This window comes from Ichthyophthirius multifiliis (genome assembly GCF_000220395.1).
Source record: "Ichthyophthirius multifiliis unplaced genomic scaffold scaff_1120509250224, whole genome shotgun sequence".
Lineage (NCBI taxonomy): Eukaryota > Ciliophora > Oligohymenophorea > Hymenostomatida > Ichthyophthirius > Ichthyophthirius multifiliis.
In genome coordinates, this window is record NW_004086960.1 from 1 (window position 1) to 72089 (window position 72089).

A 72089-nucleotide genomic window follows, 5' to 3' on the forward strand; every position below is an offset into this window, starting at 1 on the left:
ACCCCAACCCCAACCCCAACCCCAACCCCAACCCCAACCCCAACCCCAACCCCAACCCCAACCCCAACCCCAACCCAAACCCCTACATTAACCATAACCTTAAATTATTCTAATTATTTGTTTTAATTTAATTATATGCATATATATTTATTTTTTTAATATTCTTACAATATTATCTTATATTCTTTAAAAAATGTTTTAAACTTTTATATAAATTATAAAATTTTTATGCAATTAAATTATATATCTTATATATAAATAAATACATAATAATTTATAAATTGCATGAATAATTATAAAATTAATTAGGTATTTAAATATAAATAAATTTTGATAATATATTTAAAAAAATGAATATTCGTTTTTATTAAAAAATTAATATGTTTAATAGTTATTAAAATTATTAGAATATTTAATATTTATATATTAATATAATAAAATAGATTTTAAAAAATATTAATTTCTAATTTAAAAATATATCTACTTATTAATATAGAAAATGCCTTTATTAAATTAATTTTTTAATTTTGCTTTATTTATTATCATAAAGTTCTGAAATTCTGCATGCCAGAATAATATAATTTATAGATTCTATAAAATTGTAGTAAGTTTATATTAAATTAATTATTATTATATTATTAGTCTTAAAATTAGCCTAATTTTCATCAATAAAATCTTTAACAAATTGCTACAAAAATCCAAATTGCTACTATTTGTAAATTATTTAAAATTTTATTTACAGATTATAAGGTAGATAATTGCATATTTAGGCAATAAAAACAGCCAATTTTTGCACTAAATATTTATTTATGCATCTTTTTTTCTTTTGTTTAGAAAATAAAGCTTTCTATTTTTCAATGTGTTTTTTGACTAGATTAACTTTTAATTTAAATTTCTTATCCAATCCTTTACTCCATTTAAAATATAAAAGCCAACTAACATTTTCTTTAACATATACTTATAAATGTAATAATTAATCAGAATCTCATTAAAGATATCTAAGGGAAAATTCTAATAATGTTTCAAAATATATTAAAACTTTCATAAATTTATTTATTTTGGTTTTCGAAACTAAATCATTCAATATATGTTATACCTTCAGACCATTAAATTAATTAAAAAGAAGATATAAGGGTATACATTAGAGCTATTTAGATTATCAAAATTCGAATAAAACTGGTTTTTTACATTTTCCGTACGGAAGTGATACAAAATAACCGATAAAGTTAACTTTTTATAATTTTTTATGTATATTTTAAACATTTTGCTTTGATTATCTAAGAATTTATATATGAGAGGATTCTTAAGTTATATAATTTATATTTTTTATATAAGGATCTTGATTGAAATGTATGTAATATTATAAAATTTAGAATATATATATACTTTTTAAATTTTTTAAGTTTCTATAAAAATTTTTAAAAACAATATAGTATATAAAATACGCGTAAAAAAATGGATTATGGAATTTTTTAAAATGAGTTTCGAAAAAAAATATGCTAAATAGTAATATATAAATATTGTATTATTTTTAAATAAATATAAAAAATAAATAATAATAATATATATTTTATTTATATATAAAATTAATTTAAAAATAAAAAATAATATTTATTTAATAAATAAAATAATATTAATTTTATTTAATATAATATTTAAAGAATATAAAACATTACAATTTTTATATATTTTAAATTTAAATGTTTTAAAGTTTATTTAATTTAAATATCTATTAATCTATAATAATAAATGTTGATAGTACTTATTATTTATAATTTATATTTATAATAACTAATATATGAAATATTAAAAGTTTAATATATAAATAAAAGTTTTTAATTATATATATAATTTCATTAAAATTTTTAACCATAAATAAATAGAAAAAAAAATTATGAAAGACGAGAAAAACCAAAATATATATCCAAAAAATTAACATACATATGAATTATAATAATATTTTGTTGCAAAGCAAAACAAATATATATAATAAGCAAATATTAATGTATCAAATAAATAAAATTATTATAAAAACCCTTCTTCATAAGAAAAAAAACATTCAAACAATAGAAACAAAAGTTAATCTAAAGTCCTCTAAAATTTAACGAAGTTTTAATAAATAGATAATTTTAATGAAGCTAAAAAATTATTCTAAATAAATAATATTTCTGCTAAAGATATTTAAAATTATAAAGATCCTTCGAATGGAAATTTATTAATTCATAAAATTATATTTTATTAAAACACTCTTGATTTTATGAAATTCATTAAATAGTATACTAATATAGATTTAAACTTAACTAACTAAGCAAAGGAAACTCCATTAATTTTAAGTTGTCAAATGTATTTATATTATAAATATAATTTATATAAATATAATAAATAGAAACAATTATGAATTAGTTAAATATTTACTTGAAGATAATAACATTAATATTGGTATAAATATGTAAGATATACACGGAAATACCGCTCTACATTACGCTTGTATAAATAAAAATGAAAAAATAATATAATTATTACTAGATTAAAAATAAATAGATCCAGAAATAGTAAATTAATAAGGTTAAAAAGCCTAAAACTATTTTTAGAATCTTCAAATATTTGAAAGTATTAAAAAACAGGAATTAGTAATATCAAGATAATCTTCTTTTTTACAATTAAGGAAAATATCTTCATAAAAAAGTTTTCATTCATAATTAAATTCGCTATTAAATCGTTAAAGAAATCATTCTTCACTTAAAAATTTGCCGATATCTTAATAAAGTCGGAAAAATATACTTTTTATATGCAATTAAACACTTTCTAAAACTTAGTTAAAGACAAACGATGAATTAACTTTGGAAAAATAAAACAATACTTTTTTACAATAGAGTGATTAATAAATCAAAAAAAATAAAAAATATTATCATAAATCAAAATTTATATAACCTTTAAATAAAAAAAAAGCGGAATCTCTTTCTTAAAGAAATCTTCAGTAAATTAAATGTAGAAAATTTTAAATAAATAAACTACTTATAGTTAATAATATAAAGGTATCAATATTTATAATGTTATCAAAAAAATTGGGAATGGTAGCTTTGGAGATGTTTATTTAGTTCAAAATATTAAAAATTAAAAATATTATGCTATGAAAACTTTGGAAATTGAAAAATTAACATGTAATTATTTATATGTATTTTCTATATTTCTTTTTTAAAACATAAAAAGAAAATGATAATTTAAAATATGCGTTTTCGGAAAGAAGTATAATAAAAAAATGCAATTCACCATTTATAATAAAGCTATACCATTCATTTGAAACAGAAAGGCATTTAATTATGATATTAGATTATTGTCCTGGTGGTGACTTGTATTCATTATTATAAATAAAATATAGATTTTAAGAAGATTTAGCAAGGAAATACTTAAGTGAAGTTCTTTTAGCAATAGAAGAATTACATGTTTAAGATATAATGTATCGAGATATGAAGCCTGAAAATATAGTAATATGTTCAGATGGACATACTAAACTAATTGATTTCGGTTTATCAAAAGAAAATATTGGTAAAACAACTTCTTAATCTTTTTGTGGATCGGGTGCATATTTGGCTCCTGAAATTATTGGGGAAAAAGGTCATAATAAAAGTGTGGATTGGTACTAATTTGGTATTTTAGCTTATGAGTTAATAGTTGGTTAACCACCTTTTAACTATATGGATAAATAAACTCTTTATTTTTATATTTAAAATAAATAAGTTGAATTTCCACATTTTGTTTCAGACAATGCTTAAGATTTAATTAGAAATGTATTTTTTATAAATTATTTTCATTATTTTTTATTTAAGTTATTACATAAATAACCTGAATTAAGATTAGGTGGAACTGGAGGCGCATTATAGATTAAAAAACATCAATTTTTTGAAGGAATAATTTGGGAAAATGTAAATAAAAAATAATTAGATATGCATATTCCTAATTTTGAAAATATTAATAACGAAAAAATTGATGTTTCATTTAAAATTAAAGAATTAACTGAATAAATGTTTCCTAATTGGTATTTTTTAGATTAATAAGAAATTACATTATGACTTTTTATAATAAAATACTTATATTCATTTATTAATTATAATTTAAAAAAATAATAAAAAAACAAGAATAAAATTATTTTTGTATCTAAAATTTAAAATAAAAAATATAAAAATGTCTTCAAATAAATAAAAATATTAAGATTTGCATGATTAATAATAATAAGAAAGATAAATAATAAAAGAAGTTGAAGTTATTTATGTTCCATTTCCAACCCCAATACATGCTTTACAATTTCCTACACAAGGAAAAGATAGTTAGGAGTTTGAAAAGTATTTGCAAATTTCATATTGTGATTATAAACCATTATAAAAAAAATTAGATATACATTATAAATTGAAAAATAAAATAGAAAATTTTGTTTTAAAAAAAGATGATAATAATCTAATGTATAATAAAAGTGGTGATTAAAATTAATTTTAAACAGAAGAAGACGAAGAAAATAATAAAGATGGAAAAGGAAATACAGCAGTAACTTATACATCTAAATTAGTTTCAAATTAAACAAATTATTTTGCTTCTAAATATGATTAAGTAAATAATAAGCTTCTTTTTTTTGGAATCGACAGTTTTTTGTAAATGCGTCCGAAAATTTCGGAAAGAAGAACTATTAAAGAGAAAGAAAGCATTTAAAAAAGTCTTGCAAAATTAAGTAAAGATAGAGAAAGAGATGAATAGTTAAGAAAAAGACACCCTTAAAAATATGTAGAAATGAAGTTAAAAAATTTTAACTCTTTTAAAGAGATTTATGAATCTGAAGAAAGTATAAGATTAAATTATCATGAAAATATTAACTTTTAAACTGAAAAGTAATTTAGATCAATTTCTGAACCTCCAAAAGATCTTATTCATTTAAATCCTGTTACTAAAAGTGAGTTTTAGGAATAACTTGAATCTGGCGGAAACATATGAAAACTTATATATTTAAATAATTATAAATTTATTTCTAATTAAAAATATTTTTTGTTCATGTTAAAAAACATTTTTTCCCTATATATAGTTTTTCAATTAATTTTATAAAAGAAAATTGTATTTTTTTATAAGAGGCGATATTTATTTTTCTAATAAAAAATATTCGCTTGAAATTTTTATTTTTATTTTTTACAAAAATATAACCTAAAAAGTAAATTTTTAAGACCATAAAATAATTTGTATAGATCTCAACGAGGTAAATTGTGAATCTGCAGTCAAAAATGATTATCCACCTCAAATAAATTATAAATTGAATTGTTTTTTAAAAATTAAAATGCTAAAAAAGTCTTCAAATAAAATTTAAAATATGTTAAATAATTAATTAACTAAAAATAATCTTATTAATAGTTAGTTTTGAAACTAGACTATATAAAAGAGATAAGTATATTATAAAAAACGAATTAGAACAATTTAAATAAAATAAATTAGAGAAAATTGAATAGAAATTTATTAAAAAACGAATTGTAATAATATTGAATAAAAAAATTAATATAATTATATCAAAAAGAAATCCTAAAGAAAATTTATATATGTTTAAGAATTTATTTTTATTCTAAAGTATTCAAAATAAATAATATTTTAACAAAAAATTTATTTATAATATAAAAATAAATATTATATTTATTTAACTAAATTACATTTTTATTAAGCAAAACACTAAAACAAAAACAAAAACAAAAACAAAAACCAAAACAAAACAAAGCTAGAATTTCAAAGTTAAATTTAATATTTTTGAAATATTATAATTAATTAAAATTAAATAATGATTATATATATATTCCTAATATAAATGAAAATCTAATAGTATGTTCTATTATTGTAAAACTATAAAACCTTGAAAAATTTCGTTTTTAAAACATATTAATTATATTAATTCCAATTTTATAATATATATAGTCTTTAATCCATTATAATAAATATCTTAATTATATTTAAAATTTGTATCTTTTTATTTATTTTCTATTTATAAATTTTAATTTTATATTTTTTTTTTTAAAAGATATTTTATTATTTTTTTTAAATTTTGTTGAAACAACTTTTAATTTTTTTTATAAGATATTATAATTTTACAATTTAAAAATATTTTTATTTAGAGATTAACCATTATTACTTTATTTGTTGAATTCATCTAAAAGAAAAAATTATTATTTGTTTAATCTGCTTTTTTTATTTTTCTGTATTTTTTTTAAATTTCAATCGACAAAAAAAAGGAGAGATAAAATGGATAATGGTATTTTTTATTGTTTATTAAAATTTAAAAAAGAATAAAAAAAAATATGAACAAGTATTAGTATTATAAATAATTAATTTTCTTGAAATTTTAAAAGCAACTAATAACATTATATTATAATTTTTAATTATATTTTTATTTTATATATATTTTAATATGTTTTCTATTTTATTTTTTATTCTGATGAATTACTATTTTATTATCCAATTATACATAATATATTTGAAATCAAGTTTCATTTATTTTTCTATATAAAATTTATTATTTTTAATAGATTTAATATATAATTAAATGATTTTTATTTAAACAATTTTATGCATCAATCATGATTTAAGATAAGTATTTAAATTGCTATTATATTTAAAAAATAACATTATTGATTAATTGATATTTTAATTATTTGAGTAGTAATTACTAATTTTATTATATTAATAATTTATTTTTATTTTATTTTATTTTATTTAGAAAGTTATTATATTTGATGTTATTTGCTTTTATTATTATAAATTTAGCCATTATATAGTTTTATGATTATTTTTATTTAAATTAAATTATTAGTAATTTACATAATATTTTTTTTTGTGAATAATCTTATTTTTAATATATTATTATTAAAAAAATTTTTGATTCATTTCACTTTTTAATTAAAGAATTGTTATATGTGTTAATCTTATTAAGTTTATTTATTATTTATTGCTTAATTATATTATTATTATTTTGATTTTATCTTTATTTCGTTTTATAATATTTAAAATAAATACATAATTATTGTATAATATTCAATATTGTATCTTCATAAAAAATTAATAGTTTTTATTTATTAATCATTTTTGAAAATAAGATTTGTTTAATTTTTTGTTTAAATTTAATTAAGGGATATAATAATTTAATTTTTTAGTAAATTCTTAGATTAATTATTGAAATAATGTTTTTAATCTTTAAATTCTTATTTAAGATTTTAAATATATTATTAAGTAATAGGTTGATTAGATATATATATTAATAATCTAAGAGATTATAAAATTTTTATTCTTTTAAATAATTTAAATATTAAACTTAAAGTTTTATATAATATTATATTAGAATTAATACATAAATATATATATATATATATATATTGTTTAATATATTATAATATTGAGTTTTACAATAAATTTATTTAATAATAATTTACTTTAATACAAATATTTTAAAAATTTTATATATTTTTTTTAATCTAAATATAATAAAAAAAAATTATTACAAATTTTTAATTTTGTAAAAATATATTAAAAATAAAAAATAGTTTCAATTCATAAAATTCAAATATTATATTTCTTCTTAATTAATTCTTACTTCTTATGATATAACAGATTTTTTTGATTAAATCTAATTTAAAAAAAAAATCCATACCTATTTATTATTTAAAAAAAAAAAAAAAAAAAAAATTATAATAATATAATAATAATAATAATAATAATAATAATAATAATAATAATAATAATAACAAAATTAATGATTATTTTTATTGTATTTAAATACTTCTAATTATTTAAATTGTAATTTTTAATTATCAACAAAGTTTTCTATTAATTTATTAAAATCTTATTCAATTTCAACAGATTCATAATCATAAAATATTTGATTATATTCACATCCTTCTATTTTTTTAATAGAAAAATTAAAATCTTTAACTTTTTAGTTATCAAAATAAGTCACTGATTTTAATTATGAATAAGTAGATAATGTATATTACAAATTGTTTTTTATTTGTAATTTAAATGTTTCATCTTCTTTAAATAAGCACCCTACAAATACACATATAATATTTAGTATATTATCGATTAACTCATATTAATTAAGTTATAATAATAGATCTATATTAAAGCAACCTTTAAGGATTAGAACTTTAATATAAAAAATAATTGATTTTTTAATAATATTTCCAATATTTCCTATCATTTTGCTATTTAATTAATTTATGAAATGTAATAAGTTTATTAAGTTATTCATTGTATTCTTATATTCTTTTACTTCAGAGAACATAATAAGAGTTTGATTGAAAATTTTGATAATCTTTCTTAAAGAACTATAAGTTTAATTTAATTATTTAATTTCGTTTTCATTATTTTATTAATATAATTAAGGAAAGTTTTTATTTAGATAAATTTCTATATTTTTTTCTTCATTTAGATTTTCTTTTCTTTACCTAAAGATTTCGATTTTAGTATCAACAATTTTATTTAATTTTTCTTTTACTGCATAATGTTAAAATTAGCTATTTTAAGCCAAAAAATTTTAGAAAGTATTCAGCTCTTCAATAATTTTTAAATTTTATACATCAAATAATTTTAATTATTAATTATTACAATTGTTGTTATTATTTTTTATTTAATCAATATAAACTTAAAGTTCTTTTTTTACTCCATCAAATTAATTTTCTATTATTTCCATATCAACTTTATCAGTTAACAATTTATCATTTTCTTAAACTTATTTTATTAATTTTTAACTAATAAATACTTAATTATTATTTTTAATTTCTTAATTTTTTCTCTCTTAGTTTTTATAAAATAAGCAACAAGCATTTTTTGTTGAATCTTCCCTTCCAAAAGCTTCCATTAATAGATCTTCTTAATTAGCATCTGTCACTACTCTATCATTATATTTGAACCATTTTTTTTATTATTCATTATAAATATAACAATAATAATGTCCAGAATTAGAATTTCCATCATGCATTAAAACAGAAAATAATTAATATATATATTTTTAAGAATTAGTATATATTTAATTTCTTTTTATTTTAATTAGTCTAACTATTACAAGGCTTTCTACTTATTATTGTTATGATATTGTTTTTATTATTTTAAACTATCTAATAAATCTAGTAATTTCTAATCATGACTTTAATTAATGTTTGAATCAATCTTTATTTTAATAAAAAATATACTAATTATAATTTATTTTTTACATCGAAATCATCTATATCAAGAAATTCTTCATTCTCTGATTATTATTTTTGATAAAAAGATATCAAATTCTATAATGATTACTCTAGACTAAATTCATTATATTATTTAATTTAATTCTGTAGAAAATCAATTTATTTATCTATTTTTATTAGTTATTTTCTTTCTTCAAGGGTAAGATTTTCATCATTTTTCTATTAATTTTCTTCATTTATAACACAAAACTTTCTGATATAAATTTCTTTATCAAAGCAAAAAGTATCATTTAACTTGATTGTGCTATAACTCTGTTTATCAAAATCAAGTCGATTAATATAAAATATCATTATTTGGGGGGGTGATTTGATTTTGTTATTAATTTTAGCTTAAACTTTAATTCCAGCGTTAATTTCATAATCAGGAATTTCAAATTTCTATGAGGCATCTAAAGCAGAATACAATTCTCCATGTTTAACATTAAGATTAATAATCCCTTAAACATATTCATTATATTTACTAATATAATTTTATCCTTCTTAAAAGCTTATACATTCTTAAACTTTTCCATAGAATAGATCTGTTATAGGATTAGTGAATTTTATTTCTTCTTTTTATAAATCATTATCCTCTAATTTTTTTTGTTAGCTTTTTGATGAAAAATAGTCTATTTTATTTGGAACAATTAAAATAGGTTTTTAAATAAAACTTCTTTCTTGTTATTATAAACCATTATTTAGCCTTAAGTATATATTAAAACTTTTTTCCAATAATTCAAAAGCACAATTTTAAAATTCCCAAAAATCATTTTCTTCCCCTATTTTAAATACTTCACCATTTATTTTTCTAAGAATTTCAAATAAAGTTTTTGGATTTTAATATTTTTATTTGCCTTTTAACATATTGGCAAATAAAAGTTAAAATTAATAAAGTAACTCATAATATAGAATCCTTTCTTAGTTTTATTCTTACTCTAGTTCATCTTCTATATTTACTTGAAATAAAAATTCTCTTAAATCCTTAATACTGAATAGTGTTTATATTACAACATTAAAATAACAAGCTCTTTTTTTAATTTTTATTGTTATTTTTTTTTATTTACTTCTTCCTAAATTCATAAGGCCAACTGGAATATTCAAATCTTTTCGAATCATTTAATTTGGATGTTCTTCTGTTTTTAAAGATAATTGTATAGCTTTTTATATTAAGGAATCATTTTCTGAGGATTTTAAAGCCTTTAAAGGTGTAGGTTGATTGCTTTGTTTATAAAATTTTTTATATTGTTTTTAAAAATACAAATGTTTTACTTTGATAACTTCATTATTTCTTAATCAACTTGAGAAGGTATAAATTTAGCATTTTTCCATGCTTAATAAATTAAGTATGGAGAAAATCCTAACTCTTTATAAAATGATAAAATCGCTTCAAATGAATTTTGAGATCTGAATAGATTTATAGTATTATTCATTTTCGATTCTATGTTCTTTAACTTTTTATTGTTATTTTAATAATTATTATTATTATGATTTCAAAATTTATTATATGCTTATAATCGATTTTTTCTATTATATAATATATAAATATTATTATTATTTTTTTATAAAAAAATATATATTAAAAGCTCTTAATTTAATTAATATTTTTCTATATATATAAATAATAAAAATGAAAATTTTTTAATTTAAATATATATATATTATAATAAATTATAATAATTAATAAAAATTGGAATAATATAATTATTAATAATGTAATTAAAATTAATAATTATTAATACATATGCTATCTTTATATATAAATATAAAAATAATTATATGAAAAAAGCATTTTATATTTTTAGTAACATAAAAAGTAAAAAAAGTAAAATTTTTAATAATAAATTTGTTAAATAGTAAAATAAATCACTAGATTATATAATAATTTTTAACAAATAAATTATAATCAGAATAAAAACTAAAAAAATAAACCAATAAGTTTATTAAAAAACAACTAACTACATATAATCTGAATTATAAGAAATATAATATAGAAATTCTTTATAATTATCATATTATAATATAAAATCTCTCCTAATAAGTAATATAACATTTGTAAAAAATAAAATATGTAAATAACCATAAAAAATGAACAAAAAAAACATTAAGAAGTGATATAAAAAAAAATTACAATACATAACACCCCAAAATCAATATCTAAAATTTTAAATAAGTGATTAAAGGTTAGAAAAACTAACTAAAATTCTAAATATTCACATTTAAAAATAAAAAAAATTGGATGAAAAATTTACTTAATTAAAGTGACAATATTGAGAAACAAAAAGTACTAATATAAAATAAGATAACAAAAATAATTATGAATTCGATTTTAATTCTAAGATTTACAAATAGAGTTACAAAAAAAGAATTTAATTTATAATCTAGATTTTTATTGTAAGAAAATCAAATATGACATTTATAAGAGTATTTAAGCTGAAAAGAAATGTATTTTGAGCAGATTAATTGAGTAAAAATAAATATGGCAGAAAGTAAGCTCAAAAATTGCAGAATATAGTTTTTTTATTAAGATAATAGCTTGAAAATTTTACAAAAGATACTTTGAAGAAAATAAAGATTTAAAATAATTTTATTTTATCAAGATTTTTTTTAATAAAAATATATTATCTAAAATATATAATTTTTTTTTGAAAAAAAACAGATATTTATTAAAAAAAAGGAAAATACTTCAATTTAATACAGATTAAATAGAGAATCAAATAAAAAATATAAAGGAGCATCTTGAAAACTAAAATAAATGTGGCGAAATATTAACAAGTATAAATTACTAAAATTATCAAAATTTAAATAAAAATGTAAATTAGACTAAAAGCAAGAGCATAAATTAGTTAAATATGATAAAAGAATCCGAAAGAAAACATTGTCCAACTTGAATAAAGATAAAGTAATCATAACCTAAAATTAAGAAAAAATATTCTTCTATTAGCAAAATTAAGAAAAACATATTACTAAATATGAAGAAAAGATTAAAATAATAACCGAAAATTTAACTGAGAAAATCAACTTTTTCATAATCCAACTAAATCAACTCCAAATATTAATTCGGTTAATGTATGAAAAAAAGAATTTTTAATGAAAAATAAACAAATTAGAGGTTGTATGACGAAAATAATTTTTAATAGTAAATAAACAAACAAAAAACCATAATAAAAATTAATATTGAAAATTTAAATAATTTAGAAAAAAATCGTTAAAACATTCATATACAAAAGTGGAACAGAAAAAATTTAAAAAATAGGTTAGAAAATTCAGAAAAAAATCTAAAAATTAAACAATGTTTTTTGAATAAAAAAATGAATAATTTAAATTTATTAAAAATAAATAATTTTAAACGAAAATTACTTAGAATAACCTATTTTAATAAAAATGTTAAAAACAAATACTTTTCTTAATTAATTTTTTACAAAATTAAAAAATCGATTTTTATTCCATATTTTTTTTATAGGATATAATGAGTTATAATAAATCTTTTATACTATATTTATGAAATATGTTGCTATAAATATATACAATAAGCCTTTTAATTATAATATGTAAAATTAATTCTTTATTTATATAAAAATAAAAATACTTCTAAGGAAAATAAAGAATCATTAAAAATACTAAAAATACTTTCAATAATAATGTTAAAATACTTCAATGATAATCAATATTGTTAAAAAATGAAATTATTAAAATTAAACAAAAAATATATTAAAAATGTTCATGAAATGGATTTTGAAAAAATTGAATATTAAAATATTTGAAAAAATAATAGTTCTTATTCATAAGCTAATTCTTGTAAAATTTTTCTTGTTTCTAGTATTAAGTAAAACAAAGAATTCTCTAATAGCGATGATGCTCTTATTTTGTGGAAATAAGAATAATAAAAATTTTCTTTATAATCTAAAATAAAAAAATTAATTTTGGAATTTTCTTATTAAATATATTTTTTTTATTTAATAATTTATCAAATTTATATTATGTTATTTAAATTATATTTATTTTAAAAAGAAAATTTTATTTTATATATATTTTTTATTTATATAAAAAATTTTATTAATTTTTATAAATATAAATGAATTTTTAATTAAAAAAAAAATATTTTATAAAGTAAGTAAAAATTTTTATGCAAATATTTTTAATTATTTTAATTTTATTTATAAATAATAAAGAAAATTGATTAAACAAAAAAAAATTCATTAAATAAAAAAAATTAAATGTTTGTATTTTCTTGTTTAAAATAAGTAAAAAAAATAAAATAGAAAATAATAGCATTTTTTTAATGATAAATTTTTTTATAGTTAATAAATAATGTATAAAAAAAAAAAAAAATGTTATAAAAATTTTAAAAAATAATAATATAATTATTATGATTTCTTAAAAAGAAAATTTATATAATAATATTTTAATGATCATTTCAAAATTTAAATAAAAAAAATATATAAAGATAAAACATTTATAAAATAAAGAAATAATTATAAAAAATAATGAATACAATTTTTTATAATGATATAAATATATGTATTAATAAAATTATAAATGAAAAAATATTAATAAATATTTTTACTTATAAATATTATACGTGGATAATTATAATTATTTAATAAATAAATTTTATTATATAAAAAAAAAAAATATTGAATAATAAATATCTTTTATTATATAATAAAAAAAATTATAATAATCTTATTTTTATTCTTAATAAAATATTCAAAAAAATGATACATAAAATAAATTATTTATTTCCATAAAATTTTATAATAATAAAAAATAATTAGAAAAATTTAAGTTTAAAATAATAAAAAAAATTATATTTAAAAAAGTGATTATATATTTAAATAAAATTAAATTTTAAAAAAATAAAAAATTAATTAATTTTATAATATAAATTATTTTATAAAATATAATAACCATTTATAATAATAAAAAAAAAAAACTATATTATTAATATATATATTATATATATTTATATATTTATATATTTATATATTTATATATTTATATATTTATATTTTATTTTATAAGAATTTAAAATAAAATTAAAAACAAAACCTTATAAAGTTTTTATAAAACTATTTAAAATTATTAAAAATATATAAATAATAAAATAAATGGGAAATTGTAATTTATTATGTAAATAAACTTCAAATAATATTTAAATTAGTAATTCAACATTATTTAATTAAAATAACTATTAAATAAATAAAAATTCAGTTGAAACTCCATAATCAATTTTAGATTAAAACATTTAAATTTTTAATTAAATTATTTTACACTCTCATCCTTATAGTGATTACTAAAAATTAGCTTCTTTAGGACAAGGTGCCTATGGAACAGTTTTTTTAGTAAAATAAAAAAAAAGTTGTAAATTGTATGCAATGAAAATAGTAAAAAAAGATAAAATTATGTAAAATTAAAAAATAATAGAATCAACTTTATTAGAAAAAAAAATTCTTCTTGAATGTGATAGTCCATTTATTGTTAAGTTAAGTAGATCTTTTTAAACCTAAAAAAAGCTTTATATTATAATGTAATTTATGCCAAACGGAGATCTTTACTCAGTTTTATAAAAATAAAAAAGATTTTCTGAACATATAACCAGGTTTATTATTGCTGAGGTAAATTTAATTAAGTACTTATTATAAAATAATTTTTGTATTAAATATAAAATAAAATTTAGTATTTAACTTTTATTTTCAATCATATATTTTATAGCATTTTATTTAAGTGTTTTTTTATCTTTTGGTTTTTTTTATAATTAACTCGATTGTTATTTAAGATTCAGATAAATTTTAATATAATTATAAAAATACAAATTTTTTAAAAATTATATATTTATTAAATTATTCAAAATTAAATTAAAAATAATAAATTTTATTTAATATAATCATAAACTTTTAAATTTAAAAATACAAATATTATTTAATTTCTAAAATTTAAATATTATTTATTTTTTTTACAAAAAAAAAGGTAATATTAGGTTTACAATATTTGCATGAAAATCAGAACTCAATGTATAGAGACTTAAAGCCTGAAAACATATTAATATCTAAAACAGGTCATATAAAATTAGCAGATTTTGGTTTAGCAAAACAATTTGCTTCAGAGGAGGAAAAAGAAAATGCATTTTTAGGAACTCCATATTATTTAGCACCTGAAGTTATTTTAGGAAAACCATATGACAAATCAATTGATTTATGGACTTTAGGAGTTCTGATGTATGAATTATTAGTTGGACGGCCACCTTTTTTACCTTATGGGAATATGGATTAAGATGAAATGTACAAAGAAATTGTTAAAAATTAACCTGAGTTTGATAATGAAATTTTTTCTATTTAAGCTCTTGATTTAGTAAAATAATTAATGCATAATGAACCTTAGAAAAGATTGGGTAACTAAGGTTTTTTTCATATTAAAAATCATGAGTTTTTCAATAAAATTTAATGGGATAAAATTGCTAAAAGATGCATCGAATCACCTCTCCTACCTTTTTTGAATAAAAAACCTTCTAGACAATATAGACCTAAGTCTATTTATGAGAGTCCAATTAGAAATAAAGATTATTATGTTACTATTCCTAACTTTAGCTTTACTAGAGATGAATCTTTGAATTATTGAAATTATTTTGTTTATAAATTTCTCTTTTTTTTCTACTATTTTTTTATTAATGCTTTTAACAATACATAAATTAATTTAAAATATAACTATTTTTGATATTATATTATTCTGTTTTTACTTTATAACTTTTTTATCAATTTTTAGTATAATCTGTTTATTCTTTTATAAATTTTGAATTCATTTACAAAATAATTTAAATTTTAAACTATTAATTACTAATTTTTTAAGTAAATATAAAGGCTTATTAGAATCATAAAATAAAACTTAAGTAATTAGTAAAGAGTGGATATAAAACTAAAAATTTAATAAGAATAATTATAAAATTAAAAAAATTATGTATAAGCTGAATATATTTTATGTTTTAATTAATAAAATAATTATATAAGTATGTGTTTTATTATTTAAAGATTAAATTTAAAATAATCTTTGATTTTATACTTATATAAAAAATAATATGAAAAGTAAGGAATTGATTTGTGTTTTAAATAATTTCGAATATAAAAAATAAATTGATTTTTTTTTTTTTCATAAATATTCGAACAGTGATAACATTTACAATTTTTCACACAATTAATCAATTTATTAATTCTAAAAATTTTAAATTTACATAAATTTTCTTAAACTATCTATCCAAAAATCAAATACATCTTTATTAATTTTAATGTAAAAATGACCAGCTAAAACGTCAAAAATAGAATAAATTTCATAATTTTAGAAACTAAAAAACTAAAGTAAATATTTAATAAAAATACCATCTTTTTATTATTTTTCTTATTCTAAATTGTTTTATTTATTTTATTTATTTTTTTATTTCAAAATTCCATTAACATAATTAAAAAATTAATTTACAAATTAAAGATTATTAAAACAAATTAATGTATCTGAAAAAGCATCATCATTAAAAAACAAAAATCTAAGTTTTATAAATTTTTACTAAATTTGAATTTAATAAACTTTATAATATTAAATTATGCTATTATTACAACAATTATTAATAGCAAAGTTTTCTAAATTTTGAATAAATTTTAAACAAAAGGCATTATCAACATTATTTCTTTATGTTTTGAAAATAAAGTTTTTGAATTCCTATACTTTATAACTTCCATATAAAAATTTAAGAAAATTTTAAATAAAAACTTCATATTATATATTTTAAAAAATTTATTCAAAATATATTACAATCTACTTATTTTTAGAAATTTCTTAAACCAATTATTATATTAAATTTTTATCTTTTTAAATCATATGATGTCCAAATAAAAAAGTTCTTGTTTTCTCTAACTTTTCTAATATTTCATATATAATATTTTCTTAAATGTTTAATTCTTTCCAAAACTCAAAAACACTTATTTTAATTAAATAAAAGTCAATTATGCTTATTTGCATATTTTATTTTAATTTTTATACATATGTTGAAAAATGCTTAAAATTAGACATTAAAAAGCATTATATTGCTTCTATTATTTATTCTTTTTTTTCATTTTCTGATATATTTATTTATATTTAGTATTTTTATGTTAAATATTCTACAGTTTTTTCAAAAATATCTCTTATTCTTGTAAAACCTCCTAAATCTTATATTATGTTTTAACAAGAGAGTAACTCTTTAGCTTTTAAATTAAATTATTTAGTAAATAATTCGGGGTTTATTTATTATTTATTGAGTATTTCTTCACAGATTTTTAAAATTTAATCTTATATTTATTAAGGTAGTTTAAAATTTTATATCTAATCATTATTTTATTAACAGACTTATTAAAGAAAAGAAGTCAGATAGAAGATAAATTATTGCTTATTCATGTTTTAACTTTTTAAATAATTATCAAAAAACACATTCTATTCAATTTATTAAAGTATTTCATTCCTAAATAAAGGAATACATTACTAAACTTAAATATCATATTCGATATTATATTAATTAAATTCTTTATTATTATTGTAAAAATTATTAATACTATTATTATTATTATTATTATTATTATTATTATTATTATTATTATTTTAATTTACGTAAATTCTTTTTTGCATTTATTACTAAATAAAAAATTAATTATGATAACCTGATTTTGTTAGTGAATTACTATTTTATCGCAATATTCTATTATTGTTTATTTAAGGTAATTTTTTTCGACTATTAATATTTTGTCTTAATTTTATCTACTATTTATTATTTTCATATTTATCTATATCGTTAACTGAACATTTTTATTATTTTTTATTTATTTTTATTACAGGTGATTTCTATTAATAATCTATATCGTTTGCTGAAAATTTTTATAAATTATTTAATTTTTTTATCCATGTTTTTTTCGAGCTATAACTTTTTTCATTTTCAAGTTCAAAAAGCGGAAAACTATTATTATCATCTTTTTGTTAATTAAAATTAACTATTTTTTTCAAATTATGGTCTTTAACATATTTATAGTAATTTTTGTATAATTTTTAATTATGTTAATAAGTTTAGTCAGCTTAATATTAATCTAAATATAGCATTTTTTAAAAACATTTGATATTTTTCTTAGTTTATTATATTTCCTAAATTTTTTTTTTTTTAAATTATATTTTAGCTAATCTTATTTATTTTTGAATTAAATAGTAGATTGATTATCATCTAATCTTATAAATTATAATTTTTGTTTAACTTCAGAAAGATCATCTGAATTAATATTTGTATGAGTAGAATTATAGCATTTTTTTCTTTTTTTGAATTTAATTTATTATTAAATTTAAGTACTTGATTAAGGTTTAGTGATTTATTATTAAATAATTTAATTTGAAGTTTCGATATTTTTAAGAGAGTTATTTTCAAAATCTAAATTTGTAAAAGTCGCTAATGATTTTATTTAAATTGGCTTTTTTTATTATATTATTATTTTTGCTTTTCCCTATATTTTTTAAGGACTATTGTTTGCTGATATGTTTTTTCTTACGAACAGATTATTTTCTTACGAACTTAATAATTATTAACTTATTATTCTTGATTTCATATTTATTTATAATTTATAATTTATAATTTACAATTTTTAATTTAAATATTTTTTTTTATATATAATTTATTAATAAATTATCATACACTAAATAAATGCGTAAAATTTAGATTTAAATACAATAACTAATAAAAGTTTCTTAATTATAGTTATTATTACGTGAATAAAATATAAGCCAATAAATATAAAATTTAAATAAAGAAAAATTTTAATATTTATTTTAGTTAAAATTTTTAATTAATACATTTTTTTAAAATTATTTAATATTATTTAGTTTAATTGCTCTTTCTAATATTATAATCTAAAAAATAATTTTTTATATTATAATATTAATAAATATTATTATTTAAATAAACAAATTAAGTATAAAAAGAATTATAAATATTTATTAATGAGTTATGTTAGATAAAGTATTTTACAAAGAAAATAAAAAACGTTTTCTTATCATAATTAAACTACTTTGGTAAATAATTTTTATGCTTTATTTTAAAATCTAAAGTAGGACATATAGTTTCAATAAGAAAAACAAAAAATTGATTTAAAAAAATAACAATAAGATTAAATATAAAGTTATAGATATGTAGTTTTGAAGGATCTCGACAAGAAAAGCAATAAATTCGGTAAAAAATTAATTTTAATTTTTTTAATTTTTTAATTAAATATTAAAGCTAATAATATAAATAAGAGCTTGAATATTTATCAAAAGTAAGATAAGACTATATTTAAAATTAAAAGAAAAAAGACTAAAATGTAAATAAATAAATTAATAAATATTTGATGCAACAAATAAAAGTAACATATTATTTTTATTTAAATAAAAAAATTATTTGATTCCCAATAAAGTAAGATATTTTAAAGTAAAATGAAAAAAAATAATGGGAAAAGTAAATAATGAATTAAAATTTATAAGTAATTTATAACATCTTGAATATATAAATAGTTATTTATTTATATTTAATAGCTAGTTGAAGAAAAATAATAGAAACTTAAATAAGATAAATAAAAAGAACAACTGCAAGAATTATAAAATATTTAATAATCGTAAATAATTTATTCAAATTATAGATGATATATTCTTTTAAAAGTTAAATTAAGAATTTAAATAAAACAATAATAATTGTTAAATTATTATATTTATAAAAGTATATCTTATTTTTAATTTTTTTATTAGTAAAAGTACATAATAAATACATAATAATTTAAAAACATTAAAAATACAAATGCCTTATTTTAATTAATATTTATTTTAATTTAATCATGATTTTTAACTTATTTTTTAATTATTATATTTTCAAATATATATATAACAAAATTGTTTATTGTAATAATATTAAATATATATATAGCTATTTTATTAATTTTATAAATTTTATTGTATTTTTTTAAAAATTATTTTTATTAATATTAATTTCAATAATCGTCAATAGGTTCGAAAAATTATTTTCTAAATTTATTATTTTATATTTTTTCAAACTCTTCTTATTCTTCTGGTGTAGGAGGATTTCTCCATCTCCATTCTAGATCGATTTCATCTCTCGCTTCTTCAACAAACATATGCACAGCTACATCTCCAAAATCTAAAAGAAGCCACTCATCATCTTTTCTTCCTGAAATTTTAAAGGAACGTTATTAAAGATGTGGAATGTCTAATTCTCTAATAGCTTTTAATAAATTGCTTGCTATTCTATAATTATGTCTGCATGAATAGGATGATAATATTATCCCATAACGAGGTAAATCAGTTCTATTACATTCTTCTAATAAATCTATGCACGTTATATCTTTTGCTTATTCTAGCTTTTATATTTTTAATTAATTTTTTTTTTCCAATAAATATATATATTTTTATGCATATATTTATCTTTTTTATTTTTACTTCTAAAAATGCAATAACTGCTTCAGGATTAGGATATTCACCTTTTTTAAAGAAATCTATTTTTTTTTAATTAATAAATAATTAAATGTATTATTTTTTTTTTACTTTTTTATTGTTTCAATAATTATCCTCCTAGACCCCAAACAACTCCTTTTTCAGGTCTATTTACTAATTTGTTTGCATATGGATCATCTCCTTAATATAATAATGTTGAAGAAATAAATTTGATTTATTCTTTGTTTGTGATTGGTTTGCTATATAAATTTAATTCTTAAGATTCAAGTTCATTTTCATTATTCTTAAAAATATTTATTTTATGCTAATTATCTTCTTCTTATTCTTCTTTTTATTAGTTAAATATATCTTCTAATTATTCTTATTATATTTGTTTTTAAAGTGGGCCTGCTTGAAATTTTTTTACTTTTATTGGCCTTGCAAATTTTCTTATAAGTTATTAGCATAAAAATTTTTTCATCATATATAGTTTTTTTTTATAAATAAAATCTTAATTTTATAAATTAATATAATTTTGATTCTTTGTTTTTTTCTTTTTTGAGAAAAAAAAAAGTAATTCATTTTTAATATTAATATTTAAGAAAAAAAAAAATATTTAATAAAATAACTAATAATTATAAAAATTAAGATAATAAAATAAAATCTATTTTTTTTCATAAAAAAAAAATTGACAATCAATTATCCATTCCCATATAATTAGAAATAATCTAATATATATTCGAAATCGGAAAAGCACTTCCTTATCCTCTCAAAGAAATTCTTAAATGCTCTTTATAAGCGTCATTACCTTCAATTTAAACCATAATTGGTAAATTCTTTACACTATTATTTTCCACATCCTTATAAACAAACTATCCAACTCCATTAATTAAACTCAATCTATTCATATCCGGCAATCCCATAACTTTAAGACTAACCACATTACTCAAAAGCCCTCCGGCCTTCTTTAAAACTTCATGAATAGGAACATTTAAAGGTGCCGGGTTAGGGATAAAGCAGTCTAATTTATAAGCCTAATCTGAAGAATAATTTTTCCAAAATTTATCAAAAGCTTCTTAAGGCATTTCAACTCTTTAAATGAATTTATTTGTAAATATAGGTAAATGGAATTCCACTTTTTTCGCTTATCCCCCAACCGAATATTATAAAATAGCTTATGGGAAAAACACTCTAGGCTCTGTACTCATAGCTTGCATCATAATTTGGGGATTTTCATCATATTTAATAGGCGAAATGTTAAACTCCATTCCATTACTTTCATTATTGGTAATAGAAAAAGTCACATTTTCCATTTTCCCGATTTTACTTTCGAATTACATTGCGATTTTGCCCATATGTTATTAATAATCACTCTTATATTAAACTTATAATTCTGAACTCTAATATACTATTCCCATATTAGTTGGCAATAAATTTTTTATTTCATTCATATTATTTATATTAGCTATAGTTTTTAAAGCAATAGGAATAGCTACTAAATTAACCCCCTATGTTACTATACTATTAGGATTCATGTCATATAAAACATTATTTTTTAAATTTTCAATATGCTTTTCTAAAGGTAATCTGGCCTAAGGAGTCATTTAATTCATAGAAGTGCTTGCACCACCTCCCTTTGTTAAAAACTAAACAGCTTCTTGAGCTCTTCTTTGATTTTCTAAAGCTACTGTAGGATCTTGTTATTCTTTTTTAGAACCCATTTTTAATTTATAAATACGTTTTATTAATGGATTATCTCCTTATATATCTACTGAATAAGGTGGCTATTTACTATAAACTAGCTATTAAATTTATTAACTTTATTAAAGTAATGCATTATATTCAACTCCCTTTATTTTTTATTTATATTAAATTAATATAAATATATACTCTTTATTATAAATCAGGATCAAAATGTTCAGAAGCAGTTTCAAAAATACTTTAAATAATACCTGAAAGATTAGGATATCTAGCAGCTAATTTTGCGTATGCATTAAGTAACATTTGTCTTCCTTTTTCCGATGAAAGTGTATAATGTCTGTTCAAAACATCGAAAATCCTCTAAGGATCCTTTCCTGCATCTACTAATAAATTGGAATACTCCGAAATCACAAAAGCGCCTATTCGAACTAAATTTTCATGTGCATGAGGTATATTTATGCTTTAAAATAGCCTCAAAGCAGCATGTTTTTGCAATTCAGGATTGGATTCTTTTCCAAAGCCGACAATCATTTAAATAACTCGAAACCAAATATCATCTGTAACGTAATCACCTGAAGAAGTAATCAGTTTTATTATACAATCGATATACCAAATTAAATTATCGGCATATTTTTCAGCTAAAATGGCTATTTTAAGTACTAATTCTTCCCTTATTAATAAATCTACTTTTTCTTCTGCATAAGCAAGTAATTCTTCAACTATTTTTTTTGCAGTATTTTAAGTGCACATCAAATAAAGTAAGTCTAAAGCTCTTCTTTTAATCGAAATATCGTTACTTTTGAGACTTTTTAATATTGTAGATAGATGTTTTTCGACTAGTTCTTCATTATCATGTACTACCTTGCACATTACTTCTAGTCCTAAGTATTTGAAATTTGGTTCTCGAACTGAAACAAATACTCCGAGCTTTTTTATAACATCATCCATCTTTTTTTTTGGAAAATTGTCGCCGTATTGAATTATTAAGGACGTTGCTTCGAACAAAATACCATGTTGAACATTGTTTCTATTCACACTTTTTGTTATATCAACATTTATTAATAATTTGAGAACTTCCATGATTATTTTTTTCACACTTTCATCATTAGGAATGTTAAATAGACTCAATATTTTTAATAATTTGACCTATAACCATGGATTTGGACATCCATAATATTTATAATCTTCTGAACATTCCTTATTTATTACTAACTTTCCTAATAATTTCACTATCCTAGGTACTACTTCTTCAAAAAGACTAGCAGAAGTCATTTAAGCGACTCCTAAAAGAAGAGAAGAAGCTGCATTAAGGAAACTTTATGAACTAATTTCTATTTTATTTTTTTATTTTTTATTTTATATATTTATTTATTTTAACTTCCATCAAACATCTTTACTATTGCAGGAACCCATTTAGTGGGATCATATTTTTCATTATATTTTCTATACATTCTAAGCAAACACAAAATTGCTTTTTTTCTTGCATTTACTGAACATGTTCTTTCTCCTAAAGCTAATCTAATAATTTCAGAATCTAATTATTCTGTTAATTCCCTTGGAGCTAATGCACCTATCATAGAAATTGCTAAACATTAGTTTATTTCATTTGTGCTTTGTAAGTCTTATTTTATTGCTTAAGAAATAGCTTTGTATATCTAAGAATCTCCATTTTGAGAATCTTTAACTGAATCTTTTACTAGTATGCCTTTTTTTATAATTTTATTATTTTAAAATAGAATAAGATTTTTTATACCTGTAGCTATATATCCAGTATATTTTTCAGAAAATTTTGAGGAATTTATTAAATTTGCAGCTTAGAAATGTCCGAAATCAATTTCATAACCTAAGATGTACATATAAAGCATTTTCCATACATATTTTTTGCGCTAATAACCTGATATTCCTTTATTTTCGAATTTGTTTCTTATTTTAGCCAATTCTTTAGCTACTAACGATTATTCTTATTCTTTGTTCTTGCATTAGCGGATGTCTTTTATGAATTATAAAAGACCGTTCATGGTTTCTTAAGACATTATTCCTGTTTATTTATTTATATATTTTTATTTATTTTTTTGAATATTTTTTTTGTATTAATTTTATTTTTTAGAAATTTATGTATAATTATTTATTTTTTATTTATAAATTTATTTAATTGATTATAAAATATAAAAAAAATATTTATTTATATTTTCCTCTTTTAAAGTATTTTTTATCAAATTAATTATTTTTTATATATTTAATAAAATATACATATAAAAAAGATTTTCAAAAGTAACAATAACTAACCAACTCAATATATTAATTAAATATATTCGAATAAAACAAAATAATATAAATTCTAAAAAGTTAAACTAAATATATTATAAAAAATAGTTATAAACAATAATAAAAAATTATATTTTTAATTTAATTAAATTATTAACTAATCTTCATTTTATTGATATTTATATTTACAAAATTAAATAAAAAAATAAAAGTATAAAAATATGAAAGGAAAAAAAAATATATTAAAAAAAGTCATTAAAAAAAATTAAAAAATCATAATTAAATAAAAAAAAATAGCACTTAAACATAAAAAAACAAAAATGGTAAAAAAAATATATACATATAAATAAATAAATCTTAAAGCCTAAAGCTCCCAAGAAAGTCACAAAACAACAAAATAAAAAAGTAGAAAGAAAGAGAAACTCTTTATTTCAAAGCAGACCTAGAAGTTTCAGAGTAGGTGGAGACATATAACCTGCAAGAGACTTAACCAGATTTGTAAGATGGCCTAAATACGTAACTCTATAAAGATAAAAACGCATTTTACTCTAAAGACTAAAAGTACCACCTCAAATCCACTAATTCTCAAGAACATTGGATAAGAATCACACAACTAGTTTGTTCAAATTACTTTAGAAATACAAACCTGAAACATCTTAAGAAAAAAAACAAAGATTAGTTGAAGCTGCTAATAATAAAGCTTAAGGAAAAGAAGTAGAATCTAAAAAGCCTTTCGTTTTAAAATATGGTTTGAACCACATAACCACTTTGATTGAAATAAAGAAGCTAAACTTGTCGTTATTGCTCATGATGTAGATCCTATTGAATTAGTTATTTTCCTTCCTCAACTGTGCAGAAAATAGGGTGTTCCATACGCTTTTGTTAAAGGTATTTTATTATATTTTTTACATTTATTAATCTAACATATCATTAATAATAAATAATAATCATAATTATTCATTTTAATTCACAAAAAAACCTTACCAATGACCCCATTTTTTTAAAAATTTTTAAAAATAAAATAAAATAAAAACGATATGAAAAGAAAAAAATATTTTTTTCTTTTGAAATATTGTTTTTATTGATAATTAAATATTATCATTTCTAAAAAAAAAATTAATTTAATAACATTTAATAATTAATTTAGGTAAGGCTACTCTTGGTTAATTAGTTCATAAAAAAACTGCTACTGCTGTAGCTCTCACTTCTGTGAGACCTGAAGTAAAAACAAATAATTAAAAACTTAATAACAAAACAATTTGTATTTTTTTTATAAAAAATAGGACAAGGTTGCACTTGATAACTTAGCAAGCACTTTCTTAACTAATTACAATAACAACGACGAATTAAGGAAAACTTGGGGTGGTAACATTCTAGGAGCTAAATCCCAACACAGAGTTGATGCTTAGGCTTAAGCTGTAAAAAATGAATAACTTAAAAAAGCAAAACTTTGAAGAAATCTTTACAAATTGCTTGAATTTATATGCTTTTTATAAATATATTTTTTTATATTTTTTAAAAAAATATTTTATTTAAATTTTTGCATTCATTTATATAATAATTTTAACTTTTATTTTTTAATAAAAATTATTTTATCATATAAATATATGTTTAAAATCTGTTAATATCATTTTCATTAAAGCTTCATTTTCTAAAAATGAAATGTGGGCAGCTCTACCAATCATATTATCAATAGTTTAACCTGGAATTTCAAAAGAAACATCTACTCTATGAATTCTATCACTTTGTACGTTTTTGAAAATTCCTTCAAGCATTTAATTATATATTTCTGAATTTCTTAATAAAAATTTTAAAATTTTAAAATAAATTATTATTATACTTTAAATCTTTAAATTAACCAGGAGTTTATTACATTCTTGCAGAATAAAATGGCACATAATAATCCTAAGGTGAAGAAAACAAAATAATATGCTTAAAAAACTTCAATCCATATTTAAAAGCCAATCTATAAATAAAAGTATCTTCTATTTATTTTGTTTCAGCCATTGTCATTTACTTCAAACTATATGTATTGTTCCATGTTTTCATAAACCATAACCCTTGTTTTTTTTGTTAAGCATGTTATTTAAATATATATAAAAAATACCTGCATTAACCATTTTGCTTTAACTAAACATGAATCCAAGATGTGGAGTAGAAAAAGTAATAAAAGCATGAAAATATTATTCTAAATCTTATAAATGTGGTAAAGCACTTCTTATAATTAATCCTCCTAAAGAATGTCCGACAAAACTTAATCTTAATTTAAAATAAAAATATTTTTTTATCATAAATTTAAATACCTTTATAACTTTTTACTACCTAATTAAGCATTTATAAATTATCTAACTTCTTTAGCTAAATTAAGCCCCATGATCTCAATATCACAATCTGTATCATTTTCATTAGAACATGAATGTAAAAATATCGCATCCATATGATTTATATTGATATTATTTGCGAAAAGTTTTAAATCATAAGAACTTCCTTAGAAACCATGTTAAAACACAATCACATGTGCTTCACTTTTTTTTTTTTTTTAAAAAAAGAAACAATAATAATAAAATGGTATATAATATAATATAAAAACCATGTTTTTAAAGGAGCATCTTATATTTCCTAAACAATTTTAGAATTTTTCAAAATATAGATCTCATGGAAAATAATAGGATGAAATTAAGCTTTAGGGATTAAATTAATATCTTCAACATTTAAGGGGTCTCTATTTTTATAATATTCATTTTTTCGGACTTTTTCAGCTTATTTTTTATGATTTTGATGAGTTTAGGTTTAATTTAGATTATAAAAATTATCACATAAAATTTCGTATCTAAAAATACTTTCTCCCCATTAATCTTCAATTTTGATCTTGTATTCATTGTAAAGTGTTTAAGTAAAAGTAATTGTATTTTCTTTTAATAATTGAACATATTAATTCCATAATAAAAATTAACATCCAGACAATTCATTAATTTCCTATTATAAACTAAGAACTAGTTATTTAGACTATTCTTTTTAGTCTAATTAATATTAGTCTGATATTTTTACTTTTTAGTTTATTAATTATTGTTCATCTAGTTTTTTTTATGGTCTAGGAATTTAATCTAATATTTATTTAAAATGTTACTAATCTATAATTGTCTTCTGATATATATTTACAAAGTGTTAATAAAACTTCTTATTATCTAATATAATTTACCAAATATATATATTATAAAATTCATCAACTAGCTTTGGTTAATCTATTTAAAATTTTTAAAAAATATTATTAAAAAAAAATTACATTGATATGTAATTGCTTCAAAAAATTATTCGAAATTTTCTGCCAATTGATATGCATTTAAATTTTAAGCTTACTATTTATCTTATACTACTTATAATTTCGAATTGTTAATCCTAAATTTATATCCTTTATTTTTATTTTATTTAAAAAATAAAAATATTTTTTTGAAAAAAACCTATCAAAGCAGTATGGATAGTAACATTTAATTAAGAATAATAAATATCTGTAAAATGAACAGGAATAAATTCTCTTATTCCTTAAAACGAATTGTGCAACTTACTTTCGAATTTTCCTACAACTTTAAAGTCTTTGTAATCATCATCCTTTTATTATAAAATAAAATAAATAGTTTTTTATATCGTTAATAATCAAAAAATGAAAAAAAATTACGAAAACATTTGACAATGATTAATCTGTTGTCAATTATGATAATTCTAAATGAAGTAAATCTATAAAAAAATAAAAATTATCTTCATTATACACAGGGAATGCATCAATTTCAGCTCTAAAATGGCAAATATCATCCAAATCAACAATTTCATCCATATATTTAATTACAAAAGCTTTTGAATAAAAATAAATATCATATAAGCTTGAGTCTTATTTATATTTTTAAACCATTTTTTATCTAACCTTTTATTAATCGATTTTAACTATATTATATGGATATGAATCTAATTTTTATTCTCCATTGATTTTTTATTGTATATAACATCTTAACACATACACTCCTTAATGATAAATATTTATATTTCTAAAACTTTCCAAATGAACTAATATTTCTAGTTATGCCTTTAATGACATTTATAAATATTTTTATTTGATTTTTTTAATTTATTTTAAATTTTTTTATATTATTTATAAATTAATTATATACTTTATTTACTTTTTTTTTTAAAAAAAAATAGCAGAATAAAATATTATTTTATATCTCTCATTATAAATTCCTTTTTAAATATTTTTATTTCTTATTCTACACATTAAAAATAATTTTAATATTCTATTGTAAAAAAATACAATGAATAACATTTTTATCAAACGGATTTATAAAATTAGTTTACAAATATTTATATAGTGATACTTTGATATAATGTAAAAATAAAAGGTTTTTATATTTATTTGAAAGAATATTTAGATAAAGACATCCAAATAAGCTTATTATAGAAATTTATTATTGAAGAGTAAAGTTTTATAAATAAAATAAAATTTTAATTTTTTCAACATGATTAGATATGGAACATAGATTTATAAAAATCATATAAACTATAATAACTAAACGATGACTAATTAAGCTTTAATTTAAAATTTAAAATAAAAAATAAATTATTAAATGATTTTGTATTAAATATTTATAATTTATAATAAAAAAAAAAAAAAAATGTCTTAAAGATAGAATATTTTTATTTAAACTAAAATTAAATATTTATCATATATAAAAAACATAAAAAAGCATTTTTAAGATTATAAAATTAATTTATTTTTATATTTTTAGTTTTATATTATAATTATATAATTAAAATATTTTTATTAATTAAATTTATTTTTAAATAAATATTAATGAAATAAAGAAGATTTGAATTAAAATTAAATTTAAAATCCATTAAATTTATAATTTCCTAAATAAATATTTAAAAAATTCTGTTTACGATTTCAATAAAATTAATTATAGAGTTTAATAATGTAAAATTTTTTAAGAAATTATATAAATAAAATAATTAAACATATTTAAATTGGAATTTTATTTCAAGCATAATAAAATAAAATAAAAAGCCTATGAATTAAATATAATAAATTATCTTATATAATAAAATTATATAAATTTTTAACTTATATATTGTAATTGCTTAACTTTAAATTGTTGATAAAACTATTATAACAATTTAAGATTTAGGAAAATTAAATTTAAAGTAAATGGTAAATATATTTATTACTATAATTCACAAATAAATTATTTTATTAAAAAATCAAATATAATAATAGAGTTTATAATTTATATAAAATATGTTTTAATATTTATTTACAATAAATTAATAAAGAAATTGAAGATAATGAGAAAATAAATCAAACCATATATTTACATCCTTAAAATTAAATAATCAAATCATATATTTATATCCTTAAAATAAATAATCAAATATAAAAAATATTCATGATGTTATTTATCAAATAAATAATTTAAATAATCTAAAATAAAATTACAAATACAAGTAAAATATTATAGCTTAGAAATACAAATTTACTCATTAATATTTTTTTAAAAAAATAATAAATAAATTTATAATATTTAATATAAAAATAAAAATGTATATATATAATATTTTAATAGTTTAAATAATTAATATTTATTTCAATTTATTATTTGAATTAAGATAATTATATATATGGTAATAAAATTGATAGTTTAAAACTATTTTTTGCGTAATTTTTACTAAATATATCAAAAAATATATAAACTTTAAAAAAGAGTATCTCTAAATAATGTAACATCATTTTTAACTAATAAATTAAATAATTTTAAATTGTTAATAATTAAATTCTTTAAAAATTTAATTTAATAGTTAAATAAGAAATCATTTTTTAAATATTTTAAATAGTTGAATTTCAAGTACTGTTTGTTCAATTATAATATATTTTCTATTTATTTAATATTTTTTTATTTAATAAAAAAAGTCTCGAATAAAAAAATGAAGGTCGAATTAATATAAATATTTCATATTTATAGAGGAAATTCCGAGGCTTAATAATTTATAAGAACTATACATAAGCATATATTTTACAGCTATACAAAGCTAAAATAATTTGAAGATAATGAATATGATGAAGAAAAAATTGAATATATGGACATGAATATTCAAGAATAAGCTTTATTGTAGTTTGAAAAAAATGTTAATTATTTATTTAAGAATTTTTAAAAATTTAAACTTTGAATGCTTTAAGATTTAAATTTGAGTATATAATTTTATAATATATAATTTTATTTTTATTTTTAAAAAAAGAGATGATATAGACAAAGAATAAAAAGATTTTATAATTTTTTTATTTATTTTTTAAATATATAAATTGAGTTAATTTATAAAATTAGAACTAAAAATAATTTTAGAAGACCTTTGTGTATTCTGTACTTTTATACATTTAAATATTAATTTTTAATAAAAATATATGATATAATATTAAATTGATTTTTTTTTTTTATATTTTCATCATTAATTATAAAAGAAATTATAAATATTAAAAAATAAAATATTTTTTTTTTATTTACTTGTATATTTTTTTAATTTTTAGATGATATTTAAATATTATATTAATATTTTAAGTAAAAATGAATGAAAACATATCAAGAAATGATATGATATAATGGGTTAATAATACATTAAAAGTAAACTAATAATAATTTTTAAAAGCTTTACTATTATAAAAATAGCTTAGAATTACTAAAATAGAATAACTAGGAACAGGTGCAATATATTGTTAATTATTCGATATTTTATTTCCAGGCAAGATTTAGTTAAGTAAATTAAATTGGAAAGCAAATTAAGAATATGAGTTTATAAATAATTTTAAAATTTTATAAACCGGATTCGCTAAATTAAATGTTCCAAAGCCATTATGCGTATAAAATATTTAAATTACCCAATATATGATTAATATGTATTTCTTTTAAAAAATAAAAAAAATAGATAGAAAAATTAGTAAAATGCAAATATTAAGATAATATAGAATTTGCATAATGGTTTAAAAAATATTTCGATTAACATAGCGCTAATATAAATATTTAAGAATATGATTCTGTACAAAAAAGAGGAAAAAATGAAGTTGATTTTAGTTTTATAAATATAACCAGTTAATCAAAACCAAAAAAATAAAGTGTAAATATTGGTGAATAAAATACTAGTAACAATAGTACAATGTAGCCTAATTAAAGTCAATTCGCTTCTCCTACTAAAATATCAAATTTAAATAAAAATTTTGAATAGTAAGATAAAATTTCTAATAAATAATAAGAAAAATATGAAGAAATTAAAAATGTTTAAGAGAATAATTAAAAAACGGATAAATTTAAACAATGAAAAGATAAATTTAATCTATGCCTTAGAGTTAATAATTATATTAAATAAAAAATAATAATAAATTTAATAATACAAATATTAAAACATTAAACATTTCCAAAACTTAGAAAGTTAATTAGAAATATCTGAAATTGAAAAAAGCTTTTATTTTTCGAAACTAAAAGATATTGATTTTTTGGTTGATGTTTATTCAGAATTAAGCTAAAATGATACAAAACTACATGATTTAATTGATAAGATAAGAAAAATATTATATACAACACCCGATAAAGAAACTAATATAGAAGAATTAGTCAAAATATAAAATAATTAAGAAGAAATTTGAAATAAAATAATTTAACGAAAAAAAAAAAAAAAAGTCCACCAAAATAATAAATAAAATATCAAAAAAGTTTTTTTATATATTTTATAAATTAAAATATATATATTATTATATACAATATTTTTTATATCTATTTTTTTTTTTATAATGTTTTTATTTTTTTTGAATATTTATTATTTTTTGTTTGTGTTTTTATTGGAAAACAATAATATTTTATCATATGCATTTACAATCACATAAATCTTCGTTTTCATCAAAATCGTTTTTATTTAATTATTTCCAATTTTCTATAGGAATTACTTTGTATAATTTATCTTCTTTAAATTTTATTTTATGCTTTTTAAATTCCTTACTTATTTATTCTCCAAATTTGTCAAACCTTTGAATTTATATATATTTTTTTGAATTTTTTAATATTGATCTTTAAACTATTTCTTAAGATTTATTTTATATTTCATCTTCACAAATATATTGTTCATTTAATTATAAAATCTTTATATTATCATATTATTAATACTATATTTTTTCTTGATCATCTATTAATTTCTATTATAACTCTAGTTATGTTTAATTGTTTATTATGTTGTTTGATTTAGGGCTATATTTTTAAAAAGCATTTGTCTCTAAATTAACTAATATTTATCCTTTCATTTTTTGTATGACGTATTTGTACAAATGAAATTTATTAAATTATTAAAAAAAAAAAAAATTATTGAAAAATAAATAAAAAAGAAAAAAATTAAGAATTAATAAAATAATAAGAAGAGTTAAAAAATAAAATAACTATAAAAATAATTTTAAAAACTATTCGTAAATATATAATAAAAATAAAGTGTAAATTGTATTATATCTTAATAATATAATTATTTTGGATTAGTTTAGATTTGATTAAATAATATACTAAATATATATTTATAGTATATGATTAAATACTAATATATTATTTAATTAGTTTTATTTTTAATAAATATTATTTTTATTTTAATTTATATTATTAAAAAATAGATATTTTTTAAAAATTAAATGCTTTCAATTTTAAATAGATTTTAATAAATATATTTATTGTTGAATATCTTATATTCAAAAATGAATTTTTATAATTAAAAATAAATAAAAATTATTTATACATCTATTATATTTTAATTTTATATTATTTTTAAATAATATAAATTATATAATAATTCTTTATAAATCACTCCACATAATAAAATAAATCAAATTTTATTTACTAAAATTAAATTATTTATAACTATTTTTATTTTATTCTATATATTTAGCATAAATGAGTGAATATAAAGAAGAAGATAATTATTAAGATTACGACGATGAAGAAGAGTATGAATATTACGACTATGATGATGAAAATATTTAAGATAATAATCAAAGTAAATTATATATATATTTTATAAATTTTAAATATATGTTTTTTTTTAACTATTTTACAAGATTGTATATTAAAATTTTAAAATAACTAGTATACTTCTATTGAGTATTCAGTTTTAAGAGAATAAATAATTCAGAAAATAATATAAATTTAAAATAATTATGGCATTACATTTGGAAGAGCAGTTTTACTTTTTAAAATAAATGACTATCAGTTCATTGACGATTTCAATATTCCAAGCAAATATATTAATGATATTTATATAGAAGAAGATAGATAATTATAAAAATAAAAAAATTTAAATGTTTTTTTTAAAAATACAAAATAAAAAATAAAAGCAAATTCATTTTTTATAAAAAAAGAAATGCTTATTATGTGGCGATATTTTTAAAGAAAACAAAAAATATAGTTTAGAATGTTTACATTATTTTTGTATAGATTGTTTTGGTCAATATATTAATTACAGTTTTTAGGAAGGATAATACATTATATTTAAAACATGTCCTCTTTATGGATGCAAAGAAAGAATAGGATTGTAAGAATATAAATAATTTTAAATTAACATTAAATTGAAGTCACAATAAATTTATTTTAAAAAATGTTTTGAATTAATGTAACCATGTAATTTTTTTTTAAAAAAAAACATATAAAATAAAATATTATAAAAAAGTACTTATTATGCCCTAGTCCTAATTGCTAATATGTATAAGCTTGCTCATTCAAATCTTCTTTAAAAGACTGTTAGCATAACATAACGTGTAAATGTAGTTGTAACTATTGCAATTTGGTATAAAAAAAAGAAAATATATAAAAAAAAATTAAAATAGTGTTTTGGTGATGCTCATCTTCCATGCAGTTGTGAAATGCTAAAAAACTGGCTAATATTACTCGGAGGTAAGAGTTCTGAGAATTTAAATGACACTTGGATTAAAATGAATACAAAAGACTGCCCTAAATGCAAGACTCATATATAAAAAAATTAAGGTTGCATGCATATGAATTGCAAAAATTGTAATTTCCATTTTTGTTGGCTTTGTAGGGGAGAATGGGTAAATCACGAAAGTTTTTATGAATGTAACAAATATAAACCTAAGGTTGAATAGAAAAGTGATGATGAAATAATGCTGGAAAAATATACTTTTTTTAGTGACAGGTTTACTGAGCATATTTCAAGCATCAAGTTTAGTTTAAAAGAAGCACAATAAAAAATACAAGCATTTAAAAGTTATGAATAAGTAATCAACTTCTAAGAAAATAAATTTGATGATGGAGAAATGATGTTTTATGAAAATGCTTTTAACCTTGTATTGTAAGCTAAAAGGGCTATAGCATATACTTATCCTATTGGATATTATATTTAAGAAAACAAAAGGGAATTCTTCGAGTTCTAGCAAGGATAAATAGAAGGGTAAGTAGCTAAGTTAGAGGATATTATTACTTAAATTGACTTTAATAATTTTTTTTAAGATAATTAAGATTGTTAATTCTTAAGTAATAGTTTTTTGGCCTATAGGTAAAAGGTTATTGATTTAACATCTATTCTTTAAAAATATTTAAATGAAATACTGAGAGATTTTAAAGATGGTTATATATATAATTGTTTATTTTAATTATATTTTTTTTTTCACTTTAAGAATTACCTTAGTTAAAGAAAACATAAAGCAAGTCATTGAAATAATAACCAACTTTTACAAAAACAAATAGTAGAAAAATAACCAAATAATGAGTTTAGGGCGTTTATTTATTAAATAAAAATCAACTCAGATTGGTTGCTTAAATTTAATTTATTAAAGTTAATATTAATATAAATAATCTTTAATATTAGTACTTATATTTATTATTTTTTAATATTAAATAATATTATTTAAAGTTTTTACTCTTAATAATTATTTTATTTTAATTTAATATAAAAATTCAAACAAAAATAATAAATTTTATTTTTTATATTTAAAATTAACTTGATTAAATAATAAAATTACTTTATTATTAATAATTTTTTAATTTTATTATATAATTTATTAAAAGATTTATTTATGCAATAAAAAATATTTGTTTTATTATTCACTAATCAGTATTTACGAAATCGTTAAAATAAAATAATAAATTTTCATGAAAATTTATGTAAGCTAAAAAAATATAAAATAAATTTATTAAGATCTTAAATCATTATAAATAATTAATAATATTTTAAAGAAAAATAAATTTGAATAAATAATATGTATAATATATATATATATATATATATATATATATATATATATATATATATATATATATATGTTAAATAAAAATGTATTCTATTTTCCATATTCTAAACTAGATGATGAAATTTTCTATTTTTAAGTTATTTTTGAAAAACATAATTATAAACAACCACACTCTTCGTTAAAATTATAAATAAAAATAATTACTTTAATATTTAAAAAGTAGTTTTTTAAAGCAAGAAAGTTAAAATTTAAAATAATAATAATATTCTTTTATAACTTCAAAAATAATTATAAATTTATTTTTATAATAAATAAGTTTAATTATGTTCATTTTTATTTGATTAATTTTTAAATTTTATATAATGAAATACATTATTATTATCTTTTTGTTATTGATTTTATATGATGAGATTATATTTATCACTTTTTTGTTAACTTAATTAAATATTCTATATTTTTATATTTTCGATTAATATTTTGATAGATTATTAATGAATAATTAATTTTTAATGTTGTTTCTTATTATTATACCACTAAAGAATTTAAATAATATTTTAAAAAAATATTTAAAATTAATAAATAAAAAGAAAGTAACTATCATTATGATTATTTCTATTTCAAAAAAACTAAATATACTAATATTAAAGACTTTACATTAAACAAAATATAAAAAAATATTCAAAATTAAATATTTACTTAGAATCAAAGAAACTTTTCTAATAAATAATATAAAAGGATAAATATCATTAATATTAATATTTAAGATAAAATTAAATTTATTCTTAATAATATTAAATAAATAAGGAAAAAATATTCAATCAAATTATAACTTTAAAAAAATGATTAAAATATAATTTTAAATGAATTTATTTTAATAAAAGTATACTAAGATTATATTAACAGATTAAATAAAATTTAGAACAAAATATAAAAATTATTATATTATCTTTTGTATTATTTATATTATACATTTTTATTTAAATACAAAAATTAATAAAAATAATAATTATACTATGTATAAAATTAAAAAATGTTAAAAAAAACATTAAAAAATAAAATATTAATTTTTATAAACATATGCATAATATTAATATTTTTTTTTAACAATTTTTTTATATTAATAATAAACCTATAGAATTAATTTTGTAATAGTAATATTACGTTTTAAAGATTTACATAAATATATTATAATCATAAGATATTAAAATTATAAAAATAAAAATCAATTATTCAGATTTTAATATTTTATTAATATGCATGTCTATTGCGTTTTTTTAAAAAATTATATTATCAAAAAAAATCTATAAATTCACTTTCATCTAATTAACTATCCTAATTATTCAATCTTAAACTAAAATAAGAAACAGGCTATATGGGTATTAATTCTTCTTGTATAAAATTATATTATGGTTATGTATTAATAATATTTTATGAATCAAAAGGAGATTCAAATATAGAACTATTTAATCTATTATTCCATGTTCCTAGTCTTGATAATTAATTTCTTTAAATAAATCTAAGTATGCTTGATTAACGAATTTCATTATTTTCTTCATTATTACTATTATTATCCTACAAAATGTTATTCATTTAAAAATGTTAACCTATTTATTTATCAATTGCTAATTGATATAGATCATTCAATAATTTTACAAATTCCGAAATTCTTTTTTTTTGTTTTTAACTTTTATTTTGATTTCTTAATTAATTTCTGATTTCGAATAATTATGCTTTTTCAATGTTCTTGTCTAGGACTATTGTATTTAAAACTTTACTTAAATATGATTTCAAACTTTGGCGAATTTAAAGCTAAAATATTCTATTTTTGTAAAATTATAATACGTGTTAATTTCTTTCTTATTATGATTGTTTTGTATGTATTTTGGATTCTTACTTTTATTTTTCCTTTTATTATTTTATTTTATATCCCATTTTTTTAAATTTTTTTTAATCTTTGTTAGTTTTTAATTAAAATATAATTTAAATAATTATATTAAATTAGGTAAACATTTTTTAAGTATAACAAATTTAAAACTAAATATATTTTCTTATAGAAAAATTTAAATTTGATTGTATTAGTAAAAAAAGAATTATTCTCGATATTAAATAAATAAAATTTTTTTTGATGTTTAAAAAACTAATAATATTATACTATAGTAATATTATATTTATATATATATACATTTTAAATTTGATAATTAAAATATTTAAATAATTTTATTTATTTTAGAATAAAATGTAATCATTTTTAATAATTTTTTATTCCTTTTTATGATTTAAATATTATAAAATGGTATTATATTAAAAAAAATTCAACCATAAAATATATTTCTTACATTTTATTAAAATAAATACTAAACTATCTAGAAAATAGAATAGTTATTATCATTTTTAAATAGAATTCTAATTTTGGTATTATCATTAAGTTAATATAAAAAAAAAAATTTAAATTATTAATTTTAATTTTTTTCTTTTTTTTTTCTCATAAAATTAATAAAAATATAAATTTAGCGAAAAAAAAAAAAACATATATATAATTTAATTTTTTATCATATTTTCATATTATGACTATTATTAATTGGAAAGAAATCATATTATTAATTATTTAAGCATTCTTTAACATATTTTTCAATCCTATCACATTAATTAAATTATTTCGAATTGATATAAATTATATAATTTAGATAATTAAAAATATTATGTTCCATATTTATATGGGTATCCCAATCAAGTATTTTATCATCAAAATATTTTTTAAAAATTCCACAAACCATACATTTTTCGGTATTACTTTTTTCTTTTTTATGTTTAATTTCTCTATATTCGGCATAAGAATCAATAATTTACCCTAAAAAAGTATTAAGCATCAAAAAATTAATAAAAATCCAAAAAGTTAAATCAAAGAAGAATCTTTCCCAATAATCATTTTAACCTATAATTTTTATAATTATAAAAAATTAAATTAAATATTTATACTTTTATCGATATTTTTTAAAACTCCGTGAATACCTTAAGGATTAATTAGACCTTATAAAATATTAAAAATAAAAGTAGTATACATATATTCATTAGTTGTATTATTATAAGCTGATCTTTAAGGATAATTTCTGTCTAAATAAACTTCAGAATAAGAAGATTTTAAAATTAAAGATGCAATCAAAGTATAAACATAAATAATAATTATTGTAGCAAAAACAATTTAAGCGAATTTCTTATAGTTTAAAGTTAAAATTTTATAGAGTTGGTAAAGACTACTGCTTCTTTTAAATACATCTAAAAGTAATATTGAGAAAATTATTTTACTATATATAGCTAAAAAAGATAAAACAAAGTAAAAAACATAATATAATATATTTATATCTGAAATATAAGCTTTGATAATATTTTATATTTTAATCTATTTTTAAAATTAATTTTAGTACTTGAACATTAATTTCGGATATCTAACAATAAGCTCTATTTATAAAGTACAAAATGATAATATTAGATGAGTTATGAAAAATGCTAAAAATGTCTTTTTTTTAAAAAAAAATAACTAAATATATAATGAATATATATACAAGTTCGCTTTTTAATGGTAAAATAGAATTATTTTGACCTTCAAAAGTCATACTTATTAAAAATATTAAATTTATTATAAAAATAAATAATAAAGTTATATCTTTTATAATATCAGAATTTTTAATAAAAAACTGCAATAAAGGATATTGTTAAAATTTTTTTTCTTGAGATAATGAATATTAAAAATATTTACTTTCGTTAACTATAAATTCTAAATTATTCTATGTTTAAATTTTTTTTATTTTTAATTTTTTTTTTTACTTTATCATATTAATTATAAGCTTTTTCTTAAAAATCTTTCTTTATATTTTAGGTTATATAATGTGATAAAAAGGGTAATTTAAATAATACTTTTACTCTTTAATTATTTTAAACTATTTCAACCATTCCAATAAATCTGGAATAAAATTATAAACTTTAATTTATAAATTATATTTCCCTTTATATTATCTAATTATATTATTGATTAATATTTATTTTCTTTTGCTAAAAATCTTCAATTTATTATTTAGATGCCTAATTATCTTTTAATGTCTAATAAAAAAATATAATTATATAGCTTATTTAATTTTTTTTTTAACCGATAATTCGTCATTTATTTCTGAATTGTCTTATTATTTTAATGTCTTTTTACTTGTAAATTTATGTCTTTGTAAATTAATTTTTTATTTAATTTCTTTGCTTATTAACAACTCATTTGCTAATTTTTAAAATTTAAAATTATTGTTATTTATTTATTCATCTTTTTATATTTTGAATATTGATAAATAAAAATTTGATTCTGTATATAATTTACTTTAATAATTCTATTATTTTAAGCCTTTAAAAGGTAATAAGAAATGTATATTTTCATTTTTATTTGAAAGTTTTTAAATTTCTTTTTATTCAATTTAATTCAAAATATGATAGATTAAGATAACAAATTCAAATGATAACTAAAATTTAATTATTTTTTTAAATAAATAAAAATTAAAAATAAATACATTAATTAATAAGTTATCATGAAAACTTAAATATTATTTGTAACAGTAAGAATCGGAACAACAAGAATGATCATTTAATTTATTACAGAATTATTATTTAAAAATAAGATTTAATCTATAGTTTATTTTATTAAAATATGTATAGGATATAATCGAACATATTTTTCTTATATTAAGTACTTCAAGAAGTTAAATTAATGCTTCCTAATTATTTAAATTAAAAACTATACTATATAGTAAATTAACACAATTAAGAATAGTTTAAAGTTTATAAATATCTCTTAAGTTTTCGCCATGAAAATCAATTAAATTATCACAAATGATATTATTTAATTAATTTAAAAAATTTTAGTTTCTCAAAAGAACTATTTTATTTTATGAATTGATTGAATTACACATATTCATTACACAATCTATACAATAATTTATTAAAGAGCAATATCTTAAATTTTTTCCTTTGAAAAAGTCAAAATATTTATCTTTAAATTTCGATAAATTGCTTATAAAATATAATATTTCATCTACTATGTTTACTGATGTATATATTTCTTATTTATCAAATTTCTTTTTTTTAAAAAAAACATAAAATAAAATATTTATTTAATTTTTTTTACTTATAATCGATAAAAATTCTAAAATTAATTATCTGATATTTCGCATGTTTTTTTTATAAAAATAAGAATTTAAATGACTATGTTTTCTCTTATTTATAAATAAATACAATTATCTTATATAGATAATATATAATTTGTTAATGATTATTTAATAAACTTTAAAAAATTATTTGTAATTTCTATATTTTAAGGCTATTATAATATATTTATTAGTATTTGTGTTGATTATTTAGGATTAAGTTTTAACAATTCATTTAAAATTTTTAAAATTATTTCGAAATTTTACAATTCTTTTTTTTCTATATTTTTATTTATATAATATTTGAATTCTTTTTTTTTATTACTATTTGAATCATTTTAATCTAAATAATTGTTAAAGCTTTAATAATCATACAAATTTTTAATCAATTAATATAAAAAATTTTCGTCTATAATAATATGTATCAAAACCTATATTTATTATGAACTTATTATTTAGTTTTCAATACTATTATTTTTTTTATTTTCTATAAAAGGTAAATTTTTATTCTTAATCAAATATTTATCAATCGAAGTATTTTTTTTGTGCTATTTTAATTGTTTTAATTTTTTAATTAAATAATATAGTATTTTAAAGTAATTTGTATCTTAAAAAGTTATTAAGAATTGTAGTTATTTTTAAAATTTCATTATATTCTATTTTTAACTTTCTTCATTTTCTTCTGAAAAAACAACCATCAATATTTATTGTGCATAATTTTCAAATTATTATTAATTTATAAGTGGAACAATCAAATTTTTATAATTATTCAAAAACTTTTACAAATAAACTGCATTTTAATCTGTTTAAGTTTTAAGTTTATTTTTCTACTTATCCTATTTTATATTAGTATTTATATATACAATTTTTTACTTATTAATCAAAATTTTCATTTAAACTTAGAAATTTGCTTAATTATTTTAAAAATTTTGAAATATTTATTCTTTTTGTTTTTTCATTAGAAAAATCATTTACGAAATAAATAATATCATCATAATTAATAAAATAATCATCATAGACATTAAAAATACCTATTAACTTAAGCATTTTTATAAATTTATTAATAAAATCATAATTTTAAATTAAAAATTCTTAAGATAGATAATCATTATCAATTCCAAAAGTACTATATATATATAATAAAAATAAAAGTGTATTAAAAATAAAATAATATAACTCTAATAATTTTTGAAACGAGAAATATTTAGAACAGATTAAATATTTAATTTTTTCAAAAAATAAATAATTAATAAATGTATTTTAATCATTATTTTTTTATTAATTTAATTATTTTTATATTTTTTCTAAAACTTATTAGTTAAAACTTTAAATATATTATTAAATATCAGTCTTTTTATATTATTTTAGTTTCTATTCCAAATCTATAATATTTATATTTTGAAGAACTTTTAAATTATTCACATTATTTTCAGAACAATTTTAAATCGGATTTTATATTAAACATTCTGATAATAAATATATTATTCCTTTAAGATCAATTTAAAATTTAAAACTTATTTTTTTTAAAATACATCTTATATTATTTATAGCTTTATAAACCTTTTTTTAATTAAAATAAGTTAAAATATTACTTTTTACTAATGTAAGATTTTCTATTAACATTTTCTCTTCATTTAATTGTTTTAAATTTTAATAATTTATTTTCATTTTTTTAATTTCTTAAAAAAATATTATTATAAAAATTAGTAACCCTTCCTTTGAATTATCAAACTTTTTATTACCGTAAATATAATCCCAATATTCACTATTATTTATTAGAATATTAAAGTTTTATTCCTTTATTTAAATAAAATATAAAAATAAATATATTTTTGAATTTTACTTAATGCTTTTTCTATAATATTTGTAATTTCTCTTCTTAATAGCTTTTTTCTTCAGCAAAGTCTTAACAATAATCCCTTACTTTTTATTAGACGTTAGTATAATAAATTTATGTTTCCTATGAAGCATTTTCAGGAATATTAACCACTCCATCTAAATACTTTAAATACAAATAAATAATCAATAAATTAATAAATTATTAATACCTTTATAAATTTTTATAAATCATTTAGTATAATAACTTAAATAATATCATTTATTTCCTAAATACTAAACTACTTATCAATATTTTGATTTTAAAAAATATATAGGTAAAATAATATTCTAGTAAAATTCTTTTTGATAATAAAAGGAGTAGATAAAGAACTCACAAATGACTTAATATCTTCATATAAAATTATTTTCTAGACTTAGATAATCCCTAGGTTATAATTTTAGACTAATAAACTAATTAAATAGCTAAGATTTTAATATAATAATATCTTAATTGAAATTTTTTCTTTTTATTTACTACAATTATCAATCTCTTAGTTAATATTTTAGAATTCAATAAATTGAAATATATTATTAATCTTTTATTATATTTTTTATAAATTATATATTTATATTTTTTTACTTTTAGTATTTTATTAAGAATAAATTATTATATTTTTTAATCTATTTTATAATTTTTTATTTCTTTATATTATTAATTAAAAAAATATTTTTAGTTTTTATTTTCTATTGGTGCTTTTAATAATGATGTCAGTAATTATGTTATGTTAATAAGTGTTTATTTACTTATATTAGCAGTGTTATTTTCTAATATATCAAATATTTTATTTAAATAGAACTTGAGTTTTTCTTATTAAGAAGAAATAGATTATAAAATAATTCCTAAAAGTTTATAAACATTTAAATCATAATTAAGTAAAATTAAAAGATTATCAAATTATTTAAATAGCATTTCTTTACAATTTTTTTTATTATTTTTACAAAAATTAACATAAAACTGAATTATTGTTTCGCAAAAATTTCTATAAAGTTTATCACTCAAATTTGATTACTTAATCTTGTTATATAATTTTTTTTATAAATTATATTTTTTAATAAAATAAAAACCTTTATAAAATTTTATAGTTTCTAATGTATTTACAAGTTTCTGATAATATCTTAAATTAGTATTTAATTAATTAAATTATTTTTATTTTATTTAATTTTTTAATTTAAATCATTTAAATAAGTATTAACTTTTATAATATTATCTTAATATTATTAATTAGGAATTTATTATTTCATATAATCATCTTATTATGAAATTATTTTATTTATTATTTTCTCTAATTTTAAAGGATTAATTATTTATTAAGCTAAAGATTTTCCTTCTAATTCATATAAAAGTAAAGTATTATTAACCCCATTTATTAATTTAGTTTTTTTTAATTCTTTATACAAATTTTAAGTATATGAAATTATATATTAGAATGTTTTAATAACAGTTTAATAAGAATTATTATATTTTTAATTATCTTAAAATTAAAAAAAATTAAATGAAATTATATATATTTTTTAAAAAAACCTTTATTTAATATAAAAAAAATAATAGTTCATCAATCTAAAATGAATCAATTTAATATTTATTATTACTTTAAGGAATATTTTAATTATTATTATCTATTTTTATTTTTATATTATTATTAATTATATTTTACGAATTACACTCTTACAAAACAGGACTTATTCCTTAATTATGATTTAATAAAGGTGTCTAAACATCATCATCTACAAAGGTTTATCTTATTATAGGATTTGAATTTTAGATAAATTAATTGTACACAAAAAATATTTTTAAAATATTTTATTTAAAATCTTCAGTCTAATATGGTTGTAAAATTTCATTTAATTATGCTTAGTATGAAAATTCCACTAATGTAAGCTGTATTTAAATATTCAACTTTATTTACATATATAATCTTATTAATTAGAAAAACTCATTTAATATTTCATCTAACTATTCATTAAATTTATTTTATTTAATTATGTTTGTTATAAATACAAATATCCAATGATTATTCTTTTTTTTAATTTAAAAATATCTTTTTAATAAAAAATATTTTACATTAAAATTTATTTGTTTTTTCTCTTTTTAAAATAAGTCTATAAATGCATATATTATGTTTATACTTTATTTTATTATGTTTTCCGTATATTATATATTTAAATATCCTAAATCGAATGTTTTCTTAGTTAATTTAAGAATATATTTAAAATAATTTAGTTTAAGTATAATGTCTTCGTCTTTCTATTTTTCTATAAACAAATTAAAAATAGATATAAATTTTATTTTTGATTAAAATAAAACCTTATTATATAACTATTGTATTTATTTAAGGATAATATTCAAATTCAGAAAGTCCTTATTCCCAAAATTAAATAATAAATGGAAGTAAAATTTCATCAAAATTTTATGTTTATCTACTAATACTTTATGCTTTAGAAAAACATTATAAAATATCACAAACTTTTCCATTTAATTTCAGTTTATTAATCTAATCAAAAACAACACTAAATTAAATATAAATAACAATTTCAAAAAAAATAAAAAAAAATACTTTCTATTTTCTTATTAATTTAAAGTTAAAAAAGGATTTATATCTAAATAGGCAGCCTCATAAAGTTAAATACAACTAGCTTTAATATCAATATAAATATCTTTATTTTATATTGCATTTAATAAATAAATATCCACAATTTCTTATGAATATATTTATTTTATTGATTTTTTATTTCTTCCTTTACATAAATTCGAATATAATATAAAAACTGATGAAATATACTAAAAAAATATTATTTAAATAGATATTTTTTTTTTTTTACATCTCTTAAATCTTAATTTTTACTAATATCTTCAAGTTTAAATAATACAATATCTTCATTTTAATTATCTTAATTACTCATTAATTCTTTTAAATCAGGATTCATTTTCAAAAATTCTAATAAATTACTTGAATTGGTAAACGCTATAGTTAATCCTTAATAAAATTATATCAAAGCTCTATTTTTTCCATTTTTCCCTTTGAAAAATAATTCATAACAACATTTATTTTAATAACTATTTTTATTATTTTAATAAAAAATTATTTAAAGATATTATTAATAACTCTTTTAAAGGATTTTAATTAGAATCTAAAATAATTAAAGAAATAAATTCAATACAGAAAATTTATTCTTAAATATTTTACTTAGATTCATCTAAATGATCTAAAACTTTAATCCATTCAACAAGTTCATCAAAATGATTTTCATTTCCTTTCGAATGACACATACTCTTTGATTCTTTCAAAAGTTTAGAAATTTATTTCGGATAAACTCTTAATTATCCAGGAAAAAAATCATCATTAGTAAATATTTAAGCCGAAGGATTTTTATTTTATTTAACGTAGAAGTTCAAAATATTATAAATTTTTTAAGGAACATTTTATAAATGTTAAAAAACAATAAATTAGGGAGATTTTTCGTTCATTTTAAAATTGAAATTGCCTTTAGGTAACCTAACTTATTTTTATTTATCTTTTGATGTTCCAGAGGTGTATTTATTTGCATAAAACATAGTATCAATTAGTTTTAATAATAAAATCAAAAGATCTATAAAGTTTTATTCTTTTAATATTTATTATTTTTTTTGATTTGATAATTAAGAAAAATTAGTTTTATCATAAAGTAAACTTTCTAATTATAAAAAATTTTGTTCAATATTTTGTACTTATTTTTTTAATTTTTTTTATTATTATAATGCTATTATATACGAAAATAAAAAATCATCTGCATTCTATTTTTATTTTTTAATTTTTTTAAAAGCTATTTTTTTATTTTTTTTACTTTATTTTTATCTTATATTATTGCAAAGTTTTGTAAAAAATAATGAAATTTTAAAAATTGGTTATAAATTAAAACTATAGAATCTAAAAATTAAACATATTAATCATTTGCAAAAATAAATTTATGCATATAAGGTTATCTTAGTCCTGCAACTTTCATTTATAAAGAAATCTATATTTTATTATTATCATTATTTTTTTAGGCATGTAAAATAGAACCATCAAAAGCATATATTTTCAAAGTTGAAGATTCATATAATTCGTTACTATTTTATAAAGATTTACTTTTTTTTACATAAAAATAAGATTCATCATCATAAACATTATATGTTAATTATATTTTTCCTGATATTTGCATTTGAGAAATAAAAAGTCTTTTAATTATATTTTAATATATATATATATATATATATATATATATATATATATATATATTTATATATTTTACCCAGTTGCTAAATTTTTTAAACGAAACTTTTCTAAACATAATAAAGGACCTCCTTAGAAATTATATTATCTTTAAATTTCCCATAATTAATAAGAAGAATTATTATTTTCTTAATCATAAGTTAATTCGTGTATATCAGAAGAATTTATTTTTTTTTTATCAAGACATTTTAATATAAAAAAAGTTTCTGTACTTTAATTTAGATGATTGTCTTCATTAGTTTAATAAATACGACAATTTTTTAAATTTAAAAATTAATTTAATTTTTTTTCTGTTACACTTAGATAACATCCTGAGTTTATGTGCTATATTTTTATTATATGACTTGTATAAAAACATTTTTTATTAGAATTTTTATTATTAATTTAACTTTAATCTAAATATTGTTTAATCTAAATTTTATTATAAAAGTTTATAAAAAATAAATAATAATTACTCTAAATTATCCTTTGTCTTCATTTGCATTTATTAAATATTTTTTTTTATTTGTTTAAGGTATTGATTAGGTATAAATTGAATCCATTATATTTCTCTTTTTATTATTTATATATAAAAAAAAATAAGTAAATTTACATTTTATAAAAAAGAAACATTTAAAAATAACAATTAATTATAGGTTTCTTAAATATTAATAATATCAGAATCAAAAATTTGTCCCCCAATTTACCTACTTAAATCATTCGGAACAAATCTGAAAATTGAATATTGACTTGGAGTCTTTTCTAAAGTACATTCAATACATCCATTTTATTTAGCTGGTTTAAAAGGGTTTATAGTAATATATTTTTATGAAAAAGGGTGATAAATCAATACTTATTTTCCATATAAAAGTGTGTCTAATGCAATTTATCTACAGGAAAAAAACAAAATATATAAAAAAAAATCAAATTATACCCTTTAAATTCATCATTTTATAAATTTTGCCTTGGATTTATTATTTTAAAAAAACACCTTCTGAAATTTGCAACAGGATTATCTAAATTATTATGTTTTTCACTAACACATTCTAATCTATTTTTTTAACTTGCAATCATAAAGAAATAAATATTATCTTCTTTATTTTTCTTTTTTAAATATTCAAAATTTATTATTAAAAAAAAAAAAAATGTATTTACTATTTTATTGTTAATAATATTATATTTAAAATAAATAATATCGTCATAATCTAAAACTTTAATTTCTTTTTTTTTCTTTTCTTTTGTTAATATTTATTATTGAGGAATTTTATAATTAAATTTGGATTTGGTTTTAATTCTTATAATATCACTAAATTCCTAATTATCTCCTTCATCTTATTATATTAGGGTGTTTTCTATATTTCCTTCATTTCCATGATGAATATTATATGCCTAATATTATAAAATTTTCTAATTGATACATTTTTTAAATTATCCGAATAAAATATTATTTTATGGAGATTATAAATCGGTACTTATCATATTTATTATTCCACGTGGTGTTTTTGTTTACTCAATTATGTTTTTACTATCGTTTAATGCTTCTTTAATTATTGTTTATTGTTTCGTAATGATTTAATTGTTTTCTTCTATTTTTTATTAGTCTTCATTTATTTAACGATTTAAAAGTGTCTTAAAATATACACGAACTAAAACATTATCAAACTTTCGAAAACCACTTTCTACATCTTTTTTTGTTAAAAAATCAGTCATTTTTATTTTGTGTATTTATATTTTAAATATTTTATTTATTTCAAAAATAATAAATTATTTACATCTAAAATGCAAATAATTATTATTAATATAAGTTTAATTTTAATTTTAAATTTTTTTTTATAATTAAAAACAATTTTTATTAAGATATCCAAGGATAAAATGGATTTAATTTATAGTTTTTTATAATATAAGAAATATTATAGGCACTAGCAATAATTATTTAATTATAAATTACAAAATTATTAATCTCTTATTTCATTTAATACTTTTTTTAACTATATTTTTTTCAATAGTTTTATAATAAATTGACATAATTTAATTTTAGATTGTAAAAAAATTATTTCAAGATATCAAAATAAATAATATAATACAGTTTCTTTTATTAAAAAAGCTACAAATAATATTTTTTGTTTAATATTTCATAAAAAAATAATTTTATTAATTTTCTATTATTTAAATTTATAATTGATTAACATTAAAATAAAAATAATTGATCTTTTTATTATATTAATAAATAAAAATATTCCATAATTACAAAACTTGAATTTTAAAAATTGTTTAAGCTTAACTTAATATAAATCTTTATTTTTATTAATTATGCCTAAATTCATAATAATTAAAAAAAACTAGAATAATATTTAAATTTTTATAGCAAATAAATGAAAAAATATAAAAATATTTTATATATAACAAAATTAAATAAAAAATTAATCATGTTTAATTCAAATAAAATTAATATATTATTTTTTATGAATTATATATATTAATGAAAAAATTTAGATATGTAATTAATATATAATAAAATAACTCATAATTATTAAATATTATTGAAAAATAATTCAATGAGATTTTAAACAATAATAATATAATGAAAAAATAAAATAAAATAAGACTATAACCAGAAATACTCAAATATTTAAGAATAATTTAATGTTTGAATTAAAATTAAAAATTTAAAACATAAAGGAATACTTATGAAATTTAAATTTTTTATGATAAATTAAAAAAAATAGTATAATATTTATATTTATTATCAAATAATAAAAATATTGAAATAAGTAATTTTAAGTTAATGTTTGAAAAACAAATAAAGACTATAATATTTAATAAATAATATAAAAAATATTATATTTGAATATTTATAAAAATGAAAATAACTTTTTTGCTTTAGGAGATTATACAGATTAAAAAGAATATAATATTTAATATAAAACAAAATATGATTAGTCTATTACTAATAAAATAAAATTAATCTTTTAAAATGTATTAGAATATATAAAAATTTAGTTATTTTTATTAAATATAACTTTTTTATTCATTAATAAATATGATGCTGAAACTTTAACTGACTTTCACTTTAAAAAATAATTAAAATTTTGTGATATATACAGAGATAAATTAAATAAAAATATGTTAAAAATAATAATTTTAACATTATTAATGCAAATGAAGAGCAAATTAATGAAAAATCTGAATAAAATTAGATGTATTAAATGCAAATTTCATATATAAACAACTTTGTTAAATTAATCTTCAGTAATTTGGGTTCCTTAATTTCTTTTTTTTCATATTTTTTTTCACTATAACTAAAATTATATTTAATTTTTTATTAACTTATTTGGCTATCTTAAACATTATGATAATAAACCATATTATTATTTAAACTAATAACCTGTAATAATCATATTTTAAAATAAAATAAAATGTTTAACAGTAACGTCTAAAAGAACATTTTTATAAAATTTAGGAATAATTTACAAAAAACTATTTCTACCAACTTTATCAAATAAATAATTATATTTATATTTATTTTACATATTTATATATTTTTTTTTATTATTTACATATTATTAATTATTAATTTTTTTTATTTTATTTTTTTTCAAAATTTTTTTATTATTTTTAATTTTAAAATTATATGTTTTATAAATTGAATTTAACTTTATTTGTATCTTTTTTTTTCTTTAATTAATTTATTATAATAATAATTTTTTAATAAAAAAAATTAATTAAAACTAAATATTTAAAAATAAACTTTTTAAACAAAATAAATATTTTTATTTTTTAATTTAAAAATTATTTTTTTAATTTAATAAATAATTAATTTTGACAATAAATATTTAATTTGTTATTATAAATTTGGTTTTTTTATTCCTTAATTTTTTTTATAAATGTCTATTTTATTATTTCAAATTTTAGTAATTATTTTTATTTATCTATTTCAAACAGCTATTTTATTAATTCTATAATATTTTATATAAATTAATTATATTTGAAATTGAAAGCATTATGTTATTCAAATAAATATACATATATTTGTATTTTTTTATTTTTATTTGTATTAATTTTAAAAATTTAATATTTGATATATAATTATAATATTTAATATATAAAATATATAATATTTGAATTGATTTAAAAAAAAAATGAAAAAAGAATTTTATTAAAATATATTAAATTATAATTATTATTAATATATAAAAATATTATAATTATAAATTTTTAAAAATATCAAATTTATTTAATTTTCCAATTTTCTTATTCTGATTTTTAAAATTTTTCAAAAACTATTTTTTTCCAAACAAAAATCATTATAATTGAATACATAGTACCAAAAATGACAAATAACTTAAAATCAATTATATCGAAAATATAACTTGAGATAGATTCTTACCAAGCGTATCCCAAATTCCAAAAAGAATTAAGAAATGTAATATAAGTACCTCCTATACTTTAATCACAAATTCTAAAAAAAAAGCAGATTTAGAAATACTAGGAACCGAATCAAGAATTGTCTTTCCAACATTATTAATCAAAATAAGGATTGTATAGAATTTTAATTATTCAAGTGTAAATTTATCAGCAATAAAATAAGTACTAATATTCCAAACGATATTTACAATAAAGAAATAATACCAAATAGTGAATTCTTTCTTTTATTGGTTAAATTATATTGACTTTATACTTAGCATTAATGTTATTGGTATCATAAATAACTACATTGTGGCCAATAAAGATCTTTCAAATCCTTTGTGTAATAGAAGTATTTCAGAAGGGACAATGATAAATATAATTCCAAATTCAGAAATTAAAAGAAAAATAACTAAATACATAATATTTTTGTTTTAAAAAAAAGTTTTATATTTATTAACATTAATTACATTTTTTATAAAAATTTTTTTTACTAATTTACATTATTCTCTGTAATTATATGGTCATTTTATAATTAATTATTTTCCAATATTTCTTCATATTAATTTTCGTTTGTTAAAAAACAAATCACAGTTGCCAAAAACAACAAAAAAGCCATAAAAATACACATAGAATATGGCGTTAGAATAGGTTTATTAACTCCAAAAAATCTTTTGCAGATATCCTCATCGCTTAAATAAATAAAAAATTAATAACTAATAATCCCTCCCAAATCGAATCCAAATGATTAAGCAAAAGATGCATAAACAGTATTTTATTCATGCAAAACTCTAATACTTAAACTATCAACTGAAATATCCTAAATTGTAATTAATAAAATACACAAAAAACCTGTATAAGTAATTTTATCAACTTATACATTTTCAATCCAAGACTCTATATTTACAGATATAATTAATAAAATTAAGACTATTAATAGTTAAGATGGTACTAAATAGGTTTTTCGCTTTCCAAATCTTTTGGAATAAAATGTATCCATAAATGGAGCCCAAATAAATTTTATACAATATGGACTTCCTATCATGTTTAAAAATGCTATTTATTCTCCTTTAATTTTTTTTACTTGGATTAAATAATTTCTTACGAAATCTAAAAAAAAATAGAATAATAAACCTTGTTGTAAGTATAAATATAATAAAAAAATAATATTTAAAATATCTTTTTTTAATAGCTTTTTATCTTATTATTATTATATTATTTTGTCATCTTATAATGTTGTTGTTTATACGCTTATTTATTAATTTTTAATTTCTTAAGTTGGTTCTTTATTTGATACTACTTATTGGATTTCCAACTGATTTATTTAAGGCATATAAACATTATTTTTTAACATTTTCTATATATAGTTTACAAATATTTTTTTAAAATAAATATATGAAAATTTATATTTTTTTTTTATATTATTATTTCTTAATAATTTAAAGATATAATATTTTATTTTTATGTATACGAAAAATAATAATTTTATACATATTCTATAAAAAAAAAAAATGTTAGACGAAAAATTAGAAGTATAAAAAATTTTTGATAGAATAAAACCATTTAACTTAAAGAAATAAAAATATATAAATGTAATAAATTTATTAAAGCATATAAGATTACTTTAAGAAATGGTTTTTTTAAAAAAATATATTGTTGAAATAGATGAGGAATCTTAAATAATTATTGATATAAAATCTGATTTAATTGTAATTTATTTAAAAAAAAAAAAAATCATTTATATAAGTTTTAGATTTTTAATATTAGGAAACAAAAATAGAATTAGATTAAATTTTTAAAGATATTTTAGAGGATGAATCTAAATAAGAAATTAGTCAAATTTATAAATAATTGGGAATTCTTTTATAAACTACATTGCGAAGAGTTGAACAATGTACATTTTTTAAAAATAAAAAAATTAAAAAATATTTTATTTTTTATAGATGAAAAAGAAGAAGTAGAAAGATTAAAGGCAGAATAAGAGGAAATAAAACTAAAAGAAGAAGAAGAATAAAAGAGAAAAAAAATTGAAAACGGAGATGAATCTGAATCTGAATAAGAAAATCAAGAAGAATAAGAAGAAAATTATAAAAATAATAAATAGATTTAAAAATAAGAATAAACTTAAAAAAAGCAACCAAATGTTAATGATTTATTTAAAATATAGTTAAATGAGAAAGGTATTTTTTTAATAAAAATTTAATAAATTTTTTAAATGAAAAAAATATAGATTTAACTTTAGAAAAAGAAGAAGATAACATGAAAGTTTATGAAGATTAACTTTTAAATCTATCAAAAAGTATGAAATAAATATCAATGGCAATGAAAAATAACCTAATTGAAGATAATGAAGTATTTAAAAAATCAAATACAAAAAAATATATAATAAAATTAAAGGTCTTAGATAGAATTATTAAAAAATAAGATACATCTTAAAAAAAAGTAAGGGATTATACATCAAAAATTGATGAATTTTTAAATAATAAATAACTAAGTTGGATCTAATTAATATTTTTATCTTTAATAAGTATTGGTTTAACTTTTTTTACTATTATTTTTATTCATATTTGGTGATTTATATTTAATAAATAAAAATTTATTTTTTAAAATTAACTTTTTATTTTCTTTTTAATTTAAAAAATATAAATTCTATTAATATAAAAATAATTTTTAATTAAATATTTAAATAATAATAAATATATATATAAATATATATATATATATATATATTTTATTTTTTATTTTTTTTTCTTTAATTTTTTTATATAAAAATAATGTAATTTTATTAATTATTTGTTTCTTAAGATTAATATAGTTATCAATAATAATTATTAAAGAATTAAATTCTTTAAACTGATTAAAGTTAATATTAAAATTTTGATTAATATATTGATAATTAATATAATAATTTATATATAATTAATAAAGATTAATTACTATTTACTTAATCTACAAGAATATAGACATCACCAAATACAAATTATATTTATACAGAATCGCCTTTACGTGGATTAAAAGAAGATATCAATAATGATTAATCTTTAAAATAAAAACAAATAAAACAAAATGTAAAAAGTTTGGATATTAGAATGCAGAAAATAGAAAATTATTTGATTAAATTAAATAAACAAGAAAAAAATAATTTTTCTAATGAAAACTGCAATAAATAGTAGTTTTTAGAACATCAAATTAAATTGTTAAGCTTTTAAATTAAATAATATGAACAAATACTTTTAGAAAAAAATAATTAAATAGAAAATTAAAAAAAAAAGTCTCAAAAATCAATTTTATTATTAATTAACGAAATTAATATTTTAATTGAATAAATTAAGTATTTATTTTTTAATCTTTATATTTTAAAAAAATATAGGATATAATATGAAGAGAAAAATATAATAAATTAATAAGTTTCATAATTATAGATATAACTTAATAAATAAATTTAATTAAACGAGAGTTAGTAAAAAGAAACTAAAAATAATGAGATGAGTTTGTTAATTTAATAAATTAAATAATTAGATAATTAACTTTAAGATGAAATATATCTAAATGAATAAAAAGAATAAAAAATAAAAGAATTAAGTGAAAAATTAAATCAAAAAAATATATTTTAAATCGAATAAGAATATGAAATAAAAGTTTTAATTAATGAAGTTAAAAATATAGATTAATAGGCTTAATATTATATATAATAATTACAAGAAAAGAATTAGTATTTTATTGACAATAAAATTTTAAAATAATAAATGGACTAATAAACTCAAGAAATAATTACTTTAATTTTTGAAGTTAAAAGACTAGATATTTCTTTATAAGAAAAAATAAATGAAATTTAATAAAAAGATAAACTAATTGAAGATTATTTATTAGATTCTTAAAATAAAGTTAATTTAAATAAAATTTAAAGTAATAATGATTCATAAATATTATGTCTCATTTAAGAAATTAAAAGAATGGATATTTTAATTTAGAATCAAATGTTAATTATTTAAGAAAAGGATAATATAATAAAAAAAATATAATAAAAAAAATTTTAATAATATAAAGATAACGAAAATTTAAATAATATTATTACAAATAATACTCTTTCTCATATAAAATAAGATGAAATTATTAAATAAAATAATTTAAAAGATTAAGAACTAGATTTTAAATTTATATAATAAATAAAAGAAATTGATAAAGAAATTACAATAAATAATCTTTTAAAAGATATAAAAATAATATAATAAATATATGATTAATAATAAAAATATATTATTGATTTGGAAGAAACAATTTTAATTTTAAATTAAAATTAAATTAAAAATTAATTAAAATTAAAATTTTCTTAAGAAAAAATTTAAAATAAAATTCATAAGAAAAAATTTAAAAATCATTTATAATTTACTAAATTAATTAAGAAAAAAATAAAGAAAATATAATTTTATGAAAATTAATTTTTTTAAGCAAATTAATGTAAATAATTAATAAAAGATGAAAAATATAATACATATTATGGTGAAATAAACTCTTATTCTTCTTGTATTAATAATAATTTTATTAAAAATAAGATTTAATTATGAATTTTTTTAAATATAATATCAAAGTTAATATATATAGAAAAAATTGTTTTATTTATATAAATTATGTATATATCTAAAATATTATTAAAATACTATTTGTTTCATTAATATAATATTTATATAAAATTAAATAAAAAAACAAAACAGAATAATTAATTAAATTAATAAAAAATCTTAAAGTTTATATTTACATATAATAATTTTTTTTCAAAAATACTCATTCTTTAAGTTAATTATCCATAAAATCTTAATATAACATCATTGTTTCTTTATCGAGAATATTATAAGCAATAACCAACGGTTTAAGACTCTAAACATTCGTAACTCCCGAATTCTAATTAAACTTCTCGTTCAAAACTTCCAAAATATTGATCCAATCATCTTTTTCTTCAAAATTACTAATAGCATTAATTCTATCTCTAATTTCTTCCATTTTGTTGGTCGTCCAATTTGCCAAAATCTTTTCGAATATAATTCTTACCTGAAGTTAATTTTAAATTCCCAAGTATTTGTCTTACGCCTCATCTGTAAAAAGCTCATATTCTAAACTAACAATTGCAAATTTATCAAAAGAAAAATTTTTTTCTCCTTCATCAAAAATATCCGCATTATCCTCAAAAATCTAAAAAAGTTGAAAATCATCAAACTTCTCAGGCTCAATATGTCTATTTAATAAACTCCATTCCTAAAAATTACACTTTCTGTTTCCATCCAAATCACATGCATTAAAAGCGTTTATTACATACTACTTAGCCCTATTCACTAGTATAGAATACGTAATCAACAGTCTATACATAAAACTGTCAAAATCAATCACTAAAACTTTATTATTGTCTAAAAATTTCATTTATTCGAAATCTTTTTTCAGTTCTTGGCTTTCATCAGCCTTCATCCTAGAGTCTCCAAACTATGAAACATAATGAATAGCCTTTATATAAGGCACTAATAACCTTTATTCATTTTCAAATGCTGTATAATGAGTGCCAGCATTAGAAACATTAAGAATAAAGTCTAGAACATCTATATATTTATTCAATTATTCTAAGTTATAATTCTATTGCTAATCATATAATTATAAAAACTTTGCAAACATATTAACTCTAAATATAGATCTGTATTTTTTTGTCGAAAGTACCAAGATTAGGAATTTTTAATCTGCTATTTTTTTAATTGCATACATTTGACTATAATAATTATAGCAATAGTTCGAAAACTCTATGTCTTTAAAATTACTATTTTCCTTAGTTTAATTTAATCTTTCGGAATAAAGTATATTTATTTGTTTCAATAATGTTTTTATTGTCATATAATTGTTAAATTTAGCTATTTTTGCTTCTTTAGCTTTTTCAACAATTTATTTCCCAACATTAATATTTTTTTGAAATTCGTATTATATATTAATTTTTCGGCCTAATTAAAAAGCTTAGTTTTGTGGATTTCCCGCTTTTCGGACTTTTTAAGGTTTACGAAGAATTTCTTCTATTAATATGGGTTCGTTAGTATTTATAGAATTCTTTTTATTTTTTTAGTTATTGTGTTCTTCTATTTATTAATTGAGTTTTTCTATTTCTTAAATATATTGATTTTTTTCGGAGTTCGTTTTTATTAAAAGCTCCTATATTTAAATTTCTAATAATTCTATTTTTTCTTCTTTCTATTCTTTTGAAGTTTTTTCTAAAAAATGGTTTTTTTATAATGTATTTATTTATTATAATAAATCTTGTACTTGTTCGTTTAAAACTTTATTTTTATTTTAAGAAATTTTATAGATTTCCATTAGTTTTTCTATTTCAGATTTATTTTAAACTGCAGTAATTTTCAATCGGGCTTCTTTTAATATATTTTCGACATTTTCTTCATTTAAAACTTCAATAAAAAAATTCAATTTCCATTTTTTATTGTTTTCCTGTTAATTTTACCTTAAAAACTCTTTTATTTTCTCACTCATTAATTTTTCTAAATGTAAACTTAATTATTTTACAGGATTAAAAATATGCAAGACATTAAAATTAAGTTTTTTCCTTTCCAAAGCTTTATTTTCTGATAATTATTTTCTTTTTTCATTAAAACTATCATCATCTTCATTTTCACTTTAAGAATCCGAATTACTTGAAATTTCATTTTTATCATATTTCGGAATATCTTCTTAACTTTTCGAAAAAATATCCATCTATTATTTATATTTAAAAAACTCTGCTAATTCATAAAACTGTACATTATCTTACATTATCTCATCAAACTTAAATTCCAATAAATTCAACTTCGTTTATATTCCTTAATTTTACATATACATATCCCTTAACTCTTAATCTGTATTTGTTTCTTGATTTACAATTTTAACCATATTTTCATTATTAACGATAATAGCATTTAATTAATCCATATTGCCTAAATCTATATTATTTTCAGCGATTTCTAAAAAAAAAATATTATCTTTTTCATCTTAAAAAGACATATCATTATCACTATTATATTCTATATTTTAAATTATATCATCTTATTTTATTAAATTGTTTTATTTTGAAAAATTTTAAATATTATTATTATTATTATTATTATTATTATTATTATTATTATTATTATTATTTTTATTATTATTTTTATTGTTATTATTGTTATTTTTTATGTTGTTGTAATTATCGTTGTTGTTGCTTTTTCTAACACTGTAAAAATCTTATATTTATTTTATTTATTTTTCTTTTTCTTAAAGTTTTTCTTTTAAATAAATATATACTTTTTAATATTTTTAAAGTCTTTCTTTATTTTTATTTAAATAAATTATTTAATTTTTTAAATTTTAGTTTATTTCGTTAAATTTTATATCTTTTTTTTCTAATTCATATTTCATATTATCAATTTCTTCATTTTTTTTTTGAAATAATTTTTAAGATTTATCTTAAAAATTTTAATATTTTTATATTAAAACTTATTTATCATTATCTTTTTCGTTTTTTTAAATTTCTAATTCTTATTAATAGTAATCTTTTATGTATTCAAAAAATTACTCAAAAAGTTCATATCTTTCTATACAAATATCTTTTAATTAACGTGATAATTCTTCTTTTGTAAGAGTAATAATTTAAAAATGAATTTTATGATGATTGTCAATATTTTCTTTATTTTCTAGATTATTTAATTATTTTATTTATTAAAACCAATCCAAGTATTACTTATATTAATTTCTAGCTTTTTTAAAAAATTTATTTTATTCAATATATTTTAAACAAAAAAATTGTATTTTTTCGTTTTTTACTTTAAAAGTTTTATTCTGAAAAAGGTTTATGAGAAATTAGTTATTGTAGATTTTTTTAAAGTATGAGATTTTTTTCATTATTTTTTAAAATTTCTGGTTTAAAAAATAATTTAGTTGTTTATTATTTCTTTTAACTTTAATAGCCTTAAATTGGATTTTTTTTATTTTTAGAAAGTAACTAATTTACTCTTTGAGAAATATTTAAAATTTTTTAAGACTTAAATTATAAATTTTCTTGTATTATATTTGTATTAAATGCGAAAGAAGTTAAAGTTTAATTTTTTTGCTTAGTCTTTTTCTTCTAAGAATCTAAAAATAAAATGTTTAATTATTCAATTTTTTCTTTTAAATTGCTAGTTTTATTATTTCTTTTTATTGTTTTTTGAGATGAAGAAAAAAAATAAAAATTGTCATTTGTTATTTTCTTAGGGTTACATGGAGATAATTAAAGGTCGTCTTTTTAAATTTTGGGTTCATTTTTTATCCTAAATTCGGGTGAAGTTTAATTATTTTTTTATGTAGATTTTTTAAAATTCAAATCTGGAACTGTTTAGTATACTTTACTTACAAAAAATCTATTTATTGCCTTAACTGAAGTGCATCTTTATTATAAAATTAAATTATTATTCATTTATTTAGTTTTAAATTATATTTATTATTTTATATATTAAAATATTTAATTTTTTATTTTATTATTAGTTTAAAAAATATTAATTTTAAAATAAAATTTTTTATTAAATTTATTATAATTAATATTTATAAATAATAAAAATAATCATATTATATTTTTTCTTATTTATATTCAAAAATTATACAAAATTTGAATATATTTTAAGCATATATATTATTAACAAAAATTATTTAGTTTAATATATATATATATATATATATATATATTTATATATATATATATTATTTATCTAAAATTATTTAATAGTTTTTTATGTAACAAAATAAAAACATTTAAAAAATATATTTTTTGTGAAAAAAGTAAACATGTTTATATCTATAAATACAATAATAAATATATGTATATAATTTCTAATCATTATTAATACTAATCATTTTGGCTTTTTTAATCTGTTTATTTTTGATTATTTTGCTTATTTTTATCCTCTTATTTATCTTTATAATCAATTAACTCAAGACCGCATTTAGATAATACTTCAATTAGTTTTTAATTCAATTATTGCTTTTCTTAATTTTGTTATTTAATATCATCATTTAATTTTTCTAAATCATTTAATGTATCTTTATGTTATTTTAATAATTCTAAGTATTTTTTTTATTCTTTTAAATTTTTATTCATAATTTTTTTGTTTGTTTTCTAATTTATAAAAATTCATTAATAAATAATATTTTTTAAAATAAAAATTATTATTTTTACTTCCATTTTTATTAAAAATATCTTAGTTTTAAAATATAATAATAATATAAAAATTATATATAATAAAAAAAAAAATTTTATAAATAAAAAATATGTAATTTAAATATTATAATTTAATAAAAAATATATTATAAAGAATATTTATTAATATAAAATACATATTATCATAATTAAAATAATTCATTTAATTTAGATTTTATTACATTTTAGATAATATTTTTATCATTCTCAACAAATTTCTTAATAAACTGTTTAGTTTTATAAAAGTTGTTTTGCTAATAAAAGTTTTTATTTAATAAAAAAAGCGTCTTAACAATAATTTAAAGAATATTAAGCTATTAAATATCTTAATAAGACAAGAACTATTTATATTTTTATAAATAAATTTATTAGAAAAATTCCACTAAATTTAATTCTTATTAAAAATTCAATTATTTATATTAATTAATAAGGCTAAAATATATCAAACTAGAATTTTATTAATCCGATTTATTATCTTCTAAAACTTTTCCTAAAAACTCACAAATTTATACAATATTCATTTAAAAAAACTTAAAATACAACAGAAAATAATCCCCAATAAAACAGCCTAAATTAAAATTAGTAATTTTCAAATAATTTTTTATAAAAAATCCAAACTAAAATATTAAATTTCCATAATTAAAAGCCATTTCTGGTTAATAAAAGAGATTTTTACTATAATTACTAAGATAAATAAGAAATATAATTTATTATAAATTCGGTTCTAATATATTTTTATTCAAATCCGAAAAACAATAAATAAATTCGAAAGCAGTTTCTTTATCTTAACTATATAAATTTGCCAAAATAAAGTAATAAATTTATATATTATTCATAAAACCTAACACCTTTTCCTTCAAAACATCCTATATGTTATTTTTATTAATAACTTTATACTTCTAATTAAAATTTTAAAAAAGTTTATAAACATTATCTTCAATTTTAACATTTAATTTTGCTTATTAAATTTTATTTAAAATCAAATTCGATTTCTACTATTCCTACTATTCTTTCTATCTAGAATTATTATATAATTTTCCTTCCAAATCAACCAAAACTTCTTAAACTTAGTCTCCTTAAAAAGTATTAATAAACTCATACAAATACTTATCAAAAATAATATCCGAAACATAGATTTCTTTCTTACAAGTAGTACAACTCCATCTTTTATTAGTTAAACTTTCACTATATATATTCATATATAGAAAACTCTTTAAATCTTAACATGTGTAATGATTACAATTTTTTCCTCTAAAAGGCCTATATTTAATTTTTATATATACACATATTTTTAAAAAATTTAATATTTTTCACCATTTTATAACTTATTATGTGATAAAATCTTTTAGACACAAGTGAAATTCTACTTCAGCTTGTTAGGCCCAGTATTTATATTGGATAATGAAATAATCTCTCGTATATGGTTAGTTAAGTATAATTTCTTAAAGAACAAAATTAAATCCGTTTATGCGAACTAAAATAATTCCTATAATTAAATTTTGTATTGTAAAGTTTCTATCTTCAATTAAATAATAACTAAATTTATTTCTTCCTTTATTTGAAATATCTCCTTTTTCACAAAAACAAATGTTATCAAAGCAATAACTTTAAAGTGCTTCATTTATTTTAATAACAATATTATCTGAAGGCCACATATAATATTAAGTTTTGTAATCTGCCTGCTCTTTAAAGTAATCTAATTTTGCACAAAAAATTCCAAGTTAAATATTTTCATCTTATTTTAAAGAATTTATCTACTATTCAGTTAATCTAAAATTAACATATTCTTATATTTCTTATACTCTTTTTAAATATACTTTAGGACCATATATATACTCGATTTAATTTATTATAGGTTAATTTATTTTTATTCGACAGTTTATACACGCAAACTTTATATTTAATACTTTTTGTGGTATATTATGGAGATTATAACATTATATATGTGAATTTTGTTTACAATGAATACACTATATTAATTACTGTTATTAGGTTGAATATTAAGTATTTGCGATTGAACAGATTATACATTGTGCTTGTTCTTATAATGGTTTTTTATCTAACAATTACTATAAGGCATTTTTCATATTAATTGCTTATATTTTTATTTTATTAATTTTTTTTAATATAGATATTTATTTGAGTTTATTAATTAAATTTTTATAATTTTTTTAGCAAATATTTAGGGTTTTTATAATATTTTAAAAATTATAAATAAATATTTAAGTTTTTAATAATATTTTAAAAATTATAAATTTGGTTTAAAATATTATAATTATATAATAATAAAATATAATATAGACCATGTAAATGATATATAAATAAAAAATCTTATTTAATAAATTATGTATATAAATGAATAATAAATTATTATATATTAAAATAAAATTTAAACATTAAAAATTTAATGCATATAAGAATATAAATAAATTACAATAAAATTGATTTAAATAATTTTTTATCTATTTTCATTATTATTTATAAATATAAATATTTATTTCATAATTTTTTTTAAAAATATTAAAAGTAAATTATATATATTATATTAGTATATTTTTTAATAAAAAATAATATTTTCATAAAATAACATATAATTTTAAATGGACTAAGAATTAGTTGAATCTAACAATTTTAATAAATCTAACCATGAATATAGGTATTCTGAATAAAGTGCAAATATCCATATAAAAAATATGTCCGAATAAAATTAAATATATACATAAGAATAAGAATTAATAATGAGTTAATGGAAAGGTTCGAATAAATTAAAGGCTGGAATTTTATATATTCTTGCAGGTAAAAAAGCAAAATTAAACTTTTTAAAAATAATATAAAAAATTATTTATTTTTTTTTTAAAAAAAAACAATATGCTTAATTTTTTTTATAAACAAAAAAAATTGTCAACAAATTTATTTAAAAAATATAAAAAAATTAAGGTCTTTATTTATTAATAGCAGGAATAATATTTGCAATTAAAAACAATGAAGCTTATGAATACAGAGTTGAATATAGTTCACTTGAAAATTGTAGTCCAAAAGCTGAAACTTGCTCTTTTTAAATAAATTTAGACTAAGATTTGAATCCTCCAATTTTTATACATTACGAGTTAAAGAACTTCAATTAAAACCATCAAATATATTTGGATAATTTTGATAATAGCTAAGTTTATTAAAATTCAAATTAACCTTCTAATCCAAATTAATGCACCGGTTTTAAAACAAATAAAGAAATAAATAAAAAGCTATTGAAAATTTAAAATTGGGAAAATAAACATTATGTACCTGATGAAAATAAAATTATAATGACAAACATGAATAAAAAATTACTTCTTTCTACTTAATTAGATGACGTTGCTATTCCTTGTGGATTGAGAGCTTTTACTTATTTTTAAGGTTTTTTTCTTTTTTTTTTTGTTATCAAAAACATTAAAAATAATTAAATGTAAAGATACTTATTAAATTTAAAGTCTATAAGATGGTGAAATAATTAAAATTTAAAATAAAAATATTGCTTGGGAATATGATAGGAAAAATATTAAAAATACTAAAAATCCTGAAAAACAATGGATTGATATGGAAAACGGTTTTTTATAAATAAATTTATGTATTAATTTATTTTTACAAAAAGAGCATTTCTAAAATTGGATTAGACCTTCAGGATTATCGAAATTTAAAAAACTTTGGGGAAGAATAGAACAGAAATTGACTAGTGGATAATATAAAGTTACAGTATAAAATTGTAATACTATTATTTGCAATTATATAATAATAAATTTAATTTTTTAAAAAAATATTTAAATAAATACATAGAGTTTAATGTTTCTTTGTATGATTCTACTAAATCGTTCCTTTTAGGAACTGTTAATTCAATGGGAGGTAAAAATATAGTTTTAGTCATATCACATTTAGTTTCTGGCTCTATTATATTCGTTTTGGGTTTATTCTTTTTAGTTTATCATTTTAAAAAATGAAAAAAAATTATTAAAGTTAATATATATTATCAAAATAAAATAATTTGTATATTTAAAAATTAATTTTTTATATTTTTTTTATTATTATAATATATATATCAAAATTTAAATATTATTTTATCTACATGATTAATTTTATTTAACATTTTTTATAATAAGTTCTTTATTTACTAAAATTATATTATAATAATAAAAGTATTCATTTTATCTATTTTGTATTAATTTTAATGTAAAATATTTTTTTTTTCTTTTTAATTGTTTTTTAATTATTTTTTATTTCTATATTTATTAAAACTAATAAAAAAGATATAATACTACTTTGATTTTTAAAATAACTTTAATTATCAAATATGAAATTAAATTTTAATAAAAAATAACTATAAATTTTTTAAAAAATATAAATATATTATGAATTTATAAATACACTTTTAAAAAATGAATAATTAAAATAAATATGATATTAAATTTTTATTAATCCTTAAAGTTTGTAAAGATTCAATACTTTTAATGATTTATGATATTTTTTAAACAATAAATAATTTTTTTCTCTCAAATATAATAATAATAGTTAAAAGTAAATAAGTTTCTTAAAAAATGTGATTACTAAAAAATAATATTTTTTTTTTATTAAAATTTTTATTTAGTACATAATTCTTGTTAGTTAATTCTAATATATAAAAATTAAGCGGTAGGATAAAAAAATATACATATACTTTATAATTTAATTAAATATAAATATATATTTTTATATAATTATAGATGAGTATGTTATGTCATATAATATTATAAATGTAATAATTAGATTAAAAATACAAGCTATTTATTTTTTAATTAGATATTACATTATAAAACTTTAATAATGAATTAAATTATTGGAAAGAATTAAATTAAAAATTCTAAAAATAATAATATAATATATATACATATATATACATATACATATACATATATATAATTATATATACATATATATTTAAATAAAAATTTTATATAATTAATATATTTATTTAACCTTTATTATATTATATATATATTAAGATAAAATTTATATTAATATTATATATAATAATCATATTTATATTTATTATTTCAATCATAATATTATTAAATTTATTTTTTAAGATATATCATTATAATTTTTATATTATTTTTTTTATTTTATTTTTATTTTAAAATTTGAATATTATTAATTTAATTTACAACATATTATATTAATATAATTATTTATCATAATAAATCTTAATTTAACCTAATTGTTAATTATTATTAAGTAATATTTTTTTTCAATATATTTATTTAATATATTTTTTTTTATTAAATAAAAAAATTAATATAATTTATAATATTTAAGAAAATTAAAATATTCAATTATAGTAAAAAAAAAAATATGTTTTTTTATTTATTTATATAGTTTGTAATTATAATATTTTCAATTTTGTTTTTAAATATGTATGAATATCTTTGAATTTTTTAATTTTAGATTTTATAATTTAAAAAGGTTTATTTTAAGAATAAATAAATAAAAAGATTTTTTTTAATAATTATTACCACTTAATTAATAATTTATAAAAACAAAATTAAATTAACATAAAAATTAGAAGTAAATTTATATATATATATATATTTTTATATATATATATGTATATAATAATTTATATATAGAGTTTAATATATTTTTTGTTTACTAATTATATATTTATGAATGTTATTAAAATCGATTTTAAATATTAAAAATTTATTTATTATTAAATAGATTGATGTTACCAAAACTTGTATTTCTTCTTCAATTAAATTATTACATTCTGATAGTCGTAATTAATTTAAAATTATAATTTGTTTGATTAAATTAACAATTTAGAATATTTATTATAAAAAAATATGTATTAAATCTATGTATATAAAACTAGCTTTATTATTTAATGTATAAATGAATAGTACTAGTTTAAAGTTGTAATTAAAAATTAATCTGTCAATTTTCATAGGGTTATTTATTCTTAAATAAAAGAAATAATATTTAAAGAAACTAATATAAAGTAATGGTTATTTAAATGTAAAGAAATGATAAAAGTTTATGAATTTAAATAAAAATGAAAAAGAGAATTAAAATAACATTTTTCAAAACAAAATAAAAATAAAAATTTAAATTTTTTTTTATATACAAAAGATGATTTATATATTAACTAATAATAGTTTTTTTGTTTTTTTTATTATAAATAAAAAATACTTTTTCTAATTTTATTATATATTTAAAAAGAATTAAATAAATATATATATATATATATATATATACATTTATATATACATATACATATATATGTACATATGATAATTTAAAAATATATATTTTTTTTTAAATAGAATAAATTAAAAAATATTTTATGTTATTTTTATATATATCTTAGCAATAATTTTTGACACATGATTTTTTGGCGCTAAATATATAAGAGGAAAAAAGTATTTTATATTGAAAAAATTAAATAAAATAAATAAAACCATAATATATATATTATATTTTTTTTTTTTTTTAAAGATTAATTATTTTATTATTTTTTTAAAAAAAAATTTAAATATAGAAAATGTCTCAAAGAGTCACTAGATCAAGAATTAAACCTTCGGAAGATAAAGATTAAGAAAAAAACGATAAAAAAAAAGCTTAATCACAATAACCAGATAAAAAAACTGTAAAGAAATAACAAAAGTAAGCACATGCTGATAAAAAAAATGAAGAAACAAAAAAAGATCTCCAAACTAACGATAAGAAATCTACCAAAAACAGTAATAATAATTAAGAAGACTTAAAAAAACCTATTAGAGGACGTAAGCCTTAAAAAGATACAGACAACCAAAAAGACAACAAAAATTAAACTAACATTTCTTAAAATCGTTAAGATGATTTAAAAAAAGTGAATAATAATAACACTTCTAATGGAAAAGCAAAAAAAGGCCGAGGAACTAGTAAAAAAGATATAATAGATTCTTAAACGAAATAATAAAAAAAAGATTAAAATGAAAACGACAAAACAAATGGAAATAATTAAACTAATGGAAAACAATAACCAGATACTAATAATAAAGGAGATAAAAAATAAGAAGACGAATCCAAAAATATAATTAAAAAAGTAATTACTGGTGTAGCTCCTTTAGATGAATATTGTCTAAATAAAAACTTGCAAGTATACTATGACAAGTAAAAAGTATACGATGCAAAACTAAACTAATCAAACGTGACTGCTAATAACAATAAATTTTATGTAATATAACTTCTCAAAGATAAAGCTACTCCTTCTTCTTTTTATGTATTCAATAGATGGGGAAGGGTAGGTGTTCCAGGACAAAATTGCCTAAAAGGACCTTTTAGTGAAGAATAGGCTAAAAATGAATATGAAACGAAACTAAGAGAAAAGACAATAAAAGGGGACTATAGAGTTTTAGATATGGACTATGGTAATGATATATAGGATGAAAAATAAAAAGAAGACAAAATGGATAAAGACGCTGTAAATTCGACTCTGCCCCTTCCACTAAAAAATCTAATTCAATTAATTTTCGATATGAAAATGATGAATAACTAAATGAAAGAAATCGGATATGATTGCAAAAAAATGCCTTTAGGAAAATTATCTAAAGACAATATTTCGAAAGCTTATAATATGTTAAAAGAATTATATACTGAAGTAGAAAAAAAAAAACCTAGTAAACTATTATTGAATAACTTTCCAATGATTTCTATTCGTATATTCCTCATGATTTTGGTTTCTAAAATATGTCTAATTTTATCCTAAATACACCCAAAAAAGTAAAAGAAAAACTTGAAATGTTAGAATCTATTTAAAATATTTAAATTGCTACAAGATTAACGGAAAACTAGATAAATGAAGACTCTGACGTAAATTTAATTGAAGAAAATTACAAAAGACTTAAATGTATTACCAAGCCCATAACATGTCACTAAAAGCTTGACTTAATCTAAAAATTCATAACACAAACTCACACTAAGACACACAATTAATATTAACTAACTGTTATTAGATGCTTTTGAACTTTAAAAGGAAGGTGAAGATGAACGTTTTACGAAAGATTTACATAATAGAATGCTTTTATGGCACGGTTCCCGTTTAACAAATTATGTAGGAATTATTTCCTAAGGTTTAAGAATAGCTCCGCCAGAAGCACCTGTTACTGGTTATATGTTCGGAAAAGGAGTTTATTTTGCTGATATGGTGAGCAAATCAGCTAATTATTGTTTCACAAATAAATAAAATAATATTGGTTTGATGCTATTATGTGATGTTGCCTGTGGAAATTTCAATGATAAATTATAAGCGGATTATTATGCTTCCAATTTACCTCCTGGAAAACATAGTACTAGGGGTTTGGGTAAAACAGCACCACTAGAAGGTTCTTATATAGATCATGAAGGATGCAAAATTCCGATTGGAGAAGGATAAGATTAGAAAGATTAAGGAAAATAATATTCACTTTTGTATAATGAGTATATTGTTTATAATGTTAATTAGATTAAAATGAAATATTTGCTAAAACTTAGATTTGATTATAAATATTGAAATACTTTTTGTTTTTAAGCGAAAAATTTTAAATATTTATTTTATTAATTTTTATAGTTTATTTCTTTATTATATAAATATTTTTTTTTTTTTTAATAAATGGTATTAAATTAAAAATCTAAAATTATATTTGTTAATTTTTAATAATTAAATATATAATAAAAAAAAATGAGTCAAGAAGAAAACAATTAAAATAACATATTTAAATTAAATAAAAAGCTTAAATCAAATGATAAAAAGTTAAATGCTTAAATTAAAAAAAAGAAATTCGTTAATGAATAAACATAAAGATATTCTAAAATAAACAGCATTTTAAACCATGAATAAAAAGGGTAAGCAAATGAAAAAAAAAAAATAAACTAATAAATACATTATTATATAAATAAAAGCTATTTAGAATCAGAAGGAATGGAGAAAACATTAGCATTTAAACAACAATAATTAAAAGCTCTTCTTCCTATATAAAATGCTGACAAAGTATAAAAATATTTATTAAATATATTTAATTTATATTAAAAATAGATATTTGATTTAAAACTTGATTGGGGAAAATATTCTATTGATTATAATAGAAATGGTACACATTTATTATTAGGTGGTTCAAAAGGTCATTTAGCCGTATTTGACTGGCGTTAAAAAAAGCTTAATTGTGAAATACAAGTAAAAGAAACAGTAAATGATGTAAAATTTTTACATGACGAAAGAATGTTTGCTGTAATAACTAAAAAAAAAAAACAAAAATTTATTATATAAAGGTTGCCTAAAAAAGATATGTATATATCTATGATAATAATGGAATTGAATTACATAAACTAAAACACATTTAGAACCTTCTTATATAGATTACATGCCTTATCATTCAATTTTAGTCTCCGCAAGTCGTTTAGGTTTTTTAAAATATCACGATACATCCACTGGTTCAATAGTTGCAGGTAATAAAAAAAATATAAATTAAAAAAAAAAAAAAAAAAAAAAAAGAAATATAGAATGAAGAACAGAGACCCTTAATGCCTAAAACTAAATCCTTATAATGCCATAAGTTGTGTAGGTGATAATAGAGGTTGTGTTTCTATGTATTCACCTAATACAAGTGAACCATTAGTAAAAATGCTTTGCCATAAAGGGACTGTAAATGCAATTTCGTTTGATAGAAGAGGCTATAATATGGTAACTGCGGGTACTGATGGATAATGGAAAGTTTGGGATTTGAGAACTTATAAAGTTTTACATGAATATTTTGCACCTAATACTCCTTCTAAACTAGATATTTCTTAATCAGGAATTTTGGCTTTGAGTTATGGGTCTAGGGTACACTTATGGAAAGATTGGCATATTTAAAAATAAAAATAACCTTATATTAAGCATGAAGCATTCTCTTATAATACTGTAACTGATTTGTAATTTATTCCTTATGAAGATTTTCTTGGAATTGGAATAAATGGAGGATATTAAAGTATTGTTGTTCCAGCAGCCGGGGAGGCTAACTTTGATGCATTTGAAGCAAATCCATATTAAACTAAAAAATAGGCAAGGGAAGCTACTGTTTAAAGACTTTTGGAAAAAGTTTTTTTTTTTATTTTAATATTTTTTTAATTAATTTTTTGTAGATTCCTAGTACAACTATTAGTTTGAATCCTAATAAAATTGGAACAGTAGATACTGCAAGCAAATAAGTTATTGATGCTGAGGAAAAGGCAGAAAGAGAGGCTAAAGAAAAAAATTAAATTAAAAAGAAAAAAAATAAAATGAGAGGAAAGAATAAAACTGGTAAGGTGGAAGCAAAAAAATAATTCGAAAAATAATAAGATAAAAGAGAATAATTAAAAGAATAAATTAATATTAAGATGAGAGTTAAAAATGCAGAAAAAGAAAAGAAGGTTAAAGAACTAGATGTACTTAATAAATTGGATAATTTTGGAGAATTCGATCCTATGTATGCAATAAGAAAATAAAGAAAAACTTAATGATTTAAATATTTTTAAAAATAACTTTTAATAAAATATATTTTTTAGTTTAAAATTTTTTTATTATATTTTAATTTAATTTTTTAATATTTAATTTAAAATTTCTTTATTAAGATGCTTATATAAAATAAAAGTAAATATAATTAATATGAAATATTTATATTGTTTTTATTATAAATATTAATTATCATTTTATATATTTAAATATTAATATTTTTTTATTTTTATTTTATAGTGTATATAAATTAAAGATGATTATACAAGATATTAATTTAAATATAAACAAAAAAGGCTAAACAAACTTTTATGTTTAAAAATATTATAAAGTATGGGAATCAGGAAACCAAATATTTTGCAAAGGTTTTATTTTTTCTGGGTAAATATATATATTTAAATAAAAAAAACTAACATTTTGTAAAAAAATAAAAAAATTATATTAAAAAAATAAAAAATAGTTCAGAAAATTAAAAATTCTGGATTTCATTTATTCTAACTAATTTTCCTATTGTATTAAATTATATACTTACAATTCCAGTAATTCAAAAATCATATATTTATTAATAATAAAAGAATATTTTATTTTTAAAAGTTTTTAAAACAATAAAATTTAATTGTAGGAATTGTATTTTTAATAATTTTGCATATATCCACAAATATGTTTATGTTTTTGGTTAATTTAACAGACCCAGGAATAATTCAAAGAATAGTAATATTAAAAAATATATAATAAAAACTAAA

The 72089-nt window shown here is 16.6% G+C and overlaps 14 protein-coding genes across 14 annotated transcripts, besides 66 other annotated features; 9 read left to right on the forward strand and 5 right to left on the reverse strand. All coding sequences in view use genetic code 6, as the record gives it.

Moving 5' to 3' along the window:
* Window positions 1-83: a microsatellite.
* A 1417-nt stretch (window positions 84-1500) lies between these two features.
* Window positions 1501-1611: a microsatellite.
* Window positions 1551-1637: a microsatellite.
* Window positions 1597-1658: a microsatellite.
* Window positions 1659-2986: 1328 nt separating this feature from the next.
* IMG5_057250 (protein kinase domain protein) lies at window positions 2987-4070 on the forward strand (the record flags this gene model as incomplete). The annotated part of the gene is made up of 2 exons (XM_004037198.1): window positions 2987-3161; window positions 3211-4070. 2 exons carry the CDS (start codon window positions 2987-2989, stop codon window positions 4068-4070), a joined length of 1035 nt encoding a protein of 344 aa, XP_004037246.1.
* Window positions 4071-4354: 284 nt separating this feature from the next.
* IMG5_057260 (hypothetical protein) lies at window positions 4355-4907 on the forward strand. The gene has a single exon (XM_004037199.1). It carries the CDS (start codon window positions 4442-4444, stop codon window positions 4781-4783), a length of 342 nt encoding a protein of 113 aa, XP_004037247.1. The 5' UTR covers window positions 4355-4441; the 3' UTR covers window positions 4784-4907.
* Window positions 4908-5699: 792 nt separating this feature from the next.
* Window positions 5700-5742: a microsatellite.
* Window positions 5743-5969: 227 nt separating this feature from the next.
* Window positions 5970-6039: a microsatellite.
* Window positions 6040-6380: 341 nt separating this feature from the next.
* Window positions 6381-6443: a microsatellite.
* Window positions 6444-7700: 1257 nt separating this feature from the next.
* Window positions 7701-7757: a microsatellite.
* A 3123-nt stretch (window positions 7758-10880) lies between these two features.
* Window positions 10881-10938: a microsatellite.
* Window positions 10939-13230: 2292 nt separating this feature from the next.
* Window positions 13231-13288: a microsatellite.
* Window positions 13231-13291: a microsatellite.
* Window positions 13292-13398: 107 nt separating this feature from the next.
* Window positions 13399-13448: a microsatellite.
* A 735-nt stretch (window positions 13449-14183) lies between these two features.
* Window positions 14184-14250: a microsatellite.
* A 511-nt stretch (window positions 14251-14761) lies between these two features.
* On the forward strand, window positions 14762-15851 carry IMG5_057270 (hypothetical protein; the record flags this gene model as incomplete). Its single annotated transcript, XM_004037200.1, has 2 exons — window positions 14762-14851; window positions 15204-15851. 2 exons carry the CDS (start codon window positions 14762-14764, stop codon window positions 15849-15851), a joined length of 738 nt encoding a protein of 245 aa, XP_004037248.1.
* Window positions 15130-15183: a microsatellite.
* Window positions 15852-16635: 784 nt separating the features above from the next.
* Window positions 16636-16664: a microsatellite.
* Window positions 16665-17795: 1131 nt separating this feature from the next.
* Window positions 17796-17852: a microsatellite.
* Window positions 17853-18842: 990 nt separating this feature from the next.
* Window positions 18843-18882: a microsatellite.
* A 157-nt stretch (window positions 18883-19039) lies between these two features.
* Window positions 19040-19114: a microsatellite.
* Window positions 19115-20248: 1134 nt separating this feature from the next.
* Window positions 20249-21386, reverse strand: IMG5_057280 (hypothetical protein; the record flags this gene model as incomplete). The annotated part of the gene is made up of 4 exons (XM_004037201.1): window positions 20249-20635; window positions 20715-20770; window positions 20820-20909; window positions 21338-21386. The coding sequence occupies 4 exons, from the start codon at window positions 21384-21386 to the stop codon at window positions 20249-20251; spliced, it is 582 nt and encodes a 193-aa protein (XP_004037249.1).
* Window positions 21300-21352: a microsatellite.
* A 17-nt stretch (window positions 21387-21403) lies between the features above and the next one.
* Window positions 21404-24442, reverse strand: IMG5_057290 (hypothetical protein; the record flags this gene model as incomplete). Its single annotated transcript, XM_004037202.1, has 4 exons — window positions 21404-22558; window positions 22599-23740; window positions 23788-24114; window positions 24163-24442. The coding sequence occupies 4 exons, from the start codon at window positions 24440-24442 to the stop codon at window positions 21404-21406; spliced, it is 2904 nt and encodes a 967-aa protein (XP_004037250.1).
* Window positions 23742-23779: a microsatellite.
* Window positions 24443-24450: 8 nt separating the features above from the next.
* Window positions 24451-24555: a microsatellite.
* Window positions 24520-24559: a microsatellite.
* A 312-nt stretch (window positions 24560-24871) lies between these two features.
* Window positions 24872-24914: a microsatellite.
* An 80-nt stretch (window positions 24915-24994) lies between these two features.
* IMG5_057300 (hypothetical protein) lies at window positions 24995-26214 on the forward strand (the record flags this gene model as incomplete). The annotated part of the gene is made up of 4 exons (XM_004037203.1): window positions 24995-24997; window positions 25038-25562; window positions 25822-25895; window positions 25958-26214. 3 exons carry the CDS (start codon window positions 24995-24997, stop codon window positions 25885-25887), a joined length of 594 nt encoding a protein of 197 aa, XP_004037251.1. The 3' UTR covers window positions 25888-25895; window positions 25958-26214.
* Window positions 26162-26216: a microsatellite.
* A 53-nt stretch (window positions 26217-26269) lies between these two features.
* Window positions 26270-27267, reverse strand: IMG5_057310 (serine esterase, putative; the record flags this gene model as incomplete). The annotated part of the gene is made up of 4 exons (XM_004037204.1): window positions 26270-26471; window positions 26515-26734; window positions 26782-26933; window positions 26978-27267. The coding sequence occupies 4 exons, from the start codon at window positions 27265-27267 to the stop codon at window positions 26270-26272; spliced, it is 864 nt and encodes a 287-aa protein (XP_004037252.1).
* Window positions 27268-27897: 630 nt separating this feature from the next.
* IMG5_057320 (serine esterase, putative) lies at window positions 27898-28761 on the reverse strand (the record flags this gene model as incomplete). Its single annotated transcript, XM_004037205.1, has 4 exons — window positions 27898-27916; window positions 28032-28083; window positions 28133-28280; window positions 28354-28761. 4 exons carry the CDS (start codon window positions 28759-28761, stop codon window positions 27898-27900), a joined length of 627 nt encoding a protein of 208 aa, XP_004037253.1.
* Window positions 28762-28780: 19 nt separating this feature from the next.
* Window positions 28781-28824: a microsatellite.
* A 638-nt stretch (window positions 28825-29462) lies between these two features.
* Window positions 29463-29508: a microsatellite.
* Window positions 29509-30011: 503 nt separating this feature from the next.
* Window positions 30012-30093: a microsatellite.
* Window positions 30094-31276: 1183 nt separating this feature from the next.
* Window positions 31277-32349, forward strand: IMG5_057330 (hypothetical protein; the record flags this gene model as incomplete). The annotated part of the gene is made up of 3 exons (XM_004037206.1): window positions 31277-31567; window positions 31635-31930; window positions 32136-32349. The coding sequence occupies 3 exons, from the start codon at window positions 31277-31279 to the stop codon at window positions 32347-32349; spliced, it is 801 nt and encodes a 266-aa protein (XP_004037254.1).
* Window positions 32350-32466: 117 nt separating this feature from the next.
* Window positions 32467-32509: a microsatellite.
* Window positions 32467-32528: a microsatellite.
* Window positions 32473-32528: a microsatellite.
* Window positions 32529-33033: 505 nt separating this feature from the next.
* Window positions 33034-33077: a microsatellite.
* Window positions 33039-33101: a microsatellite.
* Window positions 33102-33293: 192 nt separating this feature from the next.
* Window positions 33294-33342: a microsatellite.
* A 70-nt stretch (window positions 33343-33412) lies between these two features.
* Window positions 33413-33459: a microsatellite.
* A 169-nt stretch (window positions 33460-33628) lies between these two features.
* IMG5_057340 (ibr domain protein) lies at window positions 33629-35313 on the forward strand (the record flags this gene model as incomplete). The annotated part of the gene is made up of 4 exons (XM_004037207.1): window positions 33629-33731; window positions 34169-34265; window positions 34401-34500; window positions 34558-35313. Coding segments are annotated over 4 exons (1056 nt in total), but the record flags the coding sequence as incomplete, so codon positions are not given.
* Window positions 35314-35713: 400 nt separating this feature from the next.
* Window positions 35714-35752: a microsatellite.
* A 192-nt stretch (window positions 35753-35944) lies between these two features.
* Window positions 35945-36009: a microsatellite.
* Window positions 36010-41398: 5389 nt separating this feature from the next.
* Window positions 41399-41454: a microsatellite.
* Window positions 41455-45013: 3559 nt separating this feature from the next.
* Window positions 45014-45049: a microsatellite.
* Window positions 45050-47204: 2155 nt separating this feature from the next.
* Window positions 47205-47256: a microsatellite.
* Window positions 47257-51285: 4029 nt separating this feature from the next.
* Window positions 51286-51343: a microsatellite.
* A 33-nt stretch (window positions 51344-51376) lies between these two features.
* Window positions 51377-51446: a microsatellite.
* Window positions 51379-51433: a microsatellite.
* Window positions 51379-51446: a microsatellite.
* A 1770-nt stretch (window positions 51447-53216) lies between these two features.
* Window positions 53217-55007, forward strand: IMG5_057350 (hypothetical protein; the record flags this gene model as incomplete). The annotated part of the gene is made up of 4 exons (XM_004037208.1): window positions 53217-53334; window positions 53393-53805; window positions 53856-53977; window positions 54996-55007. Coding segments are annotated over 4 exons (663 nt in total), but the record flags the coding sequence as incomplete, so codon positions are not given.
* Window positions 53714-53756: a microsatellite.
* Window positions 54304-54355: a microsatellite.
* Window positions 54322-54355: a microsatellite.
* Window positions 54914-54962: a microsatellite.
* A 619-nt stretch (window positions 55008-55626) lies between the features above and the next one.
* Window positions 55627-55657: a microsatellite.
* A 182-nt stretch (window positions 55658-55839) lies between these two features.
* Window positions 55840-55885: a microsatellite.
* Window positions 55886-55907: 22 nt separating this feature from the next.
* Window positions 55908-55999: a microsatellite.
* Window positions 55912-55949: a microsatellite.
* Window positions 55956-55997: a microsatellite.
* A 408-nt stretch (window positions 56000-56407) lies between the features above and the next one.
* Window positions 56408-57370, reverse strand: IMG5_057360 (hypothetical protein; the record flags this gene model as incomplete). Its single annotated transcript, XM_004037209.1, has 1 exon — window positions 56408-57370. One exon carries the CDS (start codon window positions 57368-57370, stop codon window positions 56408-56410), a length of 963 nt encoding a protein of 320 aa, XP_004037257.1.
* Window positions 57371-57721: 351 nt separating this feature from the next.
* Window positions 57722-57764: a microsatellite.
* A 961-nt stretch (window positions 57765-58725) lies between these two features.
* Window positions 58726-58810: a microsatellite.
* A 1502-nt stretch (window positions 58811-60312) lies between these two features.
* Window positions 60313-60356: a microsatellite.
* A 507-nt stretch (window positions 60357-60863) lies between these two features.
* Window positions 60864-60921: a microsatellite.
* Window positions 60922-63027: 2106 nt separating this feature from the next.
* Window positions 63028-63107: a microsatellite.
* Window positions 63108-63589: 482 nt separating this feature from the next.
* Window positions 63590-64822, forward strand: IMG5_057370 (ligand-effect modulator 3 LEM3 family protein, putative; the record flags this gene model as incomplete). Its single annotated transcript, XM_004037210.1, has 4 exons — window positions 63590-63647; window positions 63789-64244; window positions 64300-64590; window positions 64662-64822. 4 exons carry the CDS (start codon window positions 63590-63592, stop codon window positions 64820-64822), a joined length of 966 nt encoding a protein of 321 aa, XP_004037258.1.
* A 908-nt stretch (window positions 64823-65730) lies between these two features.
* Window positions 65731-65795: a microsatellite.
* A 163-nt stretch (window positions 65796-65958) lies between these two features.
* Window positions 65959-65988: a microsatellite.
* Window positions 65989-66093: 105 nt separating this feature from the next.
* Window positions 66094-66133: a microsatellite.
* Window positions 66134-66429: 296 nt separating this feature from the next.
* Window positions 66430-66483: a microsatellite.
* Window positions 66484-67086: 603 nt separating this feature from the next.
* Window positions 67087-67138: a microsatellite.
* Window positions 67089-67146: a microsatellite.
* A 185-nt stretch (window positions 67147-67331) lies between these two features.
* Window positions 67332-67386: a microsatellite.
* A 3-nt stretch (window positions 67387-67389) lies between these two features.
* Window positions 67390-71354, forward strand: IMG5_057380 (hypothetical protein; the record flags this gene model as incomplete). The annotated part of the gene is made up of 7 exons (XM_004037211.1): window positions 67390-68515; window positions 68852-69314; window positions 69777-69864; window positions 69910-70101; window positions 70143-70160; window positions 70366-70950; window positions 70995-71354. The coding sequence occupies exons 1-7, from the start codon at window positions 67399-67401 to the stop codon at window positions 71352-71354; spliced, it is 2823 nt and encodes a 940-aa protein (XP_004037259.1). The 5' UTR covers window positions 67390-67398.
* Window positions 71355-71393: 39 nt separating this feature from the next.
* Window positions 71394-71463: a microsatellite.
* Window positions 71464-71502: 39 nt separating this feature from the next.
* Window positions 71503-71574: a microsatellite.
* The last annotated feature ends 515 nt before the right edge of the window (window positions 71575-72089 follow it).